Source organism: Oreochromis aureus, linkage group 3 (genome assembly GCF_013358895.1).
Source record: "Oreochromis aureus strain Israel breed Guangdong linkage group 3, ZZ_aureus, whole genome shotgun sequence".
Taxonomy (NCBI): domain Eukaryota; kingdom Metazoa; phylum Chordata; class Actinopteri; order Cichliformes; family Cichlidae; genus Oreochromis; species Oreochromis aureus.
Window position 1 is genome coordinate 105,454,564 of NC_052944.1, and position 60,948 is coordinate 105,515,511.

At 42.6% G+C, this 60,948-nt stretch overlaps 1 protein-coding gene across 3 annotated transcripts; it reads left to right on the top strand.

Moving 5' to 3' along the window:
• Window positions 1-31,896: 31,896 nt before the first annotated feature.
• On the top strand, window positions 31,897-53,841 carry LOC116320702. 3 transcript variants are annotated; one of them, XM_039608998.1, is made up of 11 exons: window positions 31,897-32,087; window positions 36,324-36,686; window positions 36,767-36,883; window positions 42,866-43,204; window positions 43,790-44,131; window positions 44,372-44,704; window positions 47,280-47,558; window positions 47,806-48,153; window positions 49,130-49,214; window positions 51,001-51,096; window positions 52,973-53,841. In XM_039608998.1, exons 1-10 carry the CDS (start codon window positions 32,054-32,056, stop codon window positions 51,047-51,049), a joined length of 2,289 nt encoding a protein of 762 aa, XP_039464932.1. In that variant the 5' UTR covers window positions 31,897-32,053; the 3' UTR covers window positions 51,050-51,096; window positions 52,973-53,841. The 3 variants fall into 3 exon arrangements, with proteins under 3 accessions (XP_039464932.1, XP_039464933.1, XP_039464931.1); XM_039608999.1 differs by lacking the exon at window positions 52,973-53,841 and adding an exon at window positions 51,314-51,485; XM_039608997.1 differs by lacking the exon at window positions 52,973-53,841 and having other exon boundaries at window positions 51,001-51,485.
• The last annotated feature ends 7,107 nt before the right edge of the window (window positions 53,842-60,948 follow it).

Below are 60,948 nucleotides of genomic sequence, written 5' to 3' on the forward strand. Positions count from 1 at the left end.
GCTAAGTGTGAACATCAGTAAATACTAAATATTGAAAGTTGTTGTGCAGCATGCAGGACAGACAGCGCACAATGTGCTTTGAAGTAGCAGCTAAGAAAGGTGTAGTTTATGTCTACGAACAGTAAACACCCGTGTGCACACCTGTGTGGATCAACGCGCTTGTATACTGGACTGACTGGACTGAAAGATTTCTGACAAATTAGAGTCATTCAAGTAGTCCATCAACTGAGTATAAACAATCCTTTCCAGAATCTTACTAAGAAAGGGAAGCTTAGAGATGGGTCTGAAATTTGATATGACTGAACTGTCTAAGCCTGGTTTCTTAAGTAAAGGATGTATGACTGCATGTTTAAATTCCCTAGGTACTTGACCAGACAAAAGACTAGTATTAATAATGTTCAGAATGTGTGGTCCGATGGTAGGAAATACCTGTTTAAGAAAACGGGGAGGAACAATGCCATTTGGAGAGCCACACGGTTTAGCATTCAACACAAGTTTCTCTAAATCAGATAAAACAATTGGTAGAAAAGCAGAGAACAAACTTGAGCAAGAACCATGCATGGCTGGGTCAGCAATAGGTAGAGTCGGAGGTCTCAAACTAGCAACCTTGTCCACAAAATAATTAAGAAACTTATTGCACATAACCGCAGAAGGGTGTAAAAGAATATAGCCTTCTGTATTAAGTACAGAATTTATAGAGTTATATAGAACACGAGGGTTATGCGAACTGGCAGCAGTAAGTTGAGAAAAATAGGAGTGCTTGGCAGCCTTTACTGCTCGCTGATAGACTTTCCAGCTAGTCTTAAGAGCTTCCATAGAGACACACAGCCTATCTTTTTTCCACCGTCTTTCACATCTTCTACATTCTTTTCTAGCGGCTCTGGTAAAATCAGTTAGCCAAGGACTAGCCTTTGGCTTGCATTGTCTGAATCTAAAAGGAGCGACAGCATCGAGGACAGATTTACAAGCAGAATCCAAATAAGAAACTAATCCATCTGAGGTGGACAACTCAGGAGGATAAGAAATAAGTTGGTCAAACAATATGGAAAACCGCTCGGCAGTATCTGAGCCAAAAGCATGATAACATCGAGCAGGTACAGCCCGCTTAACAACAGGATTAAAAAGAACAATGTCACATAAAATAGGCATATGGTCAGAGAACACCGCATCCTCGACGAGTACGTTATGGACAGATAAACCATGTGATAAAACCAAGTCCAGTGTGTTCTTGAGTGGCACCTTTAACAGACTGAACAAAATTAAAAGAGTTCACTAAGTCCAGAAAGTCCTTAGCCAGGGGCTTCCCCGGGCAGCAGACGTGTATATCAAAATCATCAAGCACAAGGATCTGGTCATACCGTGATGCACAGTCAGCAAGAAACTCTGAGAACTCAGATAAAAACTCCTTATTATATTTTGGGGGACGATAAACAATCGCACACAACAGGGAAGACGAATGGCCCAGTTCACACAAACAGAGTTCAAAACTGGTGTGACGAGTCGATGGGGATAGCTGCTTAAAGTCAAGATGTGCCTTAAAAACAACAGCTAGCCCTCCTCCGCGACCAGAAACTCTCGGAACACTAAAGAAGGCACAGCCAGCCGGCAATAATTCAGAAATTCAGAAAAGGCACTTAACTCACTGGGTGGAATCCAAGTTTCAGTCAAGCGAAGAAAATCCAGCGCATGGGATAAGACATTCAAAATGAATGTCTTATTTGCCACCGATCTGGCATTGATTAAACCCAACCTGAGAGGAATTGGCTCGGGAGCTTCCGAGGCGGTAACAACCAGATCCACAGGTCGGAGGTTTGTTTGGTCCACTCCACGCCAACGCAGATGTTGGAGAGGAGGGGATTTTGCAGAACCCTTCTCGAGAGATCCCACAACAGGAACCAAGCAGGAGTCCACCGGGTCCAAAGCACGTAACGGCACCAAGAGTCGCGGGCAGGATCGACAAATGGAGCGAAGCTCATGAGGAAAACAAGAAATCCTGAGTCTCAGTCTGACGAGGCGACCTCCACGGTTACCCCGTCTCCTGCGTCGCTTCTGCACATCCAGTGGCAGTGGTAAGGAACGCCAGTGTGGTGGTGTTACTTCCAAATTGGGAGGCAGAAAGCCTTGGTTGTCATTTCCAAACTGAGCTAAAGCTTGGGTAGATAAGCCTATTTCCAATAATGTCTGGCGATCATAAAACAATGTAGGGCTGACATGTTGCACAAAATTAACTAAAATCACTGAAATAAAACAAATAAAAGAGAGCGATAGACGGCATGCCAAACACACAGGCGCCATCTTGATCTACTCTGACACTATCTCAGGCTGCATCAGCTACAGGGGCCTGGCTAGCTATGGGTGAATGAAGGGTGCGAAGCCGAGTCTCCAATTCAGTAATCCTGGCCTCCAGAGCTGCAAATATGCTCCATTTGTTACAAGTATCATTACTGCTAAAGGAGGCCGAGGAGTAACTAAACATCTGACACAATGAGCAGGAAAGTGCAGGAGGGACAGGTGAAGTAGCCAATGTTCCCTCTAATTTTTCATGTGTCTGAGCGAACGCACAAACTCCCTGAGCAGTCCCTTGGACCACTGTGAGAAACATTAGACGTGTGCACTGTGGTCATGCCAACATCGAATCCATCCAAGTTACATGGTTTATTAAAATAATCAAATTACAGCATTTACATTTATGTTAGACTGCTTTTAATTAAGTGATTTAGCCCACTTACAATGAAAATTTTAAAAAATCTTGTTCATGACCTGTGTAGTATGTTAACACAACTGGAAGTAAAAATAACTTGAACTCCAATTTTGAAAACACAACTACTTTTTTTTTTTTTCTAAAGCTCTGACTTGCATTATGAGTATGAGTCTGTGGTCTGGGAGAGAGTCCTGTAACTCTGTCTGCAAAATACAGTATATAATGAGCAATGTTGGGCAATTAATTATATAGTTACTTCTTCAAAAAAGTAACTGAGTTTTGCAAAGAAGGTTTTTTGCAGCTGTTTACCTAAAATGCAGCCAAGGCATTTTTTTAATAAACATTTCAAACTATTTACAGAACAATCAGCTGTTCTGCATCAAATCTGATGCCACACAAATTATTTGTGCCACTCCAAAAATAATTTCTGTCCACTATGAGATAAAGGAGAACAACAGCCTGATACCTGCAGGCCTGACAACAGGAGATGTATCACTCCTGTAACACCTGTAACATTCAGCAGTCGCCTCATTGTTCTGACACACACACAACAAAACTATTGACTACACTACACACTAACTACACAAGATTTGCGCTAAATGTTGCAAATCTCTCACATCTCAAAACACCGCCATCACTCCTAAAACTCCCCTCTTTCCTAAACAACTGTTGCCATATAATTTTTTGATTGGTGGACACGGTACTTTTTTCGACCAATAGGAAAGGGTGGGGTTTTTTGGTTTCGTCTTTGCTCACAGGTGGAGAGCGCTTTCGAGCGTTTTCCTTATAAAACGCTGTTTTTACTGTTTCTTCCAGCAGTAAATATAAACAACGATAGTATTCAGGAAGAAAACCAAACATTGCAAATATTTTTATCACAACTCTAGTTTTACGTGGCCTATCAACACAATTTAAAAACTGGTATAAAGTCCACACTTTTTCCGTCAATTGTTCCGTTTGTCCTGCTCACATTTCCAATGTTTGTACACGTTGTCATTAATGTGGCTTCACTGCACATCAGCCACGCTGCTTTGCTAGCTTTTTTTTTTTTTTTTTTTTAACCTGTCCCGTTTGGTTCTTTTGCCATCAGAATTATTGTCTAAAGGCGAAGAAAGATGCCCAACGGATTTACTTTACCAAATGGACCATCCCAGCCTTGCCGTAATGGTCCATTTGATTCAACTTTATTGTTTATTTTATTTTCACTTGCTGAATACGGGACAGACTTGACTGGAGGAGAGAACGTGGAGAAAGAAAGAGGGAAAGAAAAAACCTGAGAAGAGGGACGGGAAAAAGGGCAAAAAACAAAACCAACAGAATAAGCAGAAAAAAAATACACATATCGATCACCTGGATCACCTGTTGAGAAAGAAAAAAGAAAGCAAGCAGAAGAAAACGAGAGTAATAAACAAGATCACAATGATATGGGAATATGACAGTAAATACTAAATATTAAACATTATTGTGCAGCACGTGAGATCGACAGCGCACAGTGTGCTTTGAGGTAGGAGCCAAAAAGGGTGTAATTTGTGTGTGTGATCACCCGTGTGTACACCTGTGAGCATGAAGCGCTTGTTTTTAAAAAGGTTCCTTCATGTAATGATCTGCTAGAGGGTGTGGGGGCCACTGCCCCGACCTCCAGGGCATGAAGCAGGTATGGAGGAGATCAAGACTCCAGACATCCAGAGGCCCCCAGAACACAAGAGACCAAGGAAGACCAACAGAGGGCAGCGCGCCACTATCCCAGAAAGAGCTGAGGAGAGTCCCAGATGAGGGGTCACTCAGCAGCCGCGGAGCAGAAGCCAGGGGGTTGCAGTGGCGTGCCCGTGAGCTCCGCCCGGCAGCCAGCTGTGCCTGAGTGGCGAGCCCGGGCCGAGGCCGAGGCACCCCATCCCAAAGTGGCCCGAGCGAGCCCCAGGCTCAGGCCCCAATAAGCAGCCGCCAAGAGTGAGCGGTGGGTACCTGGGCGCCCACCCGGAGACAGAGAACCACCAATGCACCGATGTCTGAGGGCGTCCGCCACCGGCAGGGGAAGTGGTGGGGGAGATGGGCCTCCAAACCTTGGAGGGCCTGAGATGTCCCCAGAGAGGTGGCGTCTGATACCCAACCTGACATATAGACACAGACAAACAGGCACACACAGATACAAACATCTATTCCCACCCTCATGCTCTCATATGCAATTGCTCAACACTCACCCAACGTGGAGACAGACATAGAGAGACGCTGTACACACAATCACACTCCCCAAGCGTACTCTAAGCCCCGAGTCTAGGTACCCTTGCCCTGGAGGGGAAACTGCACCCAGACTCAGGTGGTGTAACCCCTTTTCCCTGCGGTGGAGAGAAGCAGACCGCCCGACTCCGCAGCAGCAGGGAGGCCCCATACACCAGACCCCAGTCGGACGGCCAACTCCTCCTCCTAGCCCCCTGCTCCAGCAGGCCGCAGAGAACGGGGGTGTAGGAAGACTCCAAACCTCCCTCCACCCGCTCATATGTACTGATGTACATATGTGTTGATGTATGTGTGTTCTAAGGTGCATTTAAAACCCAGGAGGGCATGGAGCCACCTGCCAGAGCAGCAGGTAAGCATATAGCCCCTCCTGCTAGCCCTCAATGTCTACATGTATTTAAAATTGAGAGGTGGGCAGCGGCGCCAGGGGTGAGGTGTACACCCTGATGGTAGTTTGGAACGTGTAGCGTGCCCACCTCCAAGATCCTATATGTATGTGTAATGAGAGTGTGAGTAATGTGAATGTCTAAGTTGTGGGATAAAATTGAGGCAGAGGCAGCCAGAAGGGGACAGAGGGGGGGATGTCTCCTCTGCACCCTGGTGACACACCCCTACCCCAAGGCCCTGCATGTGTGGGTGATTGTGGTGGAGCGGGAAGAGGGAGGCCGCTGGAGATGGGGAGGGAAGGAAGGGAGGGCAGTGACCCCTCCTGGGGCCAGCTCCCCGCTGACCCCAGTAGGCACCCCATGCTGTGCAACCCGCCAGGAAAGGGGCCCAGGCCCATCCGGACCGGGGCCCAGTGCAGCAGCGCCGCCCGGCCCCACAGAGCCGGGACAATTCACCTGACCCCACCACAGAAAACTGCACCCACCCCATCATCCACTCATCTTCCAGACTACACAAGACAATAGACGCCCAGGCTGAGATCTTCCTCCACCTCTCCTGTATCTCCCCTCCTGCAGAGAGAGTTCCTGAAGAGAGGAAAGCTCCTGCAAGATGTGACAACCTCCCCACCAGTTGAAGAGCCCCCAGGTGGCTCGATGCACCCAGCGGCACCCAGCGCCAGGGCCGGGCCCCCATACACCCACCAGCGCACAACCTCGGCAACACACCAACCAGGACCCAAGCCCCTGAGGCCCGGCCAGGGCCCCAGCCCAGAAACGGAGCGCCCCAGAACCTCACGCCCATCCCGGACCCACCCAGGGGCAGCCAGGCTACCAGGTCAGTAACCCACGTCCGTCAGCACAGACCCTCCCTAGCCCCGCTGCACGCAGCCACGAGGAAACCGTCACCTAAGAGCCAACAGAGCCCCTAATTGGCCATGACCGCTACCCGGGTTGAGCCCCCAAGGAAGATGCTCCTGGGGAACCCCCGACGCCCTAAGCCTGTCCCTACCCCACACCAATCACAACAGTGAAGGTGGGACCAAACTATGGCCCCCACCCCACTAGGTGATGGAGCTGATCAAAGGAGCCCAGAGCAATTGATCTGATGTGGTGGCAGAGGCTGTATCAAGACTAATGTAATCTAATAGATAATTTCTATATTGGTTAGAATTAAGATTATTTTTATTTTTCCAGTTCATGAGGACTGTTTTCTTGGCTATGCATAGGGCAGTGAAAACCATATGGGCTATATTCTTTTCCGTAGTGACATTATCTAAGCTGCCCAACAAACATACTAAAGGAGAAGTTGGAATGTTACATTTCAGACACTTTGATAAGTCTTCACATATCTCACGCCAAAACTTCTGAACTGGTGGACAGAACCAAAGAGCGTGGATATAATTGTCCGGTGAATTGGTTTGGCAGTGTGAGCAGTTGTTGGTAGACGTAAAGCCCATCTTGAACATCCGATGACCTGTATAGTGCACTCTATGTAGTATTTTGTATTGAATTAATTGAAGACTGGGATTTCTAATTAAATGAAAGGTTTTAAGCAAATCTGAGACCAGAAGTTTTGGTCTAAGTTAACTGATAAATCCGCTTCCCATTTTGCAATAGGAAGTGATATTGATTCATCTGTTTTAGAAAGCATTCTGTATATTTTGGATAGTAATTTGGGGTTTTAAGAGTAAGAAATTGAACCACACTTTGTGGTGTTTGTAGTTCAACTTGACCCGGTTTAAATCTCTTTTTACTATGGATTTAATTTGTTGATATTCTAAAAATCTTTTCTTGTTGATCCCATATTGTGTAACTAGTCTGTCAAATGAAATAAATTCTGTTCCTTCTAGTATATGTTCTAAATATTTGATTCCTTTACTACTCCAATCTGAAAAGTTTATCATATTATTGTTTTGTAATATGTCAGGGTTGTTCCAGATAGGTGTACGTTTGCATGGGATTAATGGAGACTCTGTCAACTTCAGAAACTCCCACCACGCTGTCAGAGAGGAGCTGATGTTGGCGCTTTTGAAGCATTCATGTCGTTGGATGTTTGAGCTGATAAACGGTAGATCTGAAATCTCTAGATTATTGCAAAGTGCTTGTTCTACATCTAGCCAAGGTTCATCTAAGAGGGTATGTTTTTGCCATCCTGAGATAAACTGAAGCCTGTTGGCCAAGAAGTAGTGCTGAAAGTTAGGTAGTTCTAATCCTCCTTTATCCTTGGTCTTTTGTAGTGTTTTTTAAGCTTATACGTGGGGGCTTATTTTTCCAAAGGAATTTGGACATATATGAATCTAGAGATCTGAACCAATCTTGCGGCGGTTTAGTTGGGATCATTGAGAATAAATAATTTATTTTTGGTAATACCATCATTTTTATAGCGGCAACCCTTCCCATGAGTGATATGGGTAGACATTTCCACCTAGCCAGATCACCTTCTACTTTCTTTAAAAGTGGGATATGGTTTAATTTAGTTAGATCTGCAAGCTTGGGAGAAACATTAATACCTAAATATTTTATATTTCCGATTGCAGTGGAGTAGAAGAGGAATTATGGAAGGAGCAATTAATCGGAAGGACTGTAGATTTTGACCAGTTAATTGAGTAATCTGATATTCTTGCAAAAGAGTTTATCAGTTCAATCACCCCAGAGATATTGGTTTGTGAATTTTGGAGAAAGAGTAACACATCATCCGCATAAAGGCTGATTTTATGTTCCACGTTCTTGCATTTTATGCCCTTAATTACTGAATTCTGTCTAATTGCTGCTGCTAGTGGTTCGATAAAATTGCAAACAGTGAAGGGGAGAGTGGGCATCCCTGCCTGGTGCCCCTCAGGAGACAGAAGCTGGAGGATGTCTGGTCATTTGTTCTGACACAAGCTGTTGGGGAATTATATAATATTTTTAACCAGTTGATGAAAGAAGATCCAAAACCAAATTTGTGTAAAGTTGCAAATAGAAATTTCCAGTTAACTCTGTCAAACGCTTTTTCTGCATCTAAAGAAAATATTGTAGTTTCAAGGTTTTTACTGTATGAGTAGTCTATCAAATTAAGTAATCTACGTGTATTTGTTGATGAGTGCCTACCTTTTATGAAACCAGTTTGGTCAGGATGAATTAAGAGGGGGTTATTTTCTCTAGTCTCTTTGAGAGAGCTTTGCAAATTATTTTAAGGTCTACATTTATAAGGGATATTGGACGATAGCTTGAGGGATATACAGGGTCTTTGCCTGGTTTTAGCAGGAGATTAATGTTTGCAGAATTCATATTTGATGGAAGTCTGCCATTTTCTTTGATTTCCAACAACGTTCTGTAAAAACTGGTGCTAGAATCGTCCAGAATTCTTTGTAGAATTCTGCAGGAAAGCCGTCTGGACCTGGAGCCTTATTATTGGGCATATTTATCAGGGCTTCCTGGAGTTCACCTGGCGTCAGTGGCGAATCCAGTGCCATTGCTTGAGTGTCTAATAATTTTGGGAGAGTTATGTTGTCTAAAAACTGATCAATTTCCTTTTAGATGGGTTTATTTGTGGTGAATACAACGTTTTATAGAAATCCCTGAAAATGTTGTTTATTTGTTTCGGTTCATATATTGTGTTCCCAGATGAATCTTGAACAGCACATATAGTTGTTTTTCTTTATTTATTTTTAGCTGGTTTGCTAGAAATTGACCGGATTTATTACTATGTTCATAATTTTGTAAGCGTAGTCTTTGTACTAAGAATTTTGTTTTTTATCAATTATCTCATTTAATTCTAGTTTTTGTTTTGCGTATTTTGTTCAATGTTTCCTGATCTTGGTGGGACGCGTAGGCTTCTTCTAGTGATTTGATGGTTTTTCTAATTCCTGAATATTTTTGTTTTCTTTTTTCTTTTATGTGATGAGAAAGAAATTATTTTACCTCTCATCACGGCTTTCCTGCTTCCCATAAAACAGAAGCTGATGTTCGGGAGTGTCATTAAAGTCTAAATATGAAGTCCACTCTTTTTTAAAATATTTAATAAAGTCTTCATCTTTAAGCAGTGATGTATTAAATCTCCAGTTTTTACTTGGCGTAGTATTATTCTTGTGCATTAGTGTTAAAGATACAGGAGCATGATCGCTGACAGCTATAGGGTGAATCTCAGTGTCTGAAATGTCACTCAGCAGTGAGCTACTGACCAAAAGATAATCCAGATGAGAGTAGGAGTGATGAACATGTGAGAAAAAGTATATTCCTTACTGGTGGGGTGAAGGGGCGCCATGCATCGCAAAGACCAAAGTCGCTCATATACTGTTTGATTATATTTGTGGACTGCCAATTACGCTGAGTTCCTGCTGTATTGAGCCTATCCATTTCTTCATTTAGTCCAAGGTTGAGGTCGCCTCCAAGAACAAGTGTGCCATCTAAGTGTTCAGAGAGTGCACTGAAAAAACTGTGAAAGAATGAGGATCATCAACATTTGGACCATATACACTTACAATACATAGCTTTTTATCAAGTATAGATAGTTTAATGATTAAGAATCTGCCCTCTGGATCTATAACTGTATCGAGTACTGTGAAATTAATATTTTTATGTATTAAAATTGCTACTCCCCTTTGTCTAGAATTATAACAAGCTGAGAACACATTAGGAAACTCAGGTGTTTTAAGTTCATTCGAACCTCTAAGAGGTCTGTGGGTCTCTTGTAAAAGGACAACATCTGCCTGTAGTTTTTTGAGTTGGTTAAATATTTTTAACCTCTTTTCTCTGGAGCCAGTTCCATTTACATTCCATGTAACGAATCTCAGTGCACCCAAAGATGTCTGTGTATAACTAGGGGTGTATGCTGTGTGTGTCGCTTAGACAGGTGGAGAGAATACATCACTTGTTCATAAAGAAAGAGAGGGAGAGAGAGAAAAAGTGTGTGGCGAGATGCTCCCTGAGTCTGACTATGTGTTTGCATATTTACTAAGATGAGTACGCTTGGCTTAAGTGTGTGTATCCTATACAACTGTGTGCGCTGTCTGACTGATGTAAATGTGCTGCCGTTGAGCGCATGACTGTGCGTGATCGTGCTGTGCGTATGTGTCGAAATAAAGGATGTTGTTTGTGGATGAGTGTGGAAGCAGGTGATCGAAGCAGTGAAGGAAAAAACAAAAGAAGAAAACAAGGACAAGGGTGAGCAGCATAAAAACAAGAGGGGACAACTTAAACATAAAAAATCACAAAGAAAGAACAATACAGTATCCACATCTGAACCAAAGAGTAAAACAGTGAAATGTGGATTATTAAATATTAGGTCTCTCTCCTCCAAGTCTCTGTTAGTACATGACTTAATAATTGATCAACAAATCGATTTACTCTGCCTTACAGAAACATGGTTGCAGCAGGATGAGTATGTTAGTTTAAATGAATCAACACCCCCGAGTCATTCTAACTACCAGAAATCTCGAAGCACAGGCCGAGGGGGCGGTGTGGCAGCAATTTTTCACACCAGCCTATTAATTAACGAAAGACCAAGACAGACTTTTAATTCATTTGAAAGCCTGATGCTTAGCCTCGTCCACCCCAGCTGTAAAACTCAGAAACCAGTCTTACTTGTTATCATCTATCGTCCACCTGGGCCTTACACAGAGTTTCTCTCTGATTTCTCAGACTTTTTATCTGATTTAGTGCTCAGCTCAGATAAAATAATTATTGTGGGTGATTTTAACATCCATGTAGATGCTAAAAATGACAGCCTCAACATGGCACTTAATCTGTTATTAGACTCAATTGGCTTCTCTCAAAATGTAAAAGAACCCACCCACCACTTTAATCACACTCTAGATCTTGTTTTAACATATGGCATAGAAACTGAACATTTAACAGTGTTTCCTGAAAACCCTCTGCTGTCTGATCATTTCCTGATAACATTTAGATTTACAATAATTGATTACACAGCAGTGGAGAGTCGACTTTATCAAAGTAGATGTCTTTCTGAAAGTGCTGTAACTAAGTTTAAGAATATAATCCACCCACTGTTATCATCTTCAATGCCCTGTACCAACATAGAGCAGAGCAGCTATCTGAACGCTACTCCAACAGAGGTCGATTATCTTGTTAATAATTTTACCTCCTCACTACGCATGCGACTCTGGATACTGTAGCTCCTGTGAAAACTAAAGCCTCAAATCCAAAGTCCCTGACTCCGTGGTATAATTCTCAAACACGTAGCCTAAAGCAGATAACTCGTAAGCTGGAGAGGAAATGGCGTGTCACAAATTTAGAGGATCATCATTTAGCCTGGAGAAATAGTTTGCTGCTTTATAAGAAAGCCCTCCATAAAGCCAGAACATCTTACTATTCGTCACTGATTGAAGAAAATAAGAACAACCCCAGGTTTCTCTTCAGCACTGTAGCCAGGCTGACAAAAGTCAGAGCTCTACTGAGCCAACAATCCCTTTAACGTTAACTAGTAATGACTTCATGAACTTCTTCACAAATAAAATTTTTATCATTAGAGAAAAAATTACCAATAATCATCCCACAGATGTAATATTATCTACAGCTACTTTTAGTACCATCAATGTTAAGTTAGACTCTTTTTCTCCAATTGATTTTTCTGAGTTAACTTCAATAATTAATTCCTCCAAACCATCAACGTGTCTTTTAGACCCCATTCCTACAAAACTGCTCAAAGAAGTCCTGCCATTAATTAATGCTTCAATCTTAAATATGATCAACCTATCTCTAATAATCGGCTATGTACCACAGGCCTTCAAGGTGGCTGTAGTTAAACCTTTACTTAAAAAGCCATCTCTAGACCCAGCTGTCTTAGCTAATTATAGGCCAATCTCCAACCTTCCTTTCATATCAAAAATCCTTGAAAGAGTAGTTGTCAAACAGCTAACAGATCATCTGCAGAGGAATGGCTTATTTGAAGCGTTTCAGTCAGGTTTCAGAGCTCAGCACAGCACAGAAACAGCTTTAGTGAAGGTTACAAATGATCTTCTTATGGCCTCTGACAGTGGACTCATCTCTGTGCTTGTCCTGCTAGACCTCAGTGCTGCATTCGATACTGTTGACCATAATATCCTATTAGAGCGATTAGAACATGCTGTAGGTATTACAGGTACTGCACTGCAGTGGTTTGTATCATATCTATCTAATAGACTCCAATTTGTACATGTAAATGGAGAGTCCTCTTCAGACACTAAGGTCAATTATGGTGTTCCACAGGGTTCAGTGCTAGGACCAATTCTATTTACATTATACATGCTTCCCTTAGGCAGCATCATTAGAAGACATAGCATAAATTTTCACTGCTATGCAGATGACACGCAGCTCTATCTATCCATGAAGCCAGGTATCACAGACCAATTAGTTAAACTGCAGGAATGTCTTAAAGACATAAAGACCTGGATGGCCACTAACTTTCTGCTTCTTAATTCAGATAAAACTGAGGTTATTGTACTCGGCCCTGAAAATCTTAGAAATATGGTATCTAAGCAGATTCTTACTCTGGATGGCATTACCTTGGCCTCCAGTAACACTGTGAGAAACCTTGGAGTCATTTTTGACCAGGACATGTCCTTCAACGCACATATTAAACAAATATGTAAGACTGCTTTCTTCCATTTGCGCAACATCTCTAAAATTAGAAATATCCTGTCTCAGAGTGATGCTGAAAAACTAGTTCATGCATTTATTACTTCCAGGCTGGACTACTGTAATTCATTATTATCAGGATGTCCTAAAAACTCGCTGAAAAGCCTTCAGCTAATCCAAAATGCTGCAGCAAGGGTACTGACAGGGACTAGAAAAGAGAGCATATTTCTCCTGTTTTGGCTTCCTTCATTGGCTTCCTGTTAAATCCAGAATTGAATTCAAAATCCTGCTCCTCACATACAAGGTCTTAAATAATCAGGCCCCATCTTATCTTAATGACCTTGTAGTACCATATCACCCTATTAGAGCACTTCGCTCTCGCTCTGCAGGCCTACTTGTTGTTCCTAGAGTATTTAAAAGTAGAATGGGAGGCAGAGCCTTCAGTTTTCAGGCCCCTCTTCTGTGGAACCAACTTCCAGTTTGGATTAGGAGACAGACACTATCTCTACTTTCAACATTAGGCTTAAAACTTTCCTTTTGCTAAAGCATATAGTTAGGGCTGGACCAGGTGACCCTGAATCCTCCCTTAGTTATGCTGCAATAGACGTAGGCTGCCGGGGATTCCCATGATGCATTGAGTTTTTCCCTTCCAGTCACCTTTCTCACTCACTATGTGTTAATAGACCTCTCTGCATCGAATCATATCTGTTATTAATCTCTGTCTCTCTTCCACAGCATGTCTTTCATCCTGTTTTCCGTCTCTCACCCCAACCGGTCGCAGCAGATGGCCGCCCCTCCCTGAGCCTGGTTCTGCCGGAGGTTTCTTCCTGTTAAAAGGGAGTTTTTCCTTCCCACTGTCGCCAAAGTGCTTGCTCATAGGGGGTCATATGATTGTTGGGTTTTTCTCTGTATTTATTATTGTGCTATCTACTGTACAATATAAAGCACCTTGAGGCGACTTTTGTTGTGATTTGGCGCTATACAAATAAAATTGAATTGAATTGAATTGAAAAGGAGAGAAGAAAAAACAAGAAGAGAGAAAAAAAAAAAGAAAAACCAGAAACATTCTAATCAAATCATTGACGGAGAGTGATGGTGTTAATACTGCTATGATATCACACCTAAGATGCGATTTGATACTGGTAAGTTAAACAGATGTTAATGCAAGTTAGTGTGAGTGGATGGGGAAAGGGTGTAGCGGATTCTTATCTGGTGTGAAGTTAATACAGCCACGGAGTGATGTCGGGGTCGCGGTGGAGCTGTCCGTCCACGTACAGCCGGTCCACAGCGATGACAGCGCGGGAGCCCTTCTGGATGAAGCCGCGTCGGATTGGGAAGAGGACCCTGCGTCGTTCCAGGATCTCTTTGGGGAACTGGTCGTTCACGCTGAAGTCCGTTCCTTTTAATTCCCTGCATGCGCTTTTCACATGTTCCTTTTGTTTGAAGTGGCGAATTTGGCCACGATAGGACGTGGTCTCCGGCCGTAGCCGAATGGGGCCGAGGCGATGCACCCTATCGAAGACGATGTTCTTCACCGTGTCCTCCGGCAGCTTCAGGTGGTTTTGATGAAGCTTTTACCGTGGCCTCCGCGTCCTCTCCAGCGGCTTCTGGAATACCAGAAAATACCAGGTTATCACGCATGCTACGAGCTTGTAGATCAATAACTGTTTCTTTTATTTTTTTATTTTCTCTATTGAGCTGGGTAACATTTTCTGTGAGACATTTCACCGACTCCCTTAGCGTGGCATTTTCAGCAGCGAGCGTTTCCACCTGCTGCTGGCTGAACTCCAGGGATTCTCGCAAGCATTTAAATTCCCGGTGAAGAAGCTCCACCAAGGACAGCCTTGCGTCGAAGCTGGACAATCGCTTGTCGATTGACTCCAGTATGTCGGCAATATCTTTGCCGGCTGGCGATGTTGTGCCGGGGAATCTCTGCGGGCGAAGTCTTTTCGACGATGGCGTCTCAGATTTGGCCGGGAAGATGCACTCTGGGCCTTCTTCATCACGAGATCCTGAAAGCACTGATCAATGTAATCTTGGAGAGCCTCTAAACTCTCCCCGTTGTTCTCCAGGGTGTTGGAGATTATTAAGACAAATATTGTTAGTTATAAGACAATTGATAAGTGTATTTGGTAATACTGAAGCTTAAAGGAATCTGTACAAATCTAAACTACCATTCGCTTAATTTTCCGCCAAAATCTCCGGCGTCTGACGTCAGTTACAACATGAGTCGCTTACCTTGTCCGTCACTTCCGTCACTTACCTCTCCTTCCGTCACCAGGACACCAGCCGCTTTGCTAGCTAAAACACCGGCGTCGGCACATGAGGACGCTGTCATAGCCTGTAAACGACGTTGATTAGCTGCGTATATACGAATGTGAATCGCATTATTGGCTGTGTCTTCTTTCTTTATGTTGTTGTGGGTTCTCAAGAATGACACCATTACTTGAAGACAAGGTATTTTATCGAACTGTGGTTCACATGTAAACAAAGCTTCGCCATCACAGTTTGCTCAGAGGTAACTCCCTCTGGCTCTCTAGCTCCCCCTACCTACCTACCTACAGTCTAGGAGTATTAACATAAAACATGATACTAGGCAAATAAGGATTTGCTGTTATCATTACAGGCTGGACTATGGGATAAAGTGGCATCGTTCTAATCCCATACGGGAGCAGCCAGTCACTTACTGACTAGCACTGCAAAACAGAATTGTTAAAGTTTTAATTTTAATTTCAATTCAGGTTAGATTTTTTTTGTGCGCAACACAGATTTTCAGTGCGCAGAGACCGTGCCAGCAGTGCGCAATTGCGCACACGCGCAGCTTAGAGGGAACATTGGAAGTAGCCATGGTGCTAGCGAGTCGGCTACGAGCTAGCACCATGGCTAGCTAAGCTAAGCTAGCAAAACAGTAAAGACACAGTGGTCGTGTCCAAATTCATGGGCTGCATCCTCCTGAGGCCGCATTTGTAGGTCGATTATGTCACAGCGGCGCAACGCAGGCTGTCCAAATTCATAGACTCCTCCGAATGCAGCCGACAAATGCATCCTCCTTCCCAGATAGCAAGACGACATTGAATCTATGTTGATTTTTCATCCGAACCGTCGTATATGGTCGGGGTTGAAATGCCAATGTTGTAACAACATTGAAATACTGTGGTAAACCGACGGTCTTACTATAGGGACGTTGTAACAATGTTGATTTACCGTTGTTTTTTTGTCATTGATATTTGATCTATTTGTAGTCGACCAGGTGACAACAACAACGTCGAGAAAACGTCTATTTATAGTTGACGATCATTCGGCTCCGGTCACCATCAAAAACCATCGATTTCTAGTTGAGCATTAAATTGCATTGCAACTGATCGGGTATAAAGTACCAGAGAAAGTAGATTTATTGTTCACTTGTTATCAATGACTTGGTCTAGTTCACCAGCTTTAAAAATCGTGTCTACGTGCAATTTATGTATAGTTGACCGGAAATTAAAGCAGCGATCACTTGGACTATTCCGCAGCACCCTCTCACATTGGTACATCCCCAGGTATTCATTGTCTTCTACAGTAGAGCGGGACATTTGATTTACTCTCAGCGGAATTGACCGGAGAAGGCATCAGTTCATGCACTGCACTGGCCTGCACCAGGATTAGTATAAGGTAAGAATGAATGATTTTTTCTACTCGTTATTTCCATGTTTGCATTTGAATAACATTAAAAAACTCGTTAATGTTGTACATTAACGAGTTTTTACTGTTTATTACGTTGCTCCCACAAAATGTGGGAGCCTGAAATTGTGTCTACTTCTTACAATCCGCAACAAATAAATTGCACTGCGAACAAAGTATATCAACAAAGAAAACATTTTCGTTTCATAATTTCTTCGTTATATTCCCTTACAAAGCTAGCTTTAACGCTCGAGGGTTTCCTTTGTTCTTGCCGTCGCCTCGGCGCTTGACCCAGACTTTCGCTCTGTAGTTGCTTAGTACTACAAAAAATTCTAAATCTGTGATATATGATTGATAAACGTAATGGTAACTGTATGAATTCAATTCAATTCAATTCAATTCAATTTTATTTATATAGCGCCAAATCACAACAAAAGTCGCCTCAAGGCACTTTATATTGTACAGTAGATAGCACAATAATAAATACAGAGAAAAACCCAACAATCATATGACCCCTATGAGCAAGCACTTTGGCGACAGTGGGAAGGAAAAACTCCCTTTAACAGGAAGAAACCTCCGGCAGAACCAGGCTCAGGGGGGCGGCCATCTGCTGCGACCGGTTGGGGTGAAAGAAGGAAAACAGGATGAAAGACATGCTGTGGAAGAGAGACAGAGATTAATAACAGATATGATTCGATGCAGAGAGGTCTATTAGCACATAGTGAGTGAGAAAGGTGACTGGAAGGAAAAACTCAATGCATCATGGGAATCCCCGGCAGCCTCACGTCTATTGCAGCATAACTAAGGGAGGATTCAGGGTCACCTGGTCCAGCCCTAACTATATGCTTTAGCAAAAAGGAAAGTTTTAAGCCTAATCTTGAAAGTAGAGATAGTGTCTGTCTCCCGAATCCAAACTGGAAGTTGGTTCCACAGAAGAGGGGCCTGAAAACTGAAGGCTCTGCCTCCCATTCTACTTTTAAATACTCTAGGAACAACAAGTAGGCCTGCAGTGCAAGAGCGAAGTGCTCTAATAGGGTGATATGGTACTACAAGGTCATTAAGATAAGATGGGGCCTGATTATTTAAGACCTTGTATGTGAGGAGCAGGATTTTGAATTCAATTCTGGATTTAACAGGAAGCCAATGAAGGAAGCCAAAACAGGAGAAATATGCTCTCTCTTTCTAGTCCCTGTCAGTACTCTTGCTGCAGCATTTTGGATTAGCTGAAGGCTTCTCAGCGAGTTTTTAGGACTTCCTGATAATAGTGAATTACAGTAGTCCAGCCTGGAAGTAATAAATGCATGAACTAGTTTTTCAGCATCACTCTGAGACAGGATATTTCTAATTTTAGAGATGTTGCGCAAATGGAAGAAAGCAGTCTTACATATTTGTTTAATATGTGCATTAAAGGACATGTCCTGGTCAAAAATGACTCAAGGTTTCTCACAGTGTTACTGGAGGCCAAGGTAATGCCATCCAGAGTAAGAATCTGCTTAGATACCATATTTCTAAGATTTTCAGGGCCGAGTACAATAACCTCAGTTTTATCTGAATTAAGAAGCAGAAAGTTAGCGGCCATCCAGGTCTTTATGTCTTTAAGACATTCCTGCAGTTTAACTAATTGGTGTGTGTTACCTGGCTTCATGGATAGATAGAGCTGCGTGTCATCTGCATAGCAGTGAAAATTTATGCTATGTCTTCTAATGATGTTGCCTAGGGAAGCATGTATAATGTAAATAGAATTGGTCCTAGCACTGAACCCTGTGGAACACCATAATTGACCTTAGTGTCTGAAGAGGACTCTCCATTTACATGTACAAACTGGAGTCTATTAGATAGATATGATACAAACCACTGCAGTGCAGTACCTGTAATACCTACAGCATGTTCTAATCGCTCTAATAGGATATTATGGTCAACAGTATCGAACGCAGCACTGAGGTCTAGCAGGACAAGCACAGAGATGAGTCCACTGTCAGAGGCCATAAGAAGATCATTTGTAACCTTCACTAAAGCTGTTTCTGTGCTGTGATGAGCTCTGAAACCTGACTGAAACGCTTCAAATAAGCCATTCCTCTGCAGATGATCTGTTAGCTGTTTGACAACTACTCTTTCAAGGATTTTTGATATGAAAGGAAGGTTGGAGATTGGCCTATAATTAGCTAAGACAGCTGGGTCTAGAGATGGCTTTTTAAGTAAAGGTTTAACTACAGCCACCTTGAAGGCCTGTGGTACATAGCCGATTATTAGAGATAGGTTGATCATATTTAAGATCGAAGAATTAATTAATGGCAGGACTTCTTTGAGCAGTTTTGTAGGAATGGGGTCTAAAAGACACGTTGATGGTTTGGAGGAATTAATTATTGAAGTTAACTCAGAAAGATCAATTGGAGAAAAAGAGTCTAACTTAACATTGATGGTACTAAGAGTAGCTGTAGATAATATTACATCTGTGGGATGATTATTGGTAATTTTTCTCTAATGATAAAAATTTTATTTGTGAAGAAGTTCATGAAGTCATTACTAGTTAACGTTAAAGGGATGGTTGGCTCAGTAGAGCTCTGACTTTTTGTCAGCCTGGCTACAGTGCTGAAGAGAAACCTGGGGTTGTTCTTATTTTCTTCAATCAGTGACGAATAGTAAGATGTTCTGGCTTTGCGGAGGGCTTTCTTATAAAGCAGCAAACTATTTCTCCAGGCTAAATGATGATCCTCTAAATTTGTGACACGCCATTTCCTCTCCAGCTTACGAGTTATCTGCTTTAGGCTACGTGTTTGAGAATTATACCACGGAGTCAGGGACTTTGGATTTGAGGCCTTAGTTTTCACAGGAGCTACAGTATCCAGAGTCGTGCGTAGTGAGGAGGTAAAATTATTAACAAGATAATCGACCTCTGTTGGAGTAGCGTTCAGATAGCTGCTCTGCTCTATGTTGGTACAGGGCATTGAAGATGATAACAGTGGGTGGATTATATTCTTAAACTTAGTTACAGCACTTTCAGAAAGACATCTACTTTGATAAAGTCTACTCTCCACTGCTGTGTAATCAATTATTGTAAATGTAAATGTTATCAGGAAATGATCAGACAGCAGAGGGTTTTCAGGAAACACTGTTAAATATTCAGTTTCTATGCCATATGTTAAAACAAGATCTAGAGTGTGATTAAAGTGGTGGGTGGGTTCTTTTACATTTTGAGAGAAGCCAATTGAGTCTAATAACAGATTAAATGCGATGTTGAGGCTGTCATTTTAGCATCTACATGGATGTTAAAATCACCCACAATAATTATTTTATCTGAGCTGAGCACTAAATCAGATAAAAGTCTGAGAAATCAGAGAGAAACTCTGTGTAAGGCCCAGGTGGACGATAGATGATAACAAGTAAGACTGGTTTCTGAGTTTTACAGCTGGGGTGGACGAGGCTAAGCATCAGGCTTTCAAATGAATTAAAAGTCTGTCTTGGTTTTTTCGTTAATTAATAGGCTGGTGTGAAAAATTGCTGCCACACCGCCCCTCGGCCTGTGCTTCGGGATTTCTGGTAGTTAGAATGACTCGGGGTGTTGATTCATTTAAACTAACATACTCATCCTGCTGCAACCAGGTTTCTGTAAGGCAGAGTAAATCGATTTGTTGATCAATTATTAAGTCATGTACTAACAGAGACTTGGAGGAGAGAGACCTAATATTTAATAATCCACATTTCACTGTTTTACTCTTTGGTTCAGATGTGGATACTGTATTGTTCTTTCTTTGTGATTTTTATGTTTAAGTTGTTTATTGCTGGTTTTTAGTTTGTTTTTGTCTTTTGGGAGCTGACACAGTCTCAATGGAGATGGGTTTTTGGGGGTAGCAGGAGGAGAGAAGCTGCAGAGGCGTGTAAGACTGCAACTCTGCTTCCTGGTCCCAACTCTGGATAGTCATATTTTGGGGATTTAATGAATTTGTCCATATTTCTAGAAATGAGAGCTGCTCCATCCAAAGTGGGATGGATGCCGTCTCTCCTAACAAGACCAGGTTTCCTCCAGAAGGTTTGCCAATTATCTATGAAGCCCACATCGTTTCTGGGACACCACTCAGACAGCCAGCAATTTAAGGAGAACATGCGGCTAAACATGTCACTCCTGGTCTGATTGGGGAGGGACCAGAGAAAACTACAGAGTCCGACATTGTTTTTGCAAAGTTACACACCGATTCAATATTGATTTTAGTGACCTCCGATTGGCGTAACCGGGTGTCATTACTGCTGACGTGAATTATGATCTTACTGTATTTACGTTTACCCTTAGCCAGCAGTTTTAAATTTCCTTCAATGTCGCCTGCTCTGGCCCCTGGAAGACAATTGACTATGGTTGCCGGTGTCTCTAGCTTCACATGTCTGAGAACAGAATCACCAATTACCAGAGTTTGACCCCATGGTGTGTCGCCGAGTGGGGAAAAAGCAGTTGAGACACATGAACAGGTTGGTGGTGTACCTGGGGCTTCAGTTTAAGACTATGCTTCCTCCTCACCGTCACCCAGCCGCCTCTTTCCCCAGCTGCTTGGGGTCTGCCGGGGAACAGCTAGCGGGGCCTCACGCTATCTTCGGCTGCACCAGCTACAGGGGCCTGGCTAGCTACGGGTGAATGAAGGGTGCGGCGAGTCTCCAATTCAGTAATCCTGGCCTCCAGGGCTGCAAATATGCTACATTTATTACAGGTATCATTACTGCTAAAGGAGGCCGAGGAGTAACTAAACATCTGACACAATGAGCAGGAAAGTGCAGGAGGGACAGGTGAAGTAGCCATGGTGCTAACGAGTCGGCTACGAGCTAAGCTAAGCTAGCGAAACAGTAAAGAGACAGTGAGTGAATACTTTGGCTATAAATTAGGTAGTGAGTACACAGAAAGGGTGATTCAGATGAAGCACGTTAAGATTATACTATGAAAAAGGGATGTATCAAAAAAAAAAAAATGTGTTCAAGGACTTTGTTACTTTTAATGATTGGAGAGCACCCGCTTCAATTCGCACTCAATTCAAACTTTACGTTGCACGCTCACGTAACTTTACGTTGCACGCTCACCTACCAATTGCGTTTGCACCTTTCGTCCACACGTAAACAGCGTTTTTGGTCACTGAAAATGGAGATTTCTAAAAACGCCTGCCAGGGTAGATATTTTCGAAAACTCCGTTTTTGCATTTATGTGTGGACGAGAAAAACGGAGAAAACGCAGCGTCAAAGGTCTGCGCCAATTTTGACGTCACACTGTGCGCCACGTTTTTGTCTCGGTGCCATGAATTCCTACAATGGCAGACTTAGACAAAATACTGTTAATTTTAGTATATTCAATGTTTAAATGCTTACATATACACACACAGTAACTGTTCCTTCACACATAGGACTAAGTGAACACTGTGATACGTCTGACCTTCAGTCCGAAGCTGAAACTCAGACCAGTCATAAAAGAAAGCACAAGTAAAACTTTTTTTATTCTCAAACATATCTTTGATTGTTAAGAATTTATAATCTTGTCTTTTGTACATATCTGTGATGCTTGAATACTGCAATATAACCACATAATATAGTCCAAAAAGTGTAAGTTTGTAAACTTTTTAAAAATGCAAAGCCGTACACTTGTGCACTTCAAAAATTCCTTGTATACTGTACCTTCTTGCACATCTCCGTTTCCTGTGTGTGTTGTTATAAATCAAACTGTAACTTTAGGAAAAAATATGCCAAAAGAACATTTGTAATTACTTATGAACTTTTTCTACTTATTTCTTTAGACCAAATCCCCTGTACACATATAGTGACTCAGAGGATGAGCAGCCCACATAAAACGGTTTCCCCAGGCACCTCGAGTGAAAATACCAGGTAATAAAATAATGTCTAGTGTCTGTGTACATATCTGTGTGTGACACATGGAAACTTTTTGGACAAGTTGTCTGTATTCTTATATACTTTAAACAATTTATCTTTTTCTAAACAGCCCTCACCATTCCGCAGTCTTCCCCCCAGCCCACTGACAGCAGGCATCATAATGCCCCTCCCAGCTTCCGGCACCTTTCGCCACTCCGGCAGAACACTCCAAACAACACAGCTTTGCAATCTCCCCAGCATGCAGAGTCTGATGTTGAGGCCTTCCCTATAGATGGTATGCTTTTAAAGTTGTTTTAAAGCTGAATCACAATGTCATTGTACTCTTATCTTCCAAACACCAATTTATACTCCTGAATGTCATCTTGTTGTGATTTGTTTTTCTGTAGATTCCAGAGACTCTGTGAGGCCACTATTACAAGGCAAGTTCGAACATCTTGGAATTTCAGATTTTACATGGTATAAATGGTAAATGGCCTATATTTGTACAGCGCTTTAACTAGTCCCTAAGGACCCCAAAGTACTTTACACATTCAGTCATCCACCCATTCACACACACATTCACGCACTGGTGATGGCAAGCTACATATACAAATATCATATATATGTGACAGGCAAAAACTAGCAAACACTTTTAGCAGTTAAAACAAGTAATACTTGAATGCAGAATGTTACACCATCACTTATGGATATATTAGTTTTTCGCCTCTCACTGCTTAAGCCATTAATCTTTCTGGAATTGTTCTTTGAAACAGATGCGACCTCACAAAAGATGTTAACTATGCTGTCAGACCTGACGAGATCTCTTAACGAACTCCGTGAGGAGGTCAGAGCCATCCGCAATACCAGCTCCAATGAATCGGTAGATGCTGGGGTACTCCCTTTGGATTTGCCCTTGCACAACATTGAGGAGCTAAACAATGCAGAGGCAGCTCTTCAATCGCAAGAGGCAAATAAGGCAATGGTGAGTATATAAAGGTTATGTACACTTTGTAACTATAAAGTGTAATAGCTGTCAGATGTGATTTAAATGCATAACAACGGCATACACATTTAAGACATGAGACATGCTAATTCCATCTCTTAAAATGTGTCTATAGGTGAGACGCTTTGCCTTGATTGGAGGGACCACACTGGAGGTGCAAGTCCGCCGTGTAATGGCTTATGCCATCACAAACGAGCTGGCCTCGGTACTAAACTGGGCAGGGAAAAAAACAAAGGACCAGACGAAGCAAAAAAGGGCATTTAAAGATACTGCGCTGTGCAGATGCATATTTGGTAAATTTTACCGTTTATTGTAGTTTTATGAGCCTAAAGTGAACAATAAAGGGATCGATTGATCTGCTGGGTGTGTTTCACATGTCCTATGTCCGGTTTTTGCTATATTACTTTGTCTTTTTTAATAACAAGACTTTCATGTCTGGTTAATCTGGAGATGGAGTCTTTGGTCTTTGGCTTGTTTAGTCCTCGGGTTGTAGTTTGTACAGCCCGAGGACCCCATGTTTATTTTGTTTTAAAGGATGTACGGCACACCATGCTAAGACTTATCGCTTTTTCCACTCATAGCTCTTTGGGAATCAAATGCGGTAGTTTGCAGATTTACGCCTGGTGACTTTCATGTTTATCAGCCTAGGAGTTTACATACTTTCTCCCTGCTGAAGACAGATAATAAGAGCTTATTCATGTGCTCTAATTCACTTTTTTTGTTTGTATGTGTGTTTTTGTCCTAGATGGCCTGACGCAGCAGTTAGGGGCAAACTCTATGTCAGAGTTTGTCTTTGCACAGGCAGTGCAGAAATGGCTCCGATACGCCCCAGACCGTTTGGGTGGCGCAGGACGCACATCATCCCCCAGATAGCAAGGAAACATTGAAACAATGTTGAGTCAATATCAGGCGACGTCATTGAAGCAACGTTGAAGTGTGACGTTGACCCAACATCACTCTTGCACCCATTTTTAATGTTGAAACAACGTCAGGTTTTGATGTTGAATCAATGTTGAAACCTGACATTGATTCGACGTTATATTTTCTAACACTGTTGACATTGAAACAATGTCAGATTCTGATATTGAAACACTGTTGAGCTATGGTATTGATTTTCCACCTCTTTCGCACAGTTGCTTTTTATTGAAAAAAAAACAAAAAGGTCAATAGACATGTATCATTTGCAAAATACTTTATTAAAAGACAAAGTTTCCTATTTACATTTCTATGTTTCACGTCACTTTTATTATTTACTCTGGGATGGGGATGGATGATGTGCGTCCCATGCGCCACCCGCACGATCTGGAGCATATCTGAGCCATTTCTGGACTGCTTGAGCAAAGACCAACTCAGACATAGAGTTCGCCCCTACCTGCTGCGCCAGGCCATCTAGGACAAAAATAGACACACACACAAAAAAACAAAGACAAAAAAAAAGGGAATTAGAGCACATGAATAAGCTCTTGTTAATTGTCTTCAGCAGGGAGAAAGTATGTAAACTCCTAGGCTGATAAACATGAAAGTCACCAGGCGTAAATCAGCAAACTGCCGCATTTGATTCCCAAAGAGCTATAAGCTGAAAATGTGATATGTCTTAGCATGGTGTGCCGTGTATCCTTAAAAAAAAAAAAAAAAACATGGGGTCCTCGGGCTGTACAAAGTGTACAACCCGAGGACAAACAAGTCGAAGACCAAAGACTCCATCTCCAGATTAACCGGACATGAAAGTCTTGTTATTAAGAAAGACAAAGTAATATAGCAAAAAAGACATAGGAAATGTGAAACGCACCCAGCACATCAATTGATCCCTTTATTGTTCACTTTAGGCTCATAAAACTACAATAAATGTTAAAACTTAACAAATATGCATCTGCACAGCGCTGTCTCTTTAAATGCCCTTTTTGCTTTGTCTGGTCCTTGGTTTTTTTCCCCTGCCCAGTTGAGTACAGAGGCCAGCTCCTTTGTAATGGCATAAACCATTACACGGCGGACTCGCACCTCCAGTGTGGTCCAGCAGCACCAATCAACGCAAAGCGTCTCACCTATAGACACATTTTATGAGATGGAATTAGCGTGTCTCATGTCTTAAATGTGTATGCAAGTGCTTGTGTGTTTACTTCATGTAATTGATGATAGAAACATGTCATTTAGTTTTCCTAAAGCCTGATTTTCAAGTCATACAAAGAATAAACCAAAGTATTGGCAGTACAATGTATTTCTATTCCCTTTTGTTGGATATTCATTTGTTAGTTCTTGTAACTGCTAAAAGTGTTTACTAGTTTTTGCCTGTCACATATATTTGTTATACCATGTAAACTGAAATTCCAAGATTTTCAAACTTGCCTTGTAATAGTGGCCTCACAGAGTCTCTGGAATCTACAGAAAAAAAAATCACAACAAGATGACATTCAGGAGTATAAATTGGTTTTTTTTTTAGATAAGAGTACAATGACATTGTGATGCAGCTTTTAAAGCTTTTTTAAAAGCATACCATCTATAGGGAAGACATCAGACTCTGCATGCTGGCGAGATCGCAAAGCTGTGTCGGTTTGTGCCGGAGTGGCGAAAGGTGCGGAAGCTGGGTGGGGCATTATGATGGTTGCTATCAGTGGGCTGGGGGGCAGACTGCGGAGTGATGAGGGCTGTTTAGAAAAAGATAATTTTTTAAGTATTTAAGAATACAGACAACTTGTCAAAAAAGTTTCCTCGTGTCAGACACAGATATGTACACAGACACTAGACAGTATTTTATTACCTGGTATTTTCACTCGAGGGGCCTGGGAAACCGTTTTTTGTAGGCTGCTCATCCTCTGAGTCTGTATATGTGTACAGGGATTTGGTCTAAAGAAAAGAAATTAAAAATGGTCTTAAGTAATTGTAAATATGCTTTTGGCATATTGTTTCCTAAAGTTAGTTTGATTTCTAACAACACACACAGGAAACAGAGACGTGCAAGAAGGTACAGTATACAATGAATTTTTGAAGTGCACAAGTGTACACGGCTTTGCATTTTTAAAAAGTTTACAAACTTCCACTTTTTGGACTATATTATGTGGTGATATTGCATTATGCATGCACCACAGATATGTATAAAAGACAAGATCATAAATTCTTAACAATCAAAGATATGTTTGTGAATAAAAAGGTTTTACTTGTGCTTTCTTTTAAGACTGGTCTGGGTTTCTTCTTCGGACTGAAGGTCAGTCACAGCGTTCACGTGGATATCTCTGAAGACTGCGTTCTGCTTCGTGAAATGTGCCTGAAATACAAACACAATGTACGGCCAGACATACATTACGTGTGGATAAAAGGTGCAAACGCATAGAAAAATCAGCGGTTTCAAAAATACGCTGGTACGTGTGGACGTAGCCTTATTCATTATTCAAGGCACAAACGGAAAGTCATATGCGCGTGCAACGTAAAGTTAGGTGAGCGTGCAACGACAGTCACGTGGGCATGCTGCGTGAGCATTCAAACTGAGTCTAAAGTTTTCGTGTGCGAATTGAAGCGAGTGCTCTCCAATCATCAAAAGTAACAAAGTCATTGAACACGTTTATACAGTTAACTTTACGTTTATCAATCATATATCACAGATTTAGAATTTTTGTAGTACTAAGCAACTACAGAGCGAAAGTCTGGGTCAAGCGCCGAGGCGACGGCAAGAACAAAGGAAACCTCGAGCGTTAAAGCTAGCTTTGTAAGGAATATAACGAAGAAATTATGAAACGAAAATGTTTTCTTTGTTGATATACTTTGTTGTGCAGTGCAATTTATTTGTTGCCGGATTGTAAGAAGTAGACACAATTTCGGGCTCCCACATTTTTGGGAGCAACGTAAATAACAGTAAAAAAACTCGTTAATGTACAACATTAACGAGTTTTTTACTGTTATTCAAATGCAAACATGGAAATAACAAGTAGGAAAAAAAAATCATTCATTCTTACCTTATACTAATCGTGGTGCAGGCCAGTGCAGTGCATGACCTGATGCCTTCTCCGGTCAATTCCGCTGAGAGTAAATCAAATGTCCCGCTCTACTGTAGAAGACAATGAATACCTGGGGATGTACCAATGTGAGAGGGTGCTGTGGAATAGTCCAAGTGATCGCTGCTTTAATTTCCGGTCAACTATACATAAATTGCACGTAGACACGATTTTTTAAAGCTGGTGAACTAGACCAAGTCATTGATAACAAATGAACAATAAATCTACTTTCTCTGGTACTTTATACCCGATCAGTTGCAATGAAATTTAATGCTCAACTACTACAAATCGATGGTTTTGATGGTGACGGAGCGAATGATCGTCAACTATAAATAGAGCGTTTTCTCGACGTTGTTGTTGTCACCTGGTCGACTATAAATAGATCAAATATCAATGACAAAAAATAACGGTGAATCAACATCGTTACAACGTCTCTATAGTAAGACCGTCGGTTTACCACAGTATTTCAATGTTGTTACAACATTGGCATTTCAACCCCGACCATATACGACGGTTCGGATGAAAAATCAACATAGATTCAATGTCGTCTTGCTATCTGGGCCGTCCCCATCCCGGAGTAAAAACTACAAAGTTATGTTAAAATATAAATGTAAATAGAAAACTGTGTTTTAATAAAGTATATTAGCAAACGAAACATGTCTATTGACGTTTTTTGTTTAGTTTTTTTTTCCCCTGTTACATCACATGCAATGCTTTCTTATTTTAGGATATTAATATTGACATGTTACATTGTGAGACATTTGATTTTTATAAAGGGTGTCCAGTTTGAGGAATAAGTGCAATTATGTGTTTAGGTGGTTTAAGTATTGATGGAAACATGCAGTAGTTTAGTATTGGTTAAAATAACTATAAAGAAAGGTAGATTTCCAGGCATGATTTAACTGTTTTAATAAAAAACAACTGTGCAAAAGAGGTGGAAAATCAACACCATAGCTGTCGGGAGAAATTTCCCAAATAGAAGGCTGCCAAAGTAAAACAGAGACACAGTGAGACAATATAATCAATCACATGTACATGGGTGAACGTCTCGAGAGAGAGTCACACCAGTACACTTCTTTATTGCAGGTTATATAGGCATGTAGGTTACTCAACAGGGCGGAGGCAGTCTCCGCCTGTTCTCAGAATATAGATTGCTTAACAGACAAATGCATATCTTGCTAAAACGTTCTGTTCATACTTAGACTAAACATCTGCTTAAGTGGAACTTTCCGTTCCTCTTTACACAGGAACTTGTCTTCACAGGCATATGATAAGCATAGGCAAGGCTTCATGTTTATCAGGGTGAATCGTCATTCAGAGTTTACACAATTACAAGCAAAGCATATTTGAAGAATAAACAAAATCTTTTCACAATAGCTCAACAGTGTTTCAATATCAGAATCTGACATTGTTTCAATGTCAACAGTATTCGAAAATATAACATCGAATCAATGTCAGGTTTCAACATTGATTCAACATCAAAACCTGACGTTGTTTCAACGTTAAAAATGGGTGCAAGAGTGACGTTGGGTCAACGTCACACTTCAACGTTGCTTCAATGACGTCGCCTGATATTGACTCAACATTGTTTCAATGTTTCCTTGCTATCTGGGTTTTCCCCGAATTTGAAGGATGGGTTGAGTGTGCCCTTCGTGGACCGCCATATCCCAGAATTCATAGCATGGCTAAGCTAATTCGAGTTTCCAACAATGGCAGCCACTACTACGTTTTTAATATTAATCTTTCTGGGTCATAAAATAAATTTTTAACATATTTTCAGGCGAGAATGTGGGTGTGTAAAATTCAAATATCTGCTCGGTTTATCAAGATATCACATATTTGCAAAAGTGCTCCGACATTTTCGGAGACGTCTGTTACCCACCAGCTCAATAGCTAGCCGGGAGCTCGAGGGTCACTAGAGCCGCAGAGAACGGCACAACTCCCGGCACATCATTTTCAGATCACCGCGGACTTTCGCTACTCAGGTTAAACATAATATATAAGTCACTTAGACAACCTAAAAATGTTATTGTTTGGCTTTTTTCAGTGTTTTATTTGTTCATGAGTAAATCGGTTTGGCTGAGATTAAAGTTATTAGATTAGATTAGATAAAATAAAACTTTATTAATCCCCTGGGTGGGTTCCTCCTTGGTTTTCACACAGCTGAATAAACGTCAAACAGAAAACTGATTAAACAGAAGTGTGAGGTGGTTAAGAATTTACGCCAGTGTCCTGTTATATTTTACATAGCAAGGAGCAGACGGCCGAGTTTATTAAACTCCACCGAGACAGCGGTGACGCAAATATGAAGGCTAGACCGTCTAATTTCACAGCATTTTACTTCCGGCCTACCCGACCTTCTGAGGACCCAGCCCACGTAGACCACGAAGGACGGGTCCTCAGGAGGATGCAGCCCATGAATTTGGACACGACTAGTGAGTGAATACTTTGGCTATAAATTAGGTAGTGAGTACACAGAGAGTGTACCTGCTCTCTGTGATTCTCTCTTTCAGAGCCCATTGAAGCCCTCATTTTCTTCTTCACCACCAGTTTGTTTGTGTGTATTATTGTAGGGTCCACCTTACAATATAAAGCCCTTTGAGGTGACTGTTGTTGTGATTTGGAGCTGTATAAATAAAAGCGAACTGAGCTTGAACCCAGCGAGTGCTGTCCTACATCTGATCACTGCCATCATTGTTCATCAGACTCTAACAGCCCAAAACATCTGAAACAGCTCTATAGGATTCAGACTCTCTGGCTGCCCTCACACAAGCGCTGATTCCCCTCTCGTCATGGTTCTCATGGCTCTGTGCTTCCTCCGCTGTTTGCACCTTCTGACATTTCAATGAAGATTTTGTCCTTATTGCCAGTGAACTGTCCTGCATCTGTCTCCTTTGCTTCACCTGTCCTTAGTTTGGTTTGTAGCTACACTGTAGGAAAAGATAAGTGCAAAAAAATAGATTATTTCTATTATTTTGGAAAATCTCATTATTCAGGTTAAATGATGCATAATGTGCTTTATTATAAAAATGAATTCTGTGCATTTTTATAATAAAGCACATTACCTATATAGAGTATGGGGGGGCTATCTTTCTGAGGCAGGTCTTTTATGACAAGCAGACCCCCACTGTCAATAAATTCCTCACTCTACACACCAAAGTTTATAGCTAAACTACCTGCTTTGGCATGTCAGAGGTCAGGTTCAACAACTCAATCTCATTCTTGACAGCTTTAAAGCCACATGAAATGCTTTGAGAATAAAAGTTCACAATTGTCCTCTAAACAGGGGTTGATCAAGTCATCCTAACAAGACACACACTTACGAATCATTTCCTGTTCTTCTGATCTGCAGCCGCATCCTATTATCTAAGCACATTCTATTCTAATTGTTCTTTTATTCAACTCACAACTATAAAATTAAAAAAAATTAAAAATGTTTAAAAAAAAGCAAAATTGCCACAAAAAATTCCGCGATACAGTGAGGCCACGAAAGGTGAACTACGTTATAGCGAGGGACCACTGTACCTCAGAGTGTGTAGTTCACACTGTTGTGTTGTATGTGTTTAAGGTAAAATGATTAGATGTTAGAAACATGAACGTGGTATGAGCTCACAGTCAGCAGCTGCATCAGTGACACAGAGTCCAGTGTGTGGGCTCAGTTCACAGGCAGACAGGAGGAGGTGTGTTTCACTCCTTTCTCTTTGTAATGAAGAGCTTTATTCTTTTATTGGAGCATCTTTAACCTTCGTACAGTCTGTGAGTGTTACAGCTTCTCACCTGCACATCACTCTTTATTTCTTCCCTTTCCTTTTACCTTGTGTTCAACACAGTAAAGAGCTTTTATTATGAAGGTTCTCAGGGAGGAGGAGACTTCCGGTTTGTGCGCCATCTTGTTCAGAGTAACGTGTCTGTGGCCGTTTATCAATGCCCAAGTACGCGAGTACTCGCGTTCTCGGTGAGTACGTACCCGCCAAGAACGCGAGCACGGACTCGCGATTTGTACAATTGGAACACCTGCGTACGTGATGATGTCACAGGTCCGGAGTTTTTACTGCCGTCCCCTCCTAATTTAACTGTGAGTAACATGTTATGAAGCTTAACTGTAATCACAGCCAAACCGGTTTACTCAGGAACAAATAAAACACTGAAATAAACCAAACATTAACATTTAGAAGTGATCTAAGTGACTTATATATCATTTTTAACCTCAGTAGTGAAACCTCTATTAATAAAAATAGTGTACATGTACATACGTGTACATACCTTAATAAAAACAAGCAGGTGAGATGTTAGAACGCTTTTATTTCTATTCTAGTGGACACACAATACTATAGACAGCTGCTGGAGTTTCTTTAACCTGACTAGTGAGAAGTCCGCGAGCGGGGGTGGGGGGGGTTGAAAACGATGTGCCGGGAGTCCGCTGTTGAGTTTTGGACGAAATGCATTCTGGGATATATAGCTGTCCAAAGTCCACACCGATGCATGCTCGATAAAATGGGCGGATCGAGAACACATCCGGGACTTTTTCGCGTTCTCGGCTTGATGCGTACTTCGAATTGGAACAGTACTTGGTCTCCGACTGATGACGTATCACGAGTACACTAGAACGCAAGTACGCACAAGTACGCATATTGATAAACGCCCTGTGTCTGGGAGCGGTCGATGAGGATCAGCTGTAACGGGACTGTTACCGAGGATGAAGATGATGATGATCGTGCTCCTCTTACTCAGTAAGAAACACACACACACACACAGAGGTGGGTGTGGCTGCATACCGAGTGTATCGCGGGTCTGTTTTTTTAACCGCTCATGTTCACGTTCATCGAGCTCGTTCATGTGATGAAGCTCGTCCCCGCGGCCTCCAGTTTTCAGTTTTCAGTTTTATTTGTCATATGCAAGTTAGCACAGGGTCAACATCGCAATGAAATGTGTTTGACGAGCAGCGGTCTCTCAGCAGCATGATACAGTAGGAAAAAATATAATAAAATATAATATAATAAAATAAAATAACAAATAGAAAAATAGTAAAGAACAAAATATTAGAGAGACATGGTAAAAGAGAAAAGATGACTAAATATATATGTATCTATAAATATAAATATATGTACACTAGTGATTAAATAAGAAAATCTTGAAAAGAAATATGACGGGAGGGCAGATGGGATATTGCACAGGAATGAGCAGCAGAAATTTACAGTATTGCACTTTTTAAATATAAATTACAATAACAATAAAGTGAAGTGACCAGTGCAGATTAAACAGAGTACTTGTGAAGCTGCAGGGTAGCTTCTGAGTCCTGTGTTGTGTGTGTTTAAGTGTTGTGGTTGAGGTGTCGTATGGCTTGATGGTAGAAACTGTTTTTAAGTCTTGTAGTCCGAGCAGACAGACTCCTGTAACGTCTGCCAGATGGTAACAAGGAGAACAGCTGATGTGCTGGGTGGCTGTGGTCCTTGATGATGCTGTGTGCTTTACGGAGGCATCGCTGGTGATAAATGTCCTGAATGGCAGGAAGCCTCGTGCCAGTGATGTGCTCTGCTGCCTTCACCACCCTCTGTAGTGATTTACGGCTGCTGGCAGAGCAGCTTCCGTACCAAACTGTGATGCAGCTCGTCAGCAAGCTCTCAATTGCACACCTGTAGAAATTTGAGATGATGCTGGCGTTCATGCCAAACCTCCTCAGCCTCCTCAGGAAGTAAAGCCGCTGGCGAGCTTTCCTGATAGCAGTGTCTGTGTGAAGGGTCCAGGAGAAGTCCTCAGTGATGTTGACTCCAAGGAACTTGAAGCTGCTGACCCTTTCGACCTTGACACTGTTGATGTGGATGGGCTGGTGTTCCCTGACTGGTCGTTTCCGGTAGTCCACTATCATTTCTCTGGTTTTGCTGATGTTGAGAGTCAGGTTATTTTCAGGACACCACTCGTACAGTGCCATCACCTCCTCTCTATAGGCTGTCTCGTCGTTGTCTGTGATGAGGCCTATGATGGTTGTGTCATCAGCAAACTTGATGATGATGTTGGACTCATGTTTAGCAACACAGTCGTGTGTGAACAGGGAATATAGGAGGGGGCTAAGCACACAACCCTGGGGCGTACCTGTGTTAAGGATGAGTGATGAGGAAGTGTGCTTACCAACTCTCACCACCTGGGGCCTGTTTGTGAGGAAGTTTAGAATCCATCTGCAGATCGGTGTTCCCAGCCCAAGGTCGACGAGCTTCGTGGCAAGTTTTGAGGGGACGATGGTGTTAAATGCCAAGCTGTAGTCGATGAAGAGCATTCTTGCATATGTATTCCCTTTCTCCAGGTGAGTGAGGGTGGTGTGTGTTGCCAGGGTGATGGCATCCTCTGTGGCTCTGTTTGTCCGATAGGCAAACTGAAGAGGGTCAGTGTGTCAGGGAGGGAGGAGCAGATGTGACCTTTGACCAGCCGCTCCAGGCACTTCATGATGACGGATGTCAGTGCAACAGGACGGTAGTCATTCAGACAGGAGACCACTGATTTTTTGGGAACGGGAATGATGGTGGATGCTTTGAGGGACGTGGGGACCACTGACTGCCTCAGGGAGAGGTTGAAGATGTTGGTGAACACCTCTGCCAGCTCGTCTGCACACACTCTGAGTAGCCGGCCTGGGATGCCGTCCGGTCCTGGAGCTTTGTGAGGATTGACCTTTTAAAGGTCCATCTCACAGCTTCTGTTTTCAGAGTTAAAGTTGCAGCCTCACTGTCCTCCTGAGGGTAGAGGATCTGCTCTCTGTTGTCTGCATCAAAAGCGAGCATAGAAGTTGTTAAGCTCGTCTGCGAGAGATGCAGTGGGCTGGACACTGACTGTGTTGACCTTCTTGTAGTCAGTGATGCAGCGCAGTCCATTCCACAGTCGCCTGGTGTCAAAGCTGTGGTAGCTGGACTCCATTTTGTCCCTGTAGTCCTTTCTGGCCTTTTTATGGACTTACGGAGGTCATACCTGGCTGCTTTATATGCATCAGCATCCCGGAGTTAAAGGCAGAGGTCCGCACTTTTAGCTTGGCGCGACGTCTTTATTTACCCAGGGTTTCTGATTTGGGTATATGCGGACAGTGGTTTTTGTGATGATATCATCCATGCACTTTCCAATATATCCAATGACAGAGTCTGTGAGTTCATTGATGTTGCCATCAGCTGCATCCACAAATATCTGCCAGTCAGTTGTGTCAAAGCAGTCCTGCAGGACCTCCTCAGCCTCACTGTCCCATTTGTAGATGACCCTGGAAGCTGGTTTTTCCTGTTTTAGTCTTTGTCTGTATGCAGGCAGCAGCAGAATGGAACAATGGTCTGCCTTACCAAAAGCTGGGCGGGGGAGGGGTTTGTAGCACTCTTTGAATGGAGTGTAACAATGGTCCAGTGTTTGATCACCTCTTGTGGGGAAGGAGATGTGCTGATAGTATTTGGGGAAAACCTTCTTCATGTTGGCTCCGTTGAAGTCTCCCAGCACAATAAAGGCAGCTTCTGGATTTTTGTTCTCAAGTCCAGTGATGATGTCATACAGTTCGTCCATAGCCGTAGCTTTATCAGCGTGTGGTGGAATGTAAACAGCTGAGAGGAGAACTGAGCTGAACTCCCTCGGAGGTAAAAAGGCCTGACTTTAATGGTCAGCAGCTCGAGGCTCTGAGAGCAGTAAGTTTTTAAGATACACACATCTCTAGCCCACAAGGAGTTAACCATAAAGCACACCCCTCCTCCCCTTTTCTTGCCTGAGTCCTTCGTTCGGTCTCCCCGGTAAACAGTGAATGCAGTCCGCCCATGCAGGGCGGATCCCGCACTTTCAGCTGGTTTTATCAGCTGATCATATGTGTGTGTTTAAACCAGGGGTCGGTAACCTTTCTGATGATGACTGCGTCTAAAATTTCCTCAGAAGTCAATGTGCCATATGATTGCATTGCAAATCCATCAGCAGATAAACTGGAGCAGCCGGGCTACGTAAAAAGTGTGTGTTTTGGGGGGGGCGGTCACATCCAGCGGGTGTGTGGGCGGGAGCGTGACACAGTCGCTCCACCCCAAGTCACTACTGCGCAGACTCTGGCTCCAAATGGCAGCCGCCATAAGGGATATTTTGGCTTCATTTTTGTACAATTGTACAATTGGAGGAGGCGGTGTCGCGTCCTCCATGTTTTCTACAGTCATTGGTTTAAACGTGTGTAGTACAGACAGCAGGAGACAGTGAGGGTGGATGCTAACAGGCAGGACTCGAACCCGGGCCTGCAGGGCACTGTGAGTCTCCTACTCAACACCCTGACCCTGACTGTACACTATTGTACTGTACAGTATTGTACTGAGCAGCGTGTGTGTGAGATGATCTGACGTGTCTAAGCTCAGACTGCAGCTACAGGAAGTTCCCACTGAGCCTTTTAGACAAGCACTCCCACCCAAAGCCAGTTTTAAGAGGCAGAGACAGAAACATGTACTACATATTGGTACTATGTGTAAATACTACATATTTGTCCTGCTGCAGCTGAGGAGCATAAAATCATTCAGTTAGTAACATAGAGTTTTATCTTTCGTCTGATGTCACAGCCTGAGTTACTTTCAGCTGATGTTATTCACAGCATATACGCTACATTCATATAATTAACTGCAGACAGATGAGCTTTGTCCACCTGACCTGAGCCCATCTTTCACTGCTCACCTGCTGATGGACCTGAGTGACCCTCACAGGAAGCTTCTCTCAGCTGCTTCCTCTGTGATGTTCTGAGTACAGAGCAGGTTTCTGTCTGAGGGCAGAACAAAGGGTCTGCTGTGTGTGCAGAAGCCTTTACTGTACGTGTGTGTTTGTGTTGTGTTGGTGATCTGAGCCGGACAGGTTCACTGTTACAGACCTGAGCTCATGGTTCATGTTAGCACTGCAGTGTTTCTTTGCTGAAGTGTGTGTGTGTGAGAGAGAGAGAAAGGTCATGTGACTGTGAAGCACAGGTCTCACCTGTTTCATGTTTCTGTCTTCAGTTTCCCAGCATGCCTCAGGGGTGGAGGTGTATGAGGGGGCAGAGTCTGTCCTGCTACCCTGTCGGGTACAAACTGATTTTTCCAGGAACTCCACAGCAGCAGTGTGGGACCGTGATGGGCTCAGTAACCCAACAGTTCACCTGCGTAGGCAGAAAAGTGGCAGTCTTGATGAGTATGACGATCTTAGTGGTCAGAGTGATCGTTACCAAAATCGAACATCAATGAGAGTCGACGCTCTGCAGACTGGAGACCTCAGCCTCACTCTGAAGAACCCCACAGTCTCTGACAGTGGAACCTACACCTGCATCTACCGTAAAGAAGGACAAGAGCTGAACCGGACTGAAGTACAGCTGAAAGTCACAGGTCAGTGGACAAAATTCGGATTGATGTGAGTTCATACAAACATGTTGATGATGTTCATGTCTCCTGTGTTTGTGTTACAGTACCTCCTCCAGTCTGGCCCAAAGTCCCCGCAGCTATGCTGGTTATTCTGATCATCCTGCCTGCTGCCTTTGGTCTGTTTATGTACTGTGCATATAAAAGGATGAAGGACAGAGAAGGTGTGTGTATGTTTTATAATGTGTGTGTGTGTGTGTGTGCGTTTCCACAGAGCAGACCAGGAAGTGGAAGCAGCAGCCCTCACCTGCACCTATAACTCAGTAACACCACAGTCACACATTCAGTCATGCAGTTATTGTGTTCATATTATCAATAACAATAATCAATCCCGTACTGAGGTCACATGACTAATGTGAGCATCAGAGCATTTTTCCAGGATCAGCTGGTCTGAGCAGCTTCAGTGATTCAGGGTCCTTAGATGGAAGAGCAGATCCTCTGCCACCAATCACAGACCTGTTCCTGAGGTCTGGTGTTCTTCTACAGCTGAGCTGTTACTGACTCTCCAATACCGGCAGCTTACAAACCAGCTTCTTTCAGCACTTACTGCTGTACTCTGGGGAAACAGTCCAGAAATGTTTGTTACATAGTAGCAACAAATATTATTTTTCACTTAGTAGCAGCTCATTGCAGCCTTAAATGGGGATCAAGATGGCGCCGGTGTATGTGGCTGCTCGTCTGTGGCTGTCAGTTTTGTTTGTTCTTATATTGTTCCTGTCATGTGACACTCAGGAAATCTGCTCTCTACTGGTGTACGATCGCCAGTCGCTTCTAAATCTCTGAAGTTTTGATCTAAACACAGTTCTGTTTGCTAACAGAAGACAGAATTCCTGGTGCCCACTGCTGTCACAAATCCCGACCAGCCTATGCCGTGCTGTCATGCTACCTCCCCGGCAAAGGCGTTGGGTAGGCGCAGTGGCTGGCTGGTTAAACTCAAGCTCTCCCTGAGATTATTTCGTGGAGTTTTTGTGCACCAACGTTTCCTGGACCCTGTGGATTCCTGCCTCATCCCCGTGGTCGGCCAGGATGACGCGCCGCTCCTTCGTGACCCCTCTTCTCCTCGGCTCAGTGTGCACTGGGCGAACGTTGATAAACTGAGGCTGCTGTGTGGGGCTCCCTGTGCCGCTGGGGCTCATACCTCTGCCCCAGCTCCTGTCAGGATTGGGCTGGTAAACGTCTTCCAGCTTTGAGCTCGTGTTTTGAAGTCAATCGCTCGAACTCTGTGCTCTTTGCTGTTATTTATCGTCCCCCTAAGTACAATAAGAATTTCATAAATGATTTTTCAGAATTTCTAGCTGGGATTATGCCCAACTATGATCATGTTCTTATTGTGGGAGATTTTACTATCCATGTCTGCTGTCCTGATAAACCTCTGGTGAAGGAGTTTTTAAGCCTTAGTGACTCTTTTAATCTGGTCCAGTCCGTACCTGGTCACACACACGAACACGGACACACACACTGGTCTTGTCACACAGTCTACCTGTGTCTGACGTGGAGGTGACTGACTGACACTGCCTTCTCATATGGCTGTATTATTTGATGCTGTGTTTTCACACACTACAGTTCAAACCAGCGCTCCTGTTCGCCGCTGTCGGATTTGATTTCAGTCTTCTTGCCTAACTATCCTGGACTCTGTGGCGCCATTAAAAACCAGGCAGCCCAAGGCTAAAACCGAGCCTTGGTTTAGTGACACGATGCGGCTGTGAGGAGGGAGAGTCGCAGAGCTGAACGCAGATGGAAGAGTGGCAAACTTCAGGTGTCTCTTCTAACCTTAAAGAACTGCTGGCGTCTCTATCAGGATATAAAATGCTGCTGCACGAGTTTAACTGGAACTCCCAGTTAAAGTCCCATCCTGGCTTCACTCCATTGGCTGTCTGTATATGTTAGAGTTCATTTTAAAATTCTGTTGGTTTTTAAATTGCCCCACCCTGACCTTAACCACCCCAGGTTTCTCAGGTCAGCTGGTTAGCTGCTCCTGGAGGTACCCAGGTCCAAGAGGAACAAGTTTCCCACGTGTGGGACTAATAAAGGTTATCTTATCTTCAGCTCAGAGGGGGCGGGGCCTTCTCCATTGCTGCTCCTAATCTCTGGAACAATCTGGCCCAGCACATTAGAGACGCCGCTTCATTGTCCACTTTTAAAACACATCTTCTCAATTTACTGCTTTAATTTAATCTAATGTGCTGATTTTGTTGTTTCCATTTAATTTTACCTCTTTTTTATTTATGTATTGTTTTCTTCTTTCTTTTTGGGCACTGTTGCCTCACAGCAAGAAGGTCCTGAGTTCAACTCCACCATCAGGCCGGGTCTTTTTGAGTGAAGTTTGTTCTCCCTGTGTTTGTGTGGGTTCTCCCCGGGCACTCTGGCTTCCTCCCACCGTCCACAGACATGCAGTTTGTGGAGATAGGTTCATTGAAAAAATCTAAATTGCCCATAGTTGTGTCTGTGAAGGTTCTCAGTCATCCAGGTCATCGTAGTCAAAGGAGTTTGCAAAGAAAAGCGTCTGGACTTCTTTGAGTTGCTTGAAGACGTTTCACCTCTCATCCGAGAAGCTTCTTCAGTTCTAAGGTCAAATGGCCGAGAGTCCCAGATTTAAACCCAGTGGGAGTATCCCCCCAAGGAGGGACAAAGGACCCCCTGGTGATCCTCTAATCACATGCGCCAAGGTGTGAAAGTGGGTGTGGGTCCCAATCAGCCAGGGTTTCGGGTGATCTCATTGTGAAACCTGGCCCCACCCTATCATGTGATTTCCTGAGGTCAGATGGCCCAGGATGTGAGTGGGCGTTAAGGCGTCTGGGGAGGGAACTCAAAACTGGATTATAGATGGCAGACAGTTGGTGTCGTAAACCACCGCCTCTGTTCAAGGATGGTCGCTCACAGTGGACATAGATGGCCTCTTTCACTCCTCTTTCAAACCATCTGTCCTCTCTGTTCAATATGTGAACATTGGCATCCTCGAAAGAGTGACCTTTATCCTTAAGATGCAGGTGGACTGCTGAGTCTTGTCCTGTGGAGGTGGCTCTTCTATGTTGTGCCATGCGCTTGTGAAGTGGCTGTTTGGTCTCTCCAATGTAGAGGTCTGGGCATTCCTCGCTGCACTGTACAGCATACACCACGTTGTTCAGTCTGTGTTTTGGAGTTTTGTCTTTCGGGTGAACCAGCTTCTGTCTGAGTGTGTTGCTGGGTCTGAAGTACACTGGGATGTCGTGCTTGGAGAAAACTCTCCTGAGTTTCTCTGATACACCGGCTACATAGGGGATGACAACGTTGTTGCGTCTGTCTTTCTTATCCTCCCTCGCTGGTGTCTGATCTTCTTTTCTGTGCCTCTTTGCTGACTTTATGAACGCCCAGTTAGGATAACCACGTGTTTTCAGTGCTTCCTTTACATGTGTGTGTTCCTTCTTTTTCCCTTCAGGCTTAGAGGAACAAGTTCTGCCCGGTGGTGTAGGGTCCTAATTACTCCAAGTTTGTGTTCCAGAGGGTGATGGGAGTCAAAGAGGAGGTACTGGTCCGTGTGTGTGGGCTTCCGGTAAACTTCAATGTTGAGGTTGCCATTCTCTTCAATGTGCTAGCGCAGTCCAGGAAAGGCAAACAGTTATCCTTTGTGTCTTCCCTGGTGAACTTGATGTTTTTATCCACGGTGTTAATGTGCGCAGTGAAGGATTCCACTTCTTGTGTCTTGATTTTGACCCAGGTGTCGTCTACATATCTGTACCAGTGGCTGGGTACTCTCCCTTTAAAAGAGCCAAGAGCCTTTCTTTCCACTTCCTCCATGTAAAGGTTGGCTACAATAGGTGACACAGGGGAGCCCATGGCACAGCCATGTTTTTGTCTGTAGAAGCCTTCGTTGTATTTGAAGTATGTTGTGGTGAGGCAGAGGTCTAACAGTGTGCAAATCTGATCGGGTGTGAAGTTGGTCCTGTCTTCCAAGGAGCTGTCTTCTTGTAGTCGTTTTCTGACAGTCTCCACTGCCTCCGTGGTGGGTATGCACGTGAAGAGAGAGACTACATCAAAGGACACCATGGTTTCGTCTGGATCCAGGGTAAGTTTCTGGACCTTGTCGGTGAAGTTGGTGGAGTTCTTGATGTGGTGTGGGGTGTTCCCCACGAGAGGTGCCAGGATGGTAGCAAGGTGTTTCGCAATGTTATAAGTGGCTGAGTTTATGCTACTGACTATGGGTCTGAGTGGGACCCCTTCCTTGTGGATTTTAGGAAGTCCATAAATGCAGGGTATGGCATCCCCTGGATAAAGGCGGTGATATTTGAGGCGGTCAATGATTTTGTCCTTTTCAAGGTCTTGAAGGCAAGCTATAACTTTCTTTTTGTAGCTGCTTGTGGGGTCTCGTTTTAAAGCTTCGTAGGTGTTGTTGTCACTGAGGAGAGTAGTGATCTTTGTGTGGTAATCTGTTGTGTTTAGGACCACGGTGCACCTTCCCATGCGCTGTGCACATTGAAGAGAATGGCAACCTCAACATTGAAGTTTACCGGAAGCCCACACACACGGACCAGTATCTCCTCTTTGACTCCCATCACCCTCTGGAACACAAACTTGGAGTAATTAGGACCCTACACCACCGGGCAGAACATGTTCCCTCTAAGCCTGAAGGGAAAAAGAAGGAACACACAGGTAAAGGAAGCACTGAAAACACGTGGTTATCCTAACTGGGCGTTCATAAAGTCGGCAAAGAGGCACAGAAAAGAAGATCAGACACCAGCGAGGGAGGATAAGAAAGACAGACGCAACAACGTTGTCATCCCCTATGTAGCCGGTGTATCAGAGAAACTCAGGAGAGTTTTCTCCAAGCACGACATCCCAGTGTACTTCAGACCCAGCAACACACTCAGACACAAACTGGTTCACCCGAAAGACAAAACTCCAAAACACAGACTTAACAACGTGGTGTATGCTGTACAGTGCAGCGAGGAATGCCCAGACCTCTACATTGGAGAGACCAAACAGCCACTTCACAAGCGCATGGCACAACATAGAAGAGCCACCTCCACAGGACAAGACTCAGCAGTCCATCTGCATCTTAAGGATAAAGGTCACTCTTTCGAGGATGCCAATGTTCACATTTTGGACAGAGAGGACAGATGGTTTGAAAGAGGAGTGAAAGAGGCCATCTATGTCCACTGTGAGCGACCATCTTTGAACAGAGGCGGTGGTTTACGACACCAACTGTCTGCCATCTATAATCCAGTTTTGAGATCCTTCCCAGACGCCTTAACGCCCACTCACATCCTGGGCCATCTGACCTCAGGAAATCACATGATAGGGTGGGGCCAGGTTTCACAATGAGATCACCCGAAACCCTGGCTGATTAGGTCCCACACCCGCTTTCACACCTTGGCTCATGTGATTAGAGGATCACCAGGGGGTCCTTTGTCCGTCCTTGGGGGGATACTCCCACTGGGTTTAAATCTGGGACTCTCGGCCATTTGACCTTAGAACTGAAGAAGCTTCTCGGATGAGAGGTGAAACGTCTTCAAGCAACTCAAAGAAGTCCAGACGCTTTTCTTTGCAAACTCTTTTGACTGCCCATAGTTGTGAATCTGTGAGTGAATGTGAGTGCGAATGGCTTTGTCTGTTAACCCTGAGACAGACTGTCGACCTGCCCAGGGTGGACCCCGCCTCTCGCCCTATGGTAGCTGGGATAGGCTCCAGCAGCCCCCACAACCCTGAAAGGGATAAGTGGAAGTTTTCTGTTTGTCATGTCAAGTGTCAGCACTTTGTTTGCAGCTGGGAGTCTGAAAGTGCTTCATGAATAAACTGATTACTTACAGTGTTACTGGTTTTAACTAATATCTGCTACAATCTCTGCAGACCATCAGTAGCAGCCTGAAGCAGAAGAATTAGTTTCCTTTATGTCTCTAAAGAAGAGCTGACAGATTACAACATACTGCAGCACTAATTCATGCACAACTTTCACAGATTAAATAAATGCTTGTTATAATTCAAAGTTAGTACTGCCTGTATGTTTGACATAGGAAAGCAGCTGTTTGTGCAGCCTCACACATCAACACACAACAGTTCAGCTCCAAGTCAGAGAAACACTGAAAACAGGAGCTGCTGGTTACACAGCAGAGGACAGGATGGAGGATCAACCTAACTCATGTCTGTCTTTAAACCTCATGTTCTCCTCTCAGCTCTGCAGCCAGAGGTGGTGAAGGTGACACAGGGGAAGGAGTCTGTCGTGCTGCCCTTTAAGACCACAGCTGACCTTCCTCAGAACGTCACAGTGGAGTGGAGACTCACTGAACCCAAACACATGAAGGTCCACGTGTATGAGAGTGGAAACAATCAGCCTGTCAAACAGGACCAGGGTTACAGAGGTCGCACAGAGATGAACAAAAATCCACTGAGAACTAAAGACCTCAGTCTGACCCTGAAAGACCTCCACCTCACTGACAGTGGAGTCTACACCTGCACCGTCTACAACAAGGATGGAAACAAGCTGCAGAAATCAGTGACTCTCATTGTCAGAGGTGAGTGTAACATCTGTTTGTCCACAGTGTGAATCCTCCATGAATAAGATCCAACCAGACAGATTCTTGGGTGCTGTGTTCTTTAATTTAATTATTTTTAAGATAACCTTACCAAATGTCTGGATATGACAGTATTTGTATGATCATCTTTTTGCTACTACACATAGTTTTAACCCCCATTAGTGGTTTCATTCTCAAATGCTGTTTTCCAGGCCCATTATCAGAATATTTCCCAAAAAAGTTTGTATTGCTTTGTTTTCAGTTCAACAATAATAGGTGTAGCAAACCTTTGGTAGGAGAACATACAAAGACATGATTTGTTAGCATTTGTAGCATATAATTAATCACAGTTTGTACTGAATTTGCAGTGCTGTGTGTTTCTTCTCAGCAGTGCACACAGTGGGAATATTTAGTCTCATATAACACATCCATTTTATACCACATTCAACTGATTCATGTGTTAATTATATAATAAATACCTGTGTCCTCTTACACAATGCTGAACAACAGAGCAGTATCCACATTACATCATGGAACAGTAACATTTTTTTTATCTGTCTCACACTCTTCTCTGTTTTCTCTCAGTTCCTCAGCCAGAGGTGGTAAATGTGACAGATGCAGACGAGTCTGTCCTGCTGCCCTTTAAGACCACAGCTGACCTTCGTCAGGACATCACAGTGGAGTGGAGACTCACTGAACCCAAAGAGAGGAAGGTCCACGTGTATAAGAGTGGAAACAATCAGTCACACAACCAAGACCAGTGTTACAGAGGTCGCACAGAGATGGATGAAGATCCACTGAGAACTAAAGACTTCAGTCTGACCCTGAAAGACCTCCACCTCACTGACAGTGGAGTCTACACCTGCACCGTCTACAACAAGGATGGACACATGCTGCTACAGAAATCAGTGACTCTCAGTGTCAGAGGTGAGAGTAACATCTGTTTGTCCACACTGTGAATCCCAGCTGTGTAAACTGTTAGTGTGTCCAGCTGTTTGCAGCTGTGTGAGACTAAAAGCTGCACAGCTGTTTGTGCAGCCTCTCACATCAACACACAACAGTTCAGCTCCAAGTCAGAGAAACACTGAAACACTGAACGCTGCTGGTTACACAGCAGAGGACATGATGGACCATCAACCTCACTGATGTCTGTTTGTCTCTTTACAGAGGGTTTGCCAGACATTGTGCAGGTGGGACAAGCACTGGATTCTGTCCGGCTGCCCTCAAAAACCACAGCTGTCCTTCCTCAGGACGTCACAGTGGAGTGGACATACAACAACGTAAAGCTCCACGTGTATGAGAGTGGAAACAATCAGCCTGTCAAACAGGACGAGGGTGACAGAGGTCGCACAGAGATGAATGAAGATCCACTGAGAAAAAAAGACCTCAGTCTGACTCTGAAAAAGCCCCTATTAAGTGACACTGGAGTCTACACCTGCACCGTCTACAACAAGGATGGACACATGCTGCTACAGAAATCAGTGACTCTCCATGTCATGCGTGAGTAAAACAGCTGTTTGTGTGAATCCAGCATGAATCAGTGAAATCAAAGAGCTGCTGATGGATCTGTGATAACCTGATATGATAAAATAATGTTGCGACACAAAAGTGCTGGAAATGAATTTTAATAGCTGAAAGTGTAATGAGGTATTTTGTGTTTTCTATCTAATATAAGTTGGGTATGTTCTTCACTGAGATCTCTATCATCATCATCATCATCATCATCATCATCACTGTGAGATGTTAATAAGAGCCTCCTGACATTCACTGATCAGTACAGATGAATATATTTGCTGGCACTGCTACTCTTCAGGGTTCTGCTGATTGGTCGACTACTTTAAAGAGACTTTTTGGTAAATAAGGAACAAAGTGCTTCATCTTCTATATATAAATGATCATAAACTAACATTGTTTAGAAATAATAATTAATACTTTGACTATTTAAATGTGTTATGGCAGGGGTCTGCAACCTTTTACACCTAAAGAGCCATTTGGACCCGGTTTCCACGCAAAAGAAAACACTGGGAGCCGCAAATACTTTTTGACATCTAAAATGAAGATAACACTGTATATATTGTTTTCTACCTTTGTGTGAACAACTAAGGTGTGCTGCTTATGAAATCCATGAAGTGCAACAGAGAAAATTAAATTATATTTATGTAATCAACACATTTTGAACTCTTAAAGAAATATAACAAAAGGAAAGACACCAACCTGAACTAAAATGATCCATGTGGCAAACAAAAACCGCCACCCTTATATCGCCTTTGGGCTGTTGGAGCCTTGACCTGACTCTTAAAAAATAATTGGAAAAAAGCTCTATGCTGCTGAAAAATAGATATTTGCAAAATTCTGCCTAAATATGTATTTTACCTGGTTAATGCATGCAGGGGGGGGGGGGGGCGTGGTTTGCAGCGCCGCTGCAGGGGAGGCGGACGCACCTGAGCGACACCCGCAATCACGCCTCGCTGCCTTTACGTCTGCGCTATCTGTGCTGTTGTGTTGTTGGTGGTGTATGTCGGGCTGTGAGCTGAAAAGCTACAGCCGGCTGTATGCATACAGCAACCGTGTGTGAAAAGTGCTCAATAAAGAGATGCTCAAAAGCATGCTCATGGAAACATCGTCGGGTCTGCCGTGATTTGTTTACAATGGGACTTCTGCTCCTGAACCTCTGCGCACAGAGTCCGCAAATCGGGCTATCTGAAGTCAGTTTACGCAGGACTGTGAGCTGTCATCTGTCAGGCGTGAACGGTGTTTGTTTTTAACATAGTTCACGGTGGAGAACAGCTGCTGACATAATGTGGATCCGAAGATCCATAATTGGCCTACCTGGGGTTGAAAGTCTCGATAAATGCACGACGTCAAGGGAATACCGGCTTCATGAGTGTGACTCTTATTTTGACTGATGAAAAATAATAGAATATAATTTTATTTTTATATTTCAATATCACAATAATCTTCCATTTTAGAACTACGAGTTAAAAAGAACTAACATAAATAAAATACACTTCAGCGAAATACTTCTAATTTATTTGCCCAAACCACGCGGAGCCGCAGTATAAGGACTAAAGAGCCGCATGCGGCTCCGGAGCCGCAGGTTGCCGACCCCTGTGTTATGGTAAATAAAAGCTGACAGCTAGTGCAGCAATTAAGATACAACAGAGCAGGATGACGTTGAAGATAAGGACAGGGCATTAACAGGCAGTAAGAGTGAGGGAACAAATACACAGAATATACAGTATATACACAGTTTTAAAATTAAAATGACTGAAAGGTTAATAAATAACAATGTTTGGATAAATACAGATTTGCTGATGATGGAAAAGCACAAACAGAGTAAAGATGTTTAAAGGGTTTAGTGTGAAGACTGTGATCCAGGTCTGAAGGAGATCCACATCAGCGTCCTGTCAAACCTGTCACTCACTCAGGACTGAAAGTCTTTTTTTGTTCTGACATCACTTCCTGTGCTGTAAGTCCAGCCTCCCTCAGTTTGAGCAGCTCTGAGGTTAATAACACACATATAAGAGTCAGAGTTCAGCATCAGCCCACAGTGAAGCTTCAGGTGACTCCAGGCTGCCAGCATAGCTGACACACTGACAGCTGTGAGTCTGTGACGAAGCTTCACTCAGTGTTTAACATCCATCATGTTCCTGTCTGTAACTAGTGGCAACGACCACTCACAGCTGCTTAGTTTCACCAGGACTGAAAGCAGCACCGATAACATCAGAGCTTATAAATACTTTAAATATCACTCCAGTACCATCGATACTCATCAGACTTTAAACAAAGGATCATCTCTGTGTTCAGGCTCTGTTTGATGGAAACAGTCAGCTGTGACTGTGTCCAGCTGTGACTGTGTCCAGCTGTGTGAGAATAAAAGCTGCACAGCTGTTTGTGCAGAGGAGATGATCACTCACTCACATCTGTCTGATCTCTTTTGAGAGAGTCTGCCACACATGGTGGACGTGCCACAGGGGGAGGAGTCTGTCCTGCTGTCTTTAAGACCAAAGCTGACCTTGGTCAAGTTTGTCACAGTGGAGTGGACTCTCAGTGGTGTCTGTCTGTCTCTTTTCAGAAAATCTGTACAGGTTGGGGACAGTGTATGGAAACAAGTCTTATTTGCTAGAATTTCAAAAATCAAACAATCTCCGTGACATTTCCACAGTGGAGTGGAAACTCATATACCCCAAATACAAGTTGATAAAGAAAATAAATATCTGTCAGGGAAATGAGGAAGACCTCAGTCTGAACCTGGAAGACCTGCACCTCACTGACAGTGGAATCTACACCTGCACCGCCTACAGAGGAAATGGAGACATCCTGCTACAGAGATCAGTGATATTCAGTGTCAGAGGTGAGTGTTACAGCTGTTTGTCCACAGTGTGAATCCCAGATGTGTAAACCTGTGAGTGTGTCCAGCTGTTTGCAGCTGTGTGAGAATAAAAGCTGCACAGCTGTTTGTGCAGCCTCACACATCAACACACAACAGTTCAGCTCCAAGTCAGAGAAACACTGAAAACAGGAGCTGCTGGTTACACAGCAGAGAACAGGATGGAGGATCAACCTCACTGATGTCTGTCTGTTTCATGTTCTGCTCTCAGACTTCCAACTGGAGATGGTGGAGGTGACAGAGGGGGAGGAGTCTGTCCTGCTGCCCTTTAAAACCACAGCTGACCTTCATTATGTTGTCAGAGTGTACTGGACTCTCACTGAAGACCCACTCAAGATAGTCCACGTGTATGAGGTGCCTGATGGTAAAAAACGGGCACCTTCACTGGACCCGCCTTACAGAGGTCGCACAGAGATGAATAAAGATCCACTGAGAACTGGAGACCTCAGTCTGACCCTGAAAAAGCCCCTCCCCACTGACAGTCGTAGCTACACCTGCACGGTCTACAACAAGGATGGACGGACCTTGGTACAGAAAGTAGTGACTCTCTGTGTCAGAGGTGAGTGTTAAAGCTGTTTGTCCACACTGTGAATCCCAGATGTGTAAACGTGTGAGTGTAACAGTGCAGTTAATGTTGAAGAAATGATGTAAAAAAGAAGTTTACACTATAAGAAAGAAAGTGATGGGTGTTGCAGTGCCACATAAAGATCTGAACCCTTTGCTCCTGTAGTGAAACTACTCTCAGAAATATTTAAGGTGTCTAGTTTCATAAACAGCAGAATTATCTTCACATGATGTCTGCAACCACAGACAGCTCACTGTGTTCATCTGGATGTTATTAATAGAAGTGTTAGGGTGACTTCTTCAGCCTTCTGAGACTGAAGAATCCTGGATGACTGAATGTGGTTTAAGGTTAAATCCACATTCATTCACTGAGTTAAAGAGAAATGAAAATAATCATAAATACTTGCTTGATAACATCACTGTGTGTAATTGGTATGACTTTAATTCATGATCCACAGAAAAGTGATGATATTGTACAGCATGGTGTTTACTCACCAGGATCTTTTACAAGCAAAATATAGAAGCTAAGTGTGTTAGTTTTATCTACACGATGGATATGAATAAAACCTTCGGACTGCATAACACTGAGCACAATAAGATAACTAACTATAAATGTGTTTGTGCAGAGTACATCCAAATAACATCTGTGATACTTGTCCTTCATTGTAGTGTTAAACTTACAGCTGAGCGGCTCATGGAGAGCTGTGATTGGCCTTTACAGACAGGTGACCAGGTGCTGATTCAGTGAATGCTTTGTTTGCATTTTAAATATCACTCAGTCTCGTTTAACTGTAGGAAGCCAAATCTATGCAGAGTTCATGTATGTGATCATTTTCATCACTATTAAAGGTTGTTCCAGTGTTCCCACTACTCAGACTAAACCACAGCTGAGAGGAAACAGTCACATGATCACCTGGTTTGTGTGTCTGATGTAGAAACACTGAGACTCACTCCTGTTTTCTCCTCTGCAGCAACATTAAAGGGAACCATGGCAGACATGCTTCCATGTCTCAGGAGGAGGAGGGCACCAAATGCAGAGGTCAAAGAGGACGTGAGGTATGTTTGCAGGGTCACAGAGGTGTGTTTACCTGTGAGGTCACCATGGTAACTGCAGCTGGTCCAGTTTCAATGAGCTGCACTTTAAATATGGAACGATCTTTATATCATAAGAAGAAAGAAGAAAAAGAAAAAATGTAATCTGAGCAAATAATTTCATTTCACGGCACAGTTGAATTCCTCGTGCAGAAATCCAACAACCCGCGCAGAGCTCAGCGTCCACACGCACGAGGAGCTGCGAGTGTTTCTCCTTTGATCGTGCTGCAGCATTTTTACACTCGTGCAGTTCATCTGCTGGTGCACATATCTACAGCTGTTACCTGACTTGGAAGTGTGGAGGCGGATCAACCCAAAGGCTGAGTCTGTTCATCTGGACGTTTTCAGTGGGAGAAACATTTCAATATCATCCAAGTGACTCTTTCAGTCTCAGCTGACTGCAGGTTTCCAACCTTATAAACAGGACATTTGCACAATGACTCAAACTAGCAGCAGAGAGGGAACAATGAACAATTCAGTGGTGCCACTGAAAACACAGATGAACACAATGAACCTTTTAGGATGCTTATTTAAAAGCACCTTTCAAGGACACTGTACAGCAAATAAAACAGGCATAAAAACAGGCAGTTTTAAACAGGTGGGTTTTGAGGTTGGACTTAAAAAGAGGGAATGAGGTGATGTTTCTGAGGTCTGGAGGTAACAAATTCCAAAGTTGGGGGGCAGAGGGGCTAAAAGCCCCCCATAGAAACAAGATGAGAGGAAGGAAGAGAAAAAGAAAGAGAAGAGGATGATCGGGGGCACTGGAGTGGGATGGTGATCTGAACCAAGTCAGAGATGGTGGGGAGAGACAATGAATAGCCTTAAATGTATAGAGGAGTATTTTAAAATGCGAGATTTGACCGGGAGCCAGTGAAGCTGCTTCAGAACAGGGTGATGTGGTGGGTGGAGGGAGCTTTGCTTCTCATCAATAAATTCTCTCCATCCTCTGTCATGTGACTCTTGCATAGGCGGTAGAAGAGGTTTGCCGTGTTTGAGTGGGGACGGGTTTGTGGCATAATCTGCAGAGTACAGTTTTCTGGCCCGTGTCAGACTTTTCTTGCTACAGAGCCCCTCATGTAGGAATAATGTCCTGGATTTGTTTGGTCTTTCTGTTTGTCATCATTTCAGTTTATTTTGCAAAATCTCAACAGGATCTTCAGCTTTATTGTGAAAGGTTTATGTAGAAAATAAACAAGCGGACGGCAGAGCCACACGCTGGGTTTACCATCGTTGTTGCTAACGACAACACCTAAAAACAGTGGCTTGTCCATCCGTCCGTAGTGTGGTTATATTAAATATAAGAGAAAGAAAGAACTGTAAGAGATTGATATAGCCTCTACAGTGACCATCAAAACCATGAAAACATAAACTGTAAACAGTTTACATTTGGCTTCTCTGTGCACCTGGCTGCTGAGTGCTGCACTGACTTTATGCACGAGGAATTTAATTATTTGCTTGAATTATGTTTTTTTTTCTTGCATGGGACTTATGATATAAAGATTATTCCATATTTAACACTGATTAATGGAACAAGGAGCTCAGAGCTCAGTGAGGACATGACCTACCCGTGCAGGTATGAATGTATGAACCTGGTTTTATTCTTGGTTCTGATCCTCATCCTAGTTCCAGCTGATCGATCACAGATCAGAGAACCGATCAGTCTGTTTGTAGGATATTGATCAGCTGGGATAGACTCCAGCATCAAACCCACCGACCCATGTGAGTGTCTGACTGTCCTCTGTGTCCTCAGGAACACGAACCATGAAGACCTTCCTCTGATGGAGGTTCATTCAGCTTGATGGGTCACAGAGGAGGAGGAGGAGGAGCTGGTGATGAAGAGCAGCCTGTGTGTATATACAGTATTTGTTGTGTATTCAGCCCTGAGGAAGATGCACCTTTGCTTTAGCCTTCCTCTGTTAACAGCTAACAGCTAAATAACCTCAGCCAGATGTTCTGCAGCTGTTTGCCTAACATTAGAAGTTTATAATGATGATGAGTGTGTTTCTGCTGTTCTGATGGATCTCCACGGAGCGTCCTGACTCTGTGGCTGTATCCCAATTCAGGTTCTGCAGCCTTAACGGTCCACAAGGGCCGTGTACTCAAAGACCACTGAGGCCGGAAGTGCGAGGCTTGTAGGCTTGTGAAATGGGACGGTCTAGCCTTCGTCACGCTGCCCAGGTTGCCTAGCAACCATGATACTAACAGCTGGAAACGTTTCATACAGCTTTGTTTGACAGAAATAAAGGAGAACATATTTTGTTCATTTGTTTCTACATGAGCTTTGTGTGATTTGATAAGTATCTGAGGCTGAAACCACAGGACTGTAAAACATGATTGTTGGGCTTCATTTCTGTACTGAACAGTCATTTTAAGGTTAGTTAGTAAATAACAATTAGCTAATGTTGTTCATGACACTAAAGTCAGAGTAAATATAATACAGACAGCAGCAGCATACACACACCTGCAACAGGAGGACAGAGGTCACTGAGGGTCAGAGGTCACGAAGGGTCAGAGGTCACTAAGGGTCAGTGGTCAGTGACTGACACAGCCTGTATATCATGGTGAAGAACAGTTCCTGTTCCATCAGTCAAATACAGTAAAGAGAGACGACTGAGTTGATTGTAACAGAGGAGGCTGTTACTCTGTAATCCTGAGAAGCATCACAGCAGACAGCTGTTCTGTGGACACAAACATCTACAGTTAGCTCAAAGTAAGACGATGGTCCCTGTAGTGGAGATATCAAAGATAGGCATGGCTGTGGCACTGATTCAGTCTTTGAGCACTACGGTCACCCCGGTGTGTCGGCCAGAACACCACTTAAGGCCAAATTGTCCCAGAGTAGGAAATAAGAAGGGAGCTTGAGGTTCCGTTTGAGGCACTTTTTGTCACCACTCAATTTCTGGGGCTGTAAACCCAGCGGGTGTACGTGTGTGTGTGTGTGTGTGTGTGTGTGGCTTCTTGTCATTTACGCACACATAAGATTCCCCAGGAATCAGTGCACCCCCTCCGGACCAACACTGCTCATCCGTCATTAAACTGCCCACCTTACTAACCGGATGATGTCACTAGAAGGTGGGCTGGCCCAAACTGACAGAAGACTGAATATTAAATGAACTTATATAAACTTATAAACACCAATAAAACTATTCTGTGAACTTTGGGGCCTTTTATACAGTCCCAGTTCCTGCTGTGCACACACACAAACAGGAGTCCCACCTTGAACACATTCATCACTTTAACCTGTTTGATGTGTCGGAGCTCAGTGTGACCTCTGCTTTATGTCTTCTCAGGCCTTTAAATGAACGAACAGGGTCGGGTCAATTTTGCAGCAACAGTCCCTTTTTATTCAGCATCTGCATTCATGACAAAGGGCAACAAGTAGACTAGTTTTAATTCTTGTCGACAATCAGCGTGAGCCCTCTACGGGAATCCTCCATTACTCTCGCTGTATACATTTACAATGGCAGTGTGATCATATAGTGGTTAAATCTATGCCAACAAAATAGAAGAACCTTAACAGAAATATCTGCATCTTAAATTTCCTGAACGAAAGTAATACAGAAAAATACTAAAACATATTTCAGCATAACGCTCCTCTGCCTCGGTGTTCAGCTTCTCTGTGTCCTGTCATGCTGCTGATCTGCTCGCTGATCATTCACGTTTTCAGCATTTGTTGCTGTGTATTCCTCTTTACTACCTGTTGGCCTCTGTCTTTCTTCTAGTTGTGCATGAACAACATGGTGCTGACTACCCAGAATGCATTGCTGAGGTCTTTACACCTTCGCAAACTCAGGAGCTGATGCAGCAATTCACGGTACTGGAGTCCAAACCAAATACCAAGAACCAGTATAACTGAACAGAGTTTCAGAAGGTGGACGTTTCTGAATGTAAACACTCCTTTGATTTATCCGACGATGTAGAGTTCATTATTCACACTTCCTGGCTGCCTCAACATCAGGCGCGGAGCTAGAAGGGTGGCATGGGGTGGCCATCTCTTGCTACCCCAAGTGCCACCCTAGTTTTGCATATGACAGTGTTGTTTATTAAAGTAGGATAGCATTAACACTTTAAACCTAGCTACAGTTAACACTGAATATAAATTCTAAAACTGAATATATCACAGCGGATATTGTGATATTTTGATTTTGTGATATTATATTGTGATATTGTTTGGCGGACAAAAAATTCTTTTATTGACACAAATAATTTGTGGGGCATCTTTTTGTGACACCTCATTGTTTTTCTCATTTTAGTTCAAGTGGTGTTTTGAAATGGTTGTACAAAACAAAGCATTGGCTGCATTTTTAGACAGATAGTTGTATATAACTTTATTCTTTACAAAATGTCTGCATACGTTTTAGAAATAATAATTTATATTTGAATTTCAAGTTATGAAAAAAATTTACTAAACATGTTTGGGGTTTTTATAGTAAAATGAAAATATAACTACTACTAGGATTTTATGTTTTTGTGTGATTTCAGAACAGTTGTGTTAACACATTATGTCCATGTAAAAATAACTGTTGTGTTAATATGGGATCAGAACAATGCCACCTTGAAATGAAACCGAAAAAAATATTGTAACTGAAATAAATGTACTGAAAAATCTTGTATTGAAACTGAAAAAATTGATAGTGAAAAACAATTAATTGAAACTGTAATTTTTTTGTTTTCGCTTACAATTTTCTTTTTTTCAGTTTAAATACATTTTTTTTCAGTTTCAATCCATTTTTCGGTTTCAAACCATTTTTCAGTTTCAATCTGCTGGCACTGTTTTGGCATCCGGGGGCGCGCTGGGGGGGATTCCGACTCGCATGTATTTGCATACATTATAGAGACCACTAGTGCTGACCAAGCTGCCATCTTTCTCTCTTCCCGTCTTTCAATGGCTGCTTCAATTTCAGCTTGACCCTCTAAACCGCAGGTAAGTAATCGTTTTTTGTCATCTTTCCTTGCTGTCCCACTGGACTGGACATTAGTTTAGTTTTTTTTTAGCTACATCTGGTGAAGTTGTGGTAAAATGCGGGTATTAGCCTATTCGTCGTAGCAAGCTAGCCTGAAGCTAATATTTGCTAAATTTAGGGATACCCGTGTCTTTTTAGGAGTTGAAGGCCGGTGTTTTAGGAGCGGCACAAGATCTCATCAACAGGCAGTGTTGGGGAGTAACATAATACGTGTACCGGCGTTACGTATTTAAAATACAAAATATGAGTAAATGTATCCGTTACAGTTACCGTTCAATAGGTGATATTGAGAATACAGTTACTTTGTTGAAATAAATGGATTACATGGCGGTATTTTCCTGTTTCATATGTTAGGCTATGGTCTCTCTATTTTTGGTAATTCCACGCCGGTGGAAACCCAAACAAAACACGCAATAAGAGGCTCTAAAAATTATACAAAAATGATTTGATATGAAGGCAATAGCATGTTACAGGCATCGCCCTAAACAATGTAGCCTCATCGGCGGTGTAGTCCGTGCTGCAGGGAGAATGGACTGCCATACACGTTATGTGTCTGTGAGTGAGGGAGGGAGAGAAAGGAAAAGTCTGAGCTGTCACCGAGCAGAAACGGGAGATGGAAGCATGTAAATATAATAATAACCACTGCAGCCAAGAAGAGTGCCTGACGAGCCCAGTTGTAAGTAAGCTATTAAGACTCAACTGTACACTGTGTTCGTGTTTTCCTCCGGAAAAAATAAGTTCCGTTGGAGCAGTCTTTCAACGCCTCTCTCTGTCTCTTGCTAGCAAAGTTGACCCAGACAACAAAGTAAAGCTAGTTTTCAGCTACGAGCCCGACACAAACCCGACGTATTAGCCAGAGGTCCTTTTACTATGATTCGGAGCCGCGGACCTGTTTTATATACGTGCGGAATAGTTTTCTATATGAGATCGCTGCAAAAAGTGCAGCCTTACCTAATGTCCACCTACTGTTACTCATTTATATTAAGATTTTAACATCTAGTTGGTATTGGTATGGCGAGTAGCCTTCAGTAATAGTAATAAATCACACAGCAATAGTACATTCATGTAGTTGTAAAGTATTCAGAATACATTACTTCTATAATCTTTGGTGGAATACATTTTAAAATTAACCTTCCCAACACTGTCAACAGGTTAGCACCTCATATCACGGTGCACCAAAAGCAGTCTCATAAGTGCTGGGAAGGACAAGCCCAGAGCCCAAAACAGACAGTGCAGGAGATGACAAGGTTAGTAATTGTATGGTGAAAATTATACTTTTAGTTATCTTGATTGGCAAAAGAAAAGTAAATACAAAATCTGCTTCTCACATATAGGGCATTTCCAAGATTTTTTTTCAAAACTTCTTCAATTTATTTCATTACAGCTGTCCTGTGCCAGATGTTCTGTTGACCCACAGTGAGAGGCATCATTTCAGAAACACCAGGAAGACTGAAACTCATCGCCGGGATCAAGCAGGGCTCGTGATCTTCACCAGCAGCTCCCTCACAAGAAGGATAAACCCAGCATTTCATGAACACTGATGGAGACCTTTACTTTGTGTAATGTTAGAAGTACTCAGATAATCCTCAGAGGGTCTGGACTTTTACATAATATAATATCTTTAAGTCCTGTAGAAAGTTAAATATATGTTGTGCTCTCTGGTTACTCTGGTATGAATGGCTCTGAATTACTTTATGATAAATAACACACTATTGTCAAAAAACAGTGAAAGAATTCCAGATCACAAGTTTAGTTCAAAATACAAGTAACAACCTTTGACTTTAATCAGGTTTTATTTAATTGTGTCAGAGAAAACATCATGTGCTCTTCATGTAGCTGAGTACATTCAGTGTTCATAACAGAAGTTGTGCAGGTCTGAGATCAGCAGTTTTCTGAAACACCAAACTGAGCTCCTGTTAATGCTGATGTATAGTGACACAGTTACATGGGTGATTAATCCTTTTGACTATGTGTTTTTAAATTTATCAATAAAACAGCTGCAGCTTTCACTGACAGCACATGTGGTACTTTAACCTTTGTACCGTTTTCTTCAGTTAATTTTGAAGTTACTACAAAGATTGAAGATATAGGATGATCTGTCTGCTGTCACTGGGTGGTGCTGAGGTCTGAATCTGAGGGCAGCTCCTGTAATCACAAACAGAACAGAATCATCACAAACTCTGCACAGGAGCAGAAGCAGAGTCCAGCCTGTTGCTCTTACAGTATAATACTCATAATAAAAGTACAGTAACCGTGGTTAGTCACTAAGTAGCCCGGTGCGTTTCTCTTGATTTCTTTAGTTAGGGTAAATTCATTCACCTGCACGGGTTAGCTAAACGAACTTTACAAAACAAGTTTCCCCTACAGCCGAGTGCTCATCTTAGCTAGCTAGGTAGCTAGCTAAGGACCTAAATTACGGATTAGCTTACAAACACATTTAACTTACCAAAAATAATGCGGTGGGGCCTCAGGTCCTCCTGTCCGGTAGTCCAATTTACTGAAAAACACCCCAGGCTGTCACTTTGAAATAGTCGGTAATGTAAACGCTGGACCTCCCAGCATCTGCCATTCCCGAACAGACACATGCAAGTTTGTCCGTGACCACAGCCGCGTCGTCCGTGTTTTCTCCAGTCATTGGTCAGCATTATAATATATGCAAATACATGCGGGTCGGAATACCCCCCCCCCAGCGCACCCCCGGACGCCAAAACAGTGCCAGCAGAGTGAAACTGAAAAATGGTTTGAAACCGAAAAATGGATTGAAACAAAAATTGTAAGCGAAAACAAAAAAATTACAGTTTCCATTAATTGTTTTTTACTATCATTTTTTTTTTCAGTTACAATACAAGATTTTTCAGTACATTTATTTCAGTTACAATATTTTTTTTCGGTTTCAATATTTTTTTCGGTTTCATTTCAAGGTGGCATACAGCTTCACTCCGCATGCGAGCCTTGTGCTTTGCGCTGGGAAGAGGGGGGAGGAGCTGTAGTTACACTCGCAGTAGCACAGGAACAGAGCGGGAGGGAGAGACAGAGAAAGAGAGCCAGGGACAACAACGTCACATTAGAAAGGTATAGTAATCATCCACAACTATTTTCAGTTGCAGATGATAAAGGATTCAGAAAGTTTATTCATGCAGACCCATATGACAGAGAATGTGCATCTTCTTTTTGTTTTCCTATTTTTTCATATTTATATTTAATTATGTTGTGGTTTGCAGTTTTTTGTGTTGTTTCACTTTAAATTTGTTTGAAAGGAAAAAGCTGAAAATTTAAATAGTTAAAAGTTGAAATGTAGTAAATGATTTATTTATTACATTTTATGTAGAGTGCAATCGTGGCTCAAGAGTTGGGCGTTCGCCTTGTAATCGGAAGGTTGCCTGTTCGAGTCCCGGCTTAGACAGGCTCGGTCGTGGGCAAAACATTTTACCCGTTGCCTACTGGTGGTGGTCAGAGGACCCGGTGGCGAATGGGTGGATGACTGGATGTGTAAAGCGCTTTACTAGGGACTAGTAAAGCGCTATACAAATACAGGCCATTTAAATAAAAGTATATTTACGGTGGCCCCTAGAGACAAAACATGTACAAACCCTGAAGCACGTGCAAAACACAAAAGAAGTGCTCCAGGATGCTAGGCGCAGTGTTAAGCTTTTGTTACCTAGTGGCTATAAAAGCCAGGAAGTACCAACGAGCGGATTTGGTGTGTGGTAGTAACAGGTAAATTAACATTTTTTTGAATTATTTGAATATATATGAGTGCGTGTGTATAATTACACAAACAATACACATATGCTTTCAATTGTGTAATTTAAGTGATCTAGGTAGCTCTGTTTTGGAAGTTCAGTTAATGCTAGAAATGTGTTTTGGAGTTTGTACGTGCTTTGTCTCTAGGGGCCACCATATATATTTATATATAAACATATATAAATAAAAACACTTTTTTTTCAGAATAAGTTAAATATTACCTAATGTTATATTAATAAAGTTACCATTGAAATTTTAAGACACTGAAGTAAAAAAAAATTGAATACATTTACTTCAACCTTCTAAATATAAACAGCTTCTAAACAAACTGTTGTGATGTTGTGTTTCATGAGTCATGCACACTGTCATTAACCTGTTCTTCATGAGCTGCTTCAAAATGAATAAAAAACTGAGATCTGTGTGAATGTGTGTCAGTGCTTTATCTATGATGAACTAAAACCTCACTGAGCTTCATAGTTTTCAGTTATTTGAGCCATGTGGTGGGATCCGCCCTGCATCGACCCGAGCAGGGAGGGCTTCATTCAGCAGGACACAGAGAGTAGACATCAGTGCACTGCATATATAATAACCTGTGGGTGTGTGTGCACATGCATGCAGAGTATCAGAGCAGCTTTCTTACCGAGTAAGACGAGCATCAGCATCAGTGGCATCTTCATCCTGCAAAGTCCCGTTAAATCTGATCCTCAGTCAGACACATGCAGCAGCACTGCAGACACTCCCAGAGACTGCTGCACAAACACCAGTTTACTTTCACTTTCATTTTCAAGCAAGGGTTAAAAATAATTGATTTTTAGTTTGAGATTTATTATTATTGTTGTTTTTTCTGTCCTGTTCAGCAGCTTTAGAAGGAGAATTATGATCTGAATGCTTTGTCAGTTTATTTATCCTGTATGTGAATAAATAATATGTTAATGTTAATAATATGATTGAGCTGACAGGTTGGGAGGGGCAGATTATCAAGAAGAAAGAGACAGAGAGTGATAAAGAGAAAGAGACAGAGAAAAGAGGGAAAATGTGCAGTAATAATCTGTTCAGAGGCTCTGAAAGCTAAAATTATCTGAGAGTCCTGATCAAAAGTTTAAGACTGCTTGAAAAATGTCAAAAAATCATGTTTTGCATGGTTGGATCTTAACAAGGTTCCAAGTAGAGCTTCAACATGCAACAAGAAGAAATGGGAGAAAACATTTTTTTTGAGCATGCAATTTATTTAAAACAATGCTTAAACTGAAACAGGCAGTTTTACACCTGTGAAACTGAACAGGAACATGCAACAATGTAACTATGAAATAATCCAAACATGAACCTGAACAGTGAAAAGCTCTATGATGTGATGTGACTAGGCATGAAGACAAAACAGACAACCTGACAAGGAATGAACAAAAACACAGAGACTAAATGCACACAAGGAGGTGATCAGGGGAAGTAGAAACACATGAGGAAACAGCTGACTGGAATACACCTAATGACCAATGTTCCCTCTAATTTTCCATGTGTCTGAACACACAAACTCCCTGAGCGTCCCTTGGACCACTGTGAGCAACAGCAGACGTGTGCACTGTGGTCACGCCAGCATCGAATCCATCCAAGTTACATGGTTTATAAAATAATCACATTACAGCATTTATATTTATGTTAGACTACTTTTAATTAACTGCTTTAGCCCACTTACAATGAAAATGTAAGAAAATCTTGTTCATGACCTGTGTAGCATGTTAACACTATTGGAAGTAAAAATAACTTGAACTCCAATTTTGAAAACACAACTTTCTTTTTTTTAAATAAAGCTCTGACTTGTATTATGAGTCTGTGGTCTGGGAGAGAGTCCTGTAACTCAGTCTGCAAAATACAGTATATAATGACCAATGCTGGGCAATTAATGATATAGTTACTTCTTCAAAAAAGTAACTCAGTTTTGCAAACAACAAAGTTTTTTGCAGCTGTTTACCTAAAATGCACCCAAAGTGTTTTTTAAACAAACATTTCAAACTATTTACAGAACAATCAGCTGTTCTGCATCAAATCTGATGCCACAAAAATTATTTGTGCCACTCCAAAAAATAATTTCTGTCCACTATGAGATAAAGGAGAACAACAGCCTGATACCTGCAGGCCTGACAACAGGAGATGTATCACTGCTGTAACACCTGTAACATTCAGCAGTCGCCTCATTGTTCTGACACACACAACAAAACTACTGACTACACTACACACTAACTACACAAGATTTGCGCTAAACGTTGCAAATCTCTCACATCTCAAAACACCGCCGTCACTCCTAAAACTTCCCCCTTCCTAAACAACTAAATGCCATGTTTTGATTGGTCGACATGGTACATTTTTCCACCAATAGGAAAGGGTGGGTTTTTTTTGGTTTCGTCTTTGCTCACAGGCTTTCGAGCCTTTTTTCTTATAAAACGCCGTTTTTACCGTTTCTTCCCGCAGTAAATATAAACAACGATAGTATTCAGGAAGAAAACCAAACATTGCAGATATTTTTATCATAACTCTGGTTTTACGTGGCCGATCAACACAATTTAAAAACTGGTATAAAGTCCACACTTTTTCCGTCAGTTGTTCCGTCTGTCCTGCTCACATCTCCAATGGTTGTACACGTTGTCATTAATGTGGCTTCACTCCACATCAGCCACGCCACTTTGCTAGCTAAAACACCGGTGTCGGCACATAAGGACGCTGTCATAGCCTGTCAACGACGTTGATTGGCTGCGTATACGAATATGAATCGCATCATTGGCTGGACTATGGGATAAGGTGGCATCGTTCTAATCCCATACGGGAGCAGCCAGTCACTTACTGACTAACACTGCAAAACAGAATTGTTAACATATTACTTTAATTTCAATTCAGGTTAGAATTTTTTTTGTGGGCGCAACGCAGATTTTTTCTGCGCAGAGACCATGCCAGCAGTGCGCAATTGCGCACGCGTGCAGCTTAGAGGGAACATTGCTAAT

Excerpts from the sequence above, each read along its gene's own strand:
- LOC116320702 (XM_039608998.1), top strand. The coding sequence starts at position 32,054 with ATGAAGATGATGATGATCGTGCTCCTCTTACTCA. Across the intron at positions 44,132-44,371 it reads AGTGACTCTCAGTGTCAGAG|AGGGTTTGCCAGACATTGTG; the intron begins GTGAGAGTAACA and ends GTCTCTTTACAG. Across the intron at positions 49,215-51,000 it reads GAGGTCAAAGAGGACGTGAG|GAACACGAACCATGAAGACC; the intron begins GTATGTTTGCAG and ends CTGTGTCCTCAG.